General features: G+C 39.8%; 1 protein-coding gene across 1 annotated transcript; it reads left to right on the top strand.

Annotated features, from left to right (window-relative positions):
* The first annotated feature begins 14,620 nt into the window (after positions 1-14,620).
* DKK2 (dickkopf WNT signaling pathway inhibitor 2) lies at positions 14,621-57,773 on the top strand. The gene is made up of 4 exons (XM_074865105.1): positions 14,621-14,935; positions 54,661-54,811; positions 55,462-55,611; positions 56,138-57,773. Exons 1-4 carry the CDS (start codon positions 14,678-14,680, stop codon positions 56,386-56,388), a joined length of 810 nt encoding a protein of 269 aa, XP_074721206.1. The 5' UTR covers positions 14,621-14,677; the 3' UTR covers positions 56,389-57,773.
* The last annotated feature ends 14,316 nt before the right edge of the window (positions 57,774-72,089 follow it).

The following is a 72,089-nucleotide window of genomic DNA, read 5'->3' as shown; positions in this document are numbered from 1 at the left end:
TGGTGCTGGTAGCAATCTAGGTGGGGCAGTCAGCAGCCCAGGGAAAACCACAAAACCACTTGAGTGGCAGGACAGGCTAACCTGCAGCCAGCACCCAGCCAACTTGCTTAAAAATAGCTCTTGTAGCTTGATACGACACTACCATGTGTTCTCTTAGTCACATCCACTGTCCAGAGAAGGGACGTGAAGCTGGCTGGTGCTGCCAGGTAGCATAGCAACAGCAACATTAAAGAAAAATCTGCTGTAGGAGACGGGGACAGTTGTCACAGAGCCTCTGCGAAGCTCATTTGTCATGTAACAGAAGTCCCCGGGTAAATTCTCCATCTCATCTGCATTAGAATGGAAAACAGCTGGAGTTAAGATGACGCACTTCAAAATTGTATTTTAAGTCAAATAGTTACATTAAGGAGGGACTGATACCAACCATCTCCCTACATTACCTTACATTTTGACTCGGTAAACACAAGCTTAACTCAGTTCAGCCACAGTTAAGAAAAAAAAGGCTAAAAAAAAAAAATGCAGCAGGCTCTTTACTGAAGAAAACAAACTCAATGCATCAAACTACCAAGAAACATTTTTTTCAATATTGTTTGTCTTACTAGAGAAGAACCCCATTCTGCATCTGCCATGAGGATTTGGATGGTGGGTTGAGATCACGCTGAAATTCAGGGTGGCCTACTTCAGAAAAGTCACATTTCACAGAACATTTGCTATTGATATGTTGGGAAAGTGTCAGACTTGCGGGAGGACTGGAGAGTATTTGCATGATACATTAATAAGAAACAGTTTAGTATACTAGATTACTAAAGCATGGTTAATTTTGAAGCCAAAGCCCACATATTCTTAACTTTGTTTCCCAGCTGAAGAGCAAGTATACTCATGTATTGTACAGGAACTGCAGCGTTATTCTTTGAAAGCAAACCCAGTGTTTAGAAAACCCAAAACTGAGCTAAGAGCACAGCATATCAGCATCACACGGGATGTTATTTTAAGCTGTAATGCAGAAATGTCAGTACACTTGGTATCTTTATTTGCAGCACGTGTGTTTTGGGAAAGCAGGTTACATACATTCTTGCTTTACAAGTCCTGTGAAACTGAGATAGTTTCGTTCATCCTGGGAAGCTCAGTATCTGACAGACTGACGGGAGGTCTATTCAACAATTCTGATGGGTTTTTTTAGAAGATGCAGGGACATATGCTCCTCTCCAGTTTGAGAGGGAGTTGCTTTTTGAGACTGCTCTCCTCATCCCAGGACCATTTTGAAAAAAAAATCATTTCTGAACTGCAAAGTTTAACTCAGTTTAACTGAGTTTGCTGTACAACATCCCCAGCTACCACACTTGTCTTCTGGAATCATTAATTATCTTCCCCTCCTTGAAAAGAAGAATGGACCTATAGGAATGTATGTATTCCAGAGATAATTTTAAACATAATATTGACAAAGTAGTCCTATTTCATAAGATCATATGAAGAATTAGAGTAGATTGAGCAGGTTGTATCAGAAATAGCGTGGCCAGCAGGGACAGGGAAGTAATCTTACCCCTGTACTCGGCACTGGTGAGGCTGCACCTCAATTACTTTGTTCAGTTTTGTGCCCCTCACTACAAAAAGGACATTGAATTACTCGAGCGTGTCCAGAGAAGGGCAACGAAGCTGGTGAAGGGTCTGGAGCACATGTCGTACGAGGAGCGGCTGAGGGAACTGGGGGTGTTTAGTGTGGAGAAGAGGAGGCTGAGGGGAGACCTCATCGCCCTCTACAACTACCTGAAAGCAGGTTGCAGAGAGCTGGGGATGAGTCTCTTCAACCAAGTAATAAGCGATAGAACAGGAGGTAATGGCCTCAAGTTGCGCCAGGGAAGGTTTAGACTAGATATTAGGAAGCATTTCTTTACAGAACGGGTTGTTAGGCGTTGGAATGGGCTGCCCTGGGCAGTGGTGGATTTCCCCATGGAGGTGTTTAAGAGTCGTGCTGACATAGTGCTTAGGGATATGGTGTAGTTGAGAATGGTCAGTGTGAGGTTAATGGTTGGACTAGATGATCTTCGAGGTCTTTTCCAACCTTGATGATTCTGTGATTCCGAGTATTTAATCATTGCAATCAAAAAATAATACAACCTCCAAGATAAAACCAGGCACAGCATCTATGTTGCTGCAGAATGAAAAAATCTATCAAATGCTGCTGTAATTGGCTGATCATCTGTAAACTCAGTGTTTAGGAACTGAGCAGTAATTTTTATAATATTAGAGTGGGAGAGAATGTGTGTGTGTGTGTGAGTGAGCTTCTAATTGTCTTGGATCTTTTTTTCTGGAGGGAATTTTCTCTCTTTGATAATAAATGCATGGTAACAGGCAGTGGCTTTCACTGAAGCAGCAGAGCTCCACCTTCCAGTCACTTTGGGTTGGGCACTTGCCTTAGGGTTAATTTCACCATTGCTCCAGTGAGAAACTCGTGAGTTGTAGATGCTGTCCTCTGAAAAGTGCCCTAGATTCTCATTCCTCTGTTTTTTTCTTTTCTTCCCCTCACCCCCTTTCTGAAAAATACCTAGCTCTGATAGTAACCATCTGGATTGCTTTGATGGTTTGTTACTGACAGTGTGGGTTGTGTGTGGAAGCAAATAAAAAAATAGTTTCTTAGCCTTTAACTCTGTCACAAAACAGTACCATGCAATTTGGCAGGGGGTTATTTCCACAAAGTTAGTCTCTGCTCCTGCCCCAGTGATGCTGAGTTGATTATCATCTGTAAACCGGTAGGGACAGAGATAATAAAAAAGGCGTGTAGTTAGACAATATGTATGTTAAAAGAATAAATAAACCAAATATTGTAACAGTAAACCCCTATTAATTTTCCTTTGATTACTTATGGAATCCCTGTGAAGAACCTTCTCTTGTTCAGAATTTTAGATGAACTATTATGGTTTTATCACAATGGTAGGCTTGTGATTCATGGACACAAATATAAAAGATTTTTTCAGTAAATTTATACAGAATTTAAAAATTAATATCAGAATTGATGCTTTGCTTTACTGAGAAGCCATGCATAGAAGTTAGCACTTTATTTTTCTTTCTTCTTCCTTCCCTCCCATTTCAATATTGCAGACTATTTACTGTTATTTTGTGAGAAATTCCTGATCAAGAAAGATTAAGATTTAGCATGTATCAGGAACAACTTAGTTTCATTTGGTATGTAAAATTAGGAAGATTGCATGTCCCAGACATAAACTATGGGGTAGAAGTGAGGTATTCTTTGCACATTGGCAGAGGTAAGTCTAGGCAGATACGTAGAAGTAAAAAAAAATGAGGTTTTTAAATATAAATGGAATGTCAAAAATTGATTAGACTGGTGAATGAAAAAAGAGTCGTTGTATTAAGCTGTAGGTTTGAAACCTTGAGTTAAAACTTATTAAAAAAAAAAACCATAAAACATTCCCAGATTATTATCTGATTTACTTCTTCCTGTTGACTCTCTTAATACTTGTTCCCTTTTCCTATTAGTTTTTGCTCTCTTCCTCATAATTTGAATTCCACTGTTTTAATAATTTAATAATTCATTCTCTCACTACTGGTACTTTATAAAATTTTGAGATGGCTAGTAATAACTTTTTCTGCAGTCAAGTATTTCTATGGGGATTCAAATTCTATCATTATTGAACTGGGCAATATGAGTGATTTCAGTATCTACTGTGTCAGGATACAAGTTAATATTTTGGACTATGAACTAATGCTTCAAGCCTCTAGGGAAGCCTAAAAGATCTAGCCTGGGCTAAAAGAATCAGAAACATGAAATAAGAATCATCCTAAAACCTAACATCTCCATGTTTCCATTAATTCATTATGTTTTGCTTTGAAAAAAAAATGGAAAATCAAATTCCAGGATCAAAGTCCACATAGCTTTCTACACACAAACTAGCATTTCATCTAGATTATACATGTAAATAAAGTTGCAGCTTTCTCCTAAGACATAAAAAGCAAAGGTCAGATGATGGAAATAAAGGGAAAAACATGTAAGTCTGTTTGTTCTGCATTTCTTGGCAGCCAATATGTTCAGTATTCTGGTACTTGTTATGCAGAAAAATAGAGCTGCCTATTGTGGATAATAGCAAAAAAGGCAAAGGACCAGTTCTGTTCCTCTTGTAACTCCATCAGTGTCAATGGACTTAAATCATTCATTTGGCAGTGGTCTTTGAGGCACCACTTGAGATTCAAGTGCTAATTTCTTCTAAGACCCAGAAAAATGCTGAGTAAGGCTGGCAAAAAGGTCTATTTAACTCTTTCAGCTGGAAAAATCTGGGACAGAGCAGGCCCTGAAGCGCAGTGCTAGGAAGATCCAAGCTTTGGGAAGGAAGCTTAGGCTGAGGTTTACATAGTTATTGTCTCTGAATTACCAAAGGCCAGAGCAGGCCTGAGTTACCAAGTGCCAGAATGGGAGTAAATTTAGATGCTCCCTGGGGTATTTGTGTTTTGAGCAGTGAAGCAAGCTCCCTTCTTTCTATCGCACTGGGCTGCACACCAAAGAGAAGAGGCTCTCCTTCCTTCCTCTTCTGATCATTTTTGTCATCTTCTTACACTTAGAAAAATAGGGAAACAGCTGCAACCAGGAAATTGAGTATAAACATACATGCATAAGAAGAATACTGCAACACATTGTTCTTACCTGTAAATATTGAGCTTCAAAGTTGCTCTCCATCACCTGTGCAACTAGCTGGGAATGCAGCCTGCACAGTTTGTTGAATGGGTATCCTAATTTTACCTTCTTCAAAGATTCTAGGGGGGGAAAATGTCCCATAATTCTGGATTCTGCTGCTACTTTATTTAGCAGCCATATAGTCAGTGTCTTTAAAACAATATGGATTGAACCTCTTTATTTTTTGGTCAACAACAGATAGAGCAAAAATGTAGGGTATCTTCAGTGCTAGCTTGAGGTTCTTTTCCTCTGCTATGCAAGAGTGGGATACTAATTTGTTCTTTTCCCACTTCTGTGAAAATTGCATATGGATTGTTGTTTTTCTTCTGTCACTACAATTATCATATTCCCTGCAAAGCACACCTTTGCAGGTGGTCAGAAAGCTGTCATTAAGTTGGCATTTCAATTGAAAAACTGTTTAAATTGAAATAAATCAGAGTTTTAGAAAATCCTAGAAATTAAATCCATTTGCAAACCAAAATATTCCAATTTTTTTTTTTCAAAATTACTTTTTATTTAAACATTTACTTTATTCATATATTGCCAATTATTCCAAGAATACAGGAATGAAAGTACTAAGTTGATCAGGAACGAAATCATTACTTCATTAAGAAGAGGGATGTTCCTTTTTTGGACCATTATTTATAAAACTTACATTTTTTTTTTTTAGAACACAACCCAATTGGAGAGGTAGCTCAGAAGTGATCAATACCAGATTTTATCAAGTGCAGTCATATCATCCTGTTAGTAGGACAGATTTTGACTTTATCTAATGAACTAACCATTCAGCATAAATTCTTATATTGCGAATAAGGAATTTTTGCCCAGTTGTGCTATCTCCTGATTCTACAGCAATATACTTGTGCTAAAAAAACCTGCATGGGGGTTTATGTTCTAGAAGACTTCTCTCTTTATCTTTTAACTGTTTTCTTAAATAAAGATGGGGAGTAAAATTGAGCAGTCACACAGAGAAGGAAGCAACCTCCCTAGCTTCCTCTTTTGCAAAGCAGAGGCTCTACACTTTCTCTGAGAGTGGGATATTTATTACAGCCTGTAGATACACCATCCTAGCTCCAAAACCATTTGTTTAAGATAGGTTTGCAAGCCAAAGCAAATGATTGAAAATATTTTTACATTTGCTGTTTTATACAGTCTTCGGATGTGACTGCATTTATCAGAAAACATGAGATAAATGTAATAAACAGCAATCAACTTTTTCAGGACTTATTATAGCTAAGGTTGCACAACGGTTTCCATTCTAACTCCCTTTTCAGCCTCATAATTTTCTGCTGCTTTCATTCCTGAGGAGGGAATTTTCCTTACGGTTATTTTTCTTTGGAAAATTTGAGTAACTTGGCTCCAATATTGCCAAGAATATTGCAAAGAAAATGGGTGTATGAAGACTTGCTAATTATAAGTATTTTTATTGTTTTAACAACTCTTCAACATATGCAGCTGGGGGAGGGAGGCTGAAATTTTAGCTATTTCCATATCAAGTCAGCTGCCCTTCTGGGTTACCACAAATTTGTGTTTTGGTTTGTGTGTTGTGATCCTCTGGAAAACCACGTGCTGTGCATACATGGCATAGCTTACACACGTCTTCCTTGTGATGCTTTGTGCCGGGGAGCTCTGGTGGGGCCAGCAGCAGTCCTGCACCGGGCACGGGAGGAGGACGAGAAAATACCGCCTGACCATTGCTGCTCTTCTCTCTCTGCACATGTGGCTCGCTCCTGTCAGGGAGACCAGAGGGTTTAACTTGTGGCCTCTTGGGCGCAAGACTCACACCTTTGCTGCATTTTGCTGAAACCTTTTCTTTTGGAAAGTACTTCTTTCTCTGATTGATGCTGAAATGTATACTGCTTTGGGAGCATGGTCAGGTTCAGTTCAGTGACATAGTGAAGATATTTGGGAGAAAATAATGAAGTGGCTTAAAATAATTTAAATTGACTGGTTATTCTGTTTGGCCTTTGAAGCAATTTTTTTCAGTGGTTATTAATTTTGGTGGGCTGGGAGTGTTTCCCTTTGCTTTCGTCATCCTCCCAAGAAATCTGTGATTCCCTCTGCAAAGGGTTAATAGTTGTCAGAGGGGCTGATTGAAATCCTGAACTGTGAGCAACTAAGCCAGTCACAGCACACTGTGTCGTTAATTAACTGTGACACTATCCTGGACTGTTTTAATCAGGAAAAGGAGTTATTTATGAGGAATAGCAGAAACATTCAGTACTCATTTTTTTTTGAAAAAAAAATCAGCAGGAGAAAAACCATAAATATTGATTTCAAAACAGTTTTATTGCATCATTTGCCTTCCTGCTCATGAGGAGCATGGCATTAAGAATCAGACCTGAAAATACAGGAGTCAAGGGATGTGATATTTCTTCTCTGACTTCCATGACTGGGTTTGCATGCTGCGAGCCCATCGTGCTAGAGGCTGCAGTTGGTGCCTCCTGCTCCAGCCACAGCCGGGGTCTCCCACTGCGGCCCAGCTGGGCCAGGCAGTGATTACCCCAGCAGCTGCGCTTGCTGACAGTTTTGGGGAGAGAGTAACCTTCACAGGGAGAGGTGAGTTGGGGCCTCTTGCTGTGGCCTGGCTAGGTGGCCATGATGTCCGCAACTCCACGGCTGCCCTGTGGCTGGCCAGCCCCGGCCCCTGCCAGGGGCCATTCACAGCAGGAGCCCAGTGGGGCTGGCTGGCTCCAAGGGTGGCCATGGCAGCAGGCGGGGGAGCAATGCCCAGCCACCGGGGCCAGCACCCTGCTATGCCATCCCTGCACTGCGCTGGCAGCAAGCCCCGCAGCACAGAGCACGACGGGATCAGGGATGGAGGCTGAGGAGAAGGAAGAGCTTTACCCACCAGGCAGCCTGTCCCAGCATCTGCAGAAGGGGCTCCCCAGGACTTTTGGGTCACAGGGGTATGGCTGCAGCTTTCACATGTCCTCTGTCAGGAGAGAAAGAGGAGGAGGAGCGGACCAGCTCTTGGAGCAGTGGTCACATCTATGGACTTCAATGCTGGCAGAAACACAATGTAAACTCTGAGTGGCTCCCTGATGCATGCTAATAGAGAAATTCTACCTGTGGAGAAGAGTTTTGTGGTGGCTGTAGACTGCGTTAGTGTAGATTTCTGGAGTTGACACCCACCTGCCATGCTTTAGGGTATCGCGTGCCCCAGCCTGTCCTCTGGGTGCTTTGCTGGGGCCACAGTCCCAGGTCATGAAACATTTGGTGGAAATGCTGGAGAGAGGGCATTCCCTTGCCCTTTTTCCCCATCCTGCAACCAGTGCCTGCGCTCTCTTGCCCTTGTACTGCCGTGCAAGACCTTCTCTGTGGAGGGGGGAAAATTGGTTGAGGGGGTTCAGTTGTGAGCTGAATACAAAAATGGTGAAAAAGGAAAGAAACAAACCCAAAGCGCGTCCCAATAGAGACCTGGAGGACAGAGAGGAAGAAGGAGTTTCTTACATGTGTTTTTTTTAAAGAAGACGTATTGTTGAGCTGCAGCCTTAGCAAAACTAGATATTGCTTGATGGTCCTGATTGAATTTTTCAGTCAAAAATTAAATAAAAGGCAGAGTAGGCCCCAAGGGCATGCTAAGGGAGACTTGTCCATATCCAGGTTGTGAGAGTTGCTGTAAGGGGCAATGGAAATTCAGTGCAGCTGGTGAACCTCAAAAATAATAACAAAAAACAATACACCTCTGTTATAGAATGTCTTTCATACAACAAGTATCCCAAAATGCTTTATATAGAATTAAAAACAGATTTAATGTGAAGAACAGGTAATTTGGTTTATTTAAGGGAAAGAAAAACATAAGACATTAGACTACTAAAGTAAAGCTGGTGCAAATCAAAAATGGTTCAACTGAAGTCAAGTGGCTTAAAATATAGATGCTGTAAAATACACAGAATTATAATCTGACCCATAATATTTTGCATGTACAGTGTAAAACTTTGGGCTTTTGGAGGAGATCAGGTAAAGGATCTCCTAATTTTCATTGTATTTCTTTTTTGTCCTTAAATTGAACATATTAATTTGTGTACCTTTATTTCTTGCTTTTGTTTTCTGCTAGAAATTTTGTCTTTTAAAAAGTTTCAGATAAAAGGGTAAAAAAAAGCAAGAGGAAAAAAAGGCTACTCTTTTCCATGTCTTTACTGTCCCCCTAAAATCTTCGTCTCCCCCAAGAAAAATGAAAAAAAAGGGCCACAATGAATCTAATGGAACTCCCTGGAAAGAATATTAGGGAGAGAGTTCATATAGAAACAGAAAAAAGATAGTAGAAAAACAATTAAAAATTTGGGGTTTTTTTCAATGAAAATAGCAACAAATTTGAAATTTTTTTGCTTTTTTTTTTTTTTGGTAAGAATAAGTAGTAAAACTGCAAAAATTCTACAAAAGCTGTTTTTTCATTAAATTTATAAACAAGTGTAATTGAGAAAAACACCAAAGCATTTGTAAAACAGAAATATGTGTTTGGAACATTTAAACCTCCAACGTTTGTTCAGGGTATGTATACCTGATTTAGAAATAAATACAACCTTTCCTTTGTGGTGTGTCTTCTCTCTATGGGTGCAAATAAGATGAAAGAAAACCCTACTTTTCTTACAGAAAACACACTAGTTTAACCCAAAAGAGATACAAATGCATATTTCTGTATTGAAATTTATAGATTTTTAACATTACATGAGAACTGAATACTTGTGGCTTACTGATGTAGTTCTCAGTGTTTGCAGCTGGAGGTGTCACTGGTGTTTAACGAACATTTGCCCTCTTGACTGTCGAGCTTCCATGCCTGGGTTGTGACCAGCATAGCCTCTCTTTCTGCTTACTGGAAATCTGCAGGAAGAATTAGCAGTTAAAGCTGAGTATGAGGGTCTTCAGACAATCTGCCTCCCAAGTTAGGTCATAAGGGCCATCTCTGGATGATCCCAGGAAGATTTGTGGTTAGGTATTCAGTGGCCAGGAGCAGGTTGGATCTCTGCAATATGGTACTTGATGAGAGATTTCTAATGACCATCCCATGAGTTACGTAGCATTTGCCACTGACAGTCGTTTTGAGAGTAATGCTTCTTCCATTATTCTGTATGGGTAGCTACAAAACGTTGTTTTGGGCAAAAGACTGTATTGCTCTGAAATGCTTGACTAACCACACACATGCACACAAAATATGTGGGCCTTAGCTTCTCCAAACTAGGCATCCAAATTTAGTGGTGAACTTAGTGGTAAACTCTCTTTCTGACTGATCTTCAGCAATGTGACAGCTTCTGCTTAGTGCACCTCGTGCACTTAACAACTACTGTTTTTTGTAGCTGGTTCCTCTGGTAGATCCCCCATGGCATTTAGATGTTTTAGAAGTTCTTGGCATCTCTCAAAATCTAGGTTGAAGTGGCACAGTCATAAATCTGAAAACTGGAGATGCTTCTTGGTGTTTTTGACTCCATACCATCTTATTTGAGTAGATATTGTGAAGTAAATCTATGTCTTTAAAGGAGTTGCTGCAATGAGGAGCACAGGAAGTCTGTATTTGATGAGTTTGAAGTCCCACAAGGCCTGGGCTGAATGCTAGTTAAAAGAGAAAAGAACCCCAAAATACTACATAACTTGTTTCTCTGCAAGTATATTGATATATCATACTTTTGTTAAGAAAAAAAAAAAAAGATCCTCCCCAACACAGGTTTAGTGTTCTGTCCATCTACTTCTGATTTCTTTGGTCTTGAGCAGCATGTTGGTCTGGCAGCAGTTGCCCTGTAGTGAAGTGGGTTGTTGCTTCCTCTGGAGGGAGCCGTCTGTCAGGGTAGCAAAGCAAAACCTGATTCCATTTCCTCAGAGATGCTGCAAACTATCTTCCCTTCAGAGCAGTGAGTTACAAGATAGGTCTTACCTTGTTGGAAAGATACCCATTTCCATTCCCATTAAATTTAAATTAATGTCCGGAAACTTAGTTGAATCCAGCTGTCTGATGAACTTCATACTTAGCTGAATCCAGACTGATTTGAAAAACTGAGTTTGGGCACCTGCTCTTAAATATCTGAAAAGCTTTGAGCATTCCTCTCTAGTTTTCTTCAAATTTCTAGAGGTTATAAATATATGGGGACTTTGTTATTTACATCAAAGGACTTGGAATGTGGCTTGCTTTTTACATTTTAAAGTAATATTTTTAATATGATATTAATATATATATTTGATTAAATTAGAGAGAGTCTATTTACAGTCTTGTCCTTTAGGTGCTGTGTGCCTCTCTTTAATACCACACATGTCCATTTATTTCAAGAAGAGCTGAATGATACTTGCATGAGGTCATCATATTGTGTTTCTTATTGTTGTGGATTCTCTTTGCGTGTCTCATCAGTTTATTTTGTTCTCTTTGTAATCTTCCGTTATTCAAAGCAACCCTGGTGGAGAATACTTCACCGCTGACCTAAAAATTTCTGTTCCTTCCTGGGTAAGAGAAACACAGATGAGATAACACCCCCAAAAAAATACAATTTGAAGGGGATTGCTATTGCCGTCACTAAAGTTAACAAACAAGCTAGTTAATAGATTCATAGCCCAGTTAAATATACTATAAATTCTCCGTGCTATAAAGCATTTTGGACAAGGGGGCTGTTTGAAGTGTGAATTAACACAGCCTCCCATATATTTTGATCAATAGTCCAGACCCACCTGTAATTTTATCAAATGTTTTAGGGGTGAGAAAATGACATTTTGCTTGTCCAGTTTTTGTGGTAATCTTACAAAACCTGCTGACTTGATATTTTTACAAATTTGGCACCATCTCTGAAGCAGGACAGATCAGGGCTGAGGCTCTATGGTGGCATATATGGAGAATACCAGGAAGAGAAATGTAAATTGTAACTTCAGTGTTCTCTGCAGAGTATTTATCCCCAACAAGAAACCAAAAAGTGACTAGGGCAGTCCATGGTAGTAGGGCTGACTTATTATTAGAAATTAGGGAGCTGTTACTGGTTTGTGTTTCTCCCTCAGCTTGATCCTACATGAATGGGCGGGCGGGCATCAGCCCTCCTGTGTTTGTGCATGAGGTTGATAACCCACATGTGTGTATATACTGTGTATGTCTGTCTGAGTGGATTGTGTGTTTCTCTGTGGCTGTGATTTTACCCATTTTGTGTGTGTGTGTGTGGTGTTTATATGTCTCTCTGCCAATGAAATTATCTGTTAGGCTTTACCTGTAGCCCGGATAGCTGCTTGCTTTTCACTTTGGGAGGGGCGAAACACCAGAACGGATGGGTGTCGAAAGTCAAGTCAAAAACAGTCAAAAAGGAAATTCTTGTGAAATTGAAAATTGCTTTCTGATCTTTTAGAAATGTTTCCTTACAGATGTCTTCAGGAATGATTGGGGATGAATACAGAAACATAATTTTAGTTTATTTAAGGCTGCACAAAGATGGAAAAAATGAAATGCTGTGAAGAAGGCAAATGTTTTTTTCATTCCTTACTCCTTGCGAAGCTGAATAAAGAAAAAAGTGAAATTTTAATTAACCTAATTTTCTGAAATGAAGTGCTAAGAGAATTGCTTCTAGCTTCAAAACCAGTAAACGTGAGCTCATCTGAAGCCCAAGTCAGAGGAAATGCCATGCTCTGTAGAACAGTTTAAAATCCAGTCTTGGGGGGTTGGTATATCATTTCAGTTGTCACTTTAAAAAAAAAAAAAAAAATCAGTGGTAATCTCCTAAAGTAAGGGATCATTAGATAAGAAAGGTTAAAAAAAATAAATCTGCTCTGTGAGATGGGATTAAATCCTCCCAAACAATTCTAAGTCTTGAGCTGTGGAAAAAGATGTAAATTAATCTACTCTTTACAAGATACTCTATTTAATATAATACAGTCCCTAACATGAGGGCACACTGCTAGCAGTCACATGTCAGTAGATAGACAACATTTTAAAAAACTTACCCAAGGTGGTGTGGTTCAGGGAGTATTTCCCGCAAAGAGCTCCTAAACCCCTAGGAGGGCTCCTGCTCCCTCTCTGTGAGCAGGAGCCCTGCAGGCCACAATAGTGCCCACCTCCCCCCTGGTATTTCTTGCCTTAGCAACTTCCCTTTGCACAGCTGTTAATTTAGAAGAAATGAAATTTCAGATGTGCGTGTCATCTTCACCCCTTCTGCCATGTAAAGAAGTGGAGGAGCTAGAAAGAGTTGATAGCTTAGAGGAGGAACCCCTCAGGAGAGGGGGAAAACATGAAAATGCTCTGTACTGTTCCCAGACAAGGTAGTGTTTGTACATGAACATGTGGGACAGCAAGAGGGCTGCTCCTCTCACCGTCTTTTGTTCCCTCCACCCCGCTTTCACATGTCCAGGGGAAAGACAAGGGCTTCTAGCTGCTCCACTGCAGTGCACAAGTGCCCCATGGTGATGTTCTCTGCACTAAATCTTTTCCAGGTAACAGGGAAAAGTTAAGAGCTGGGTCTACCCTAGTTCTGCTAATGTTGCGCTCTGTATCCATGTGAGTTCTGCTAACGTTGCGCTTTGTGTCCCTGCTTACCTTCCTTTCCCTGAAACACGGAATTTTGATGCTGCAGCAGGGAGCTGCAAGGGCCTTGGAGGGTGTGGGTGTAGTCAGCAGCACCTGGGTGTTTCACAGCAGTCGGATGTGTGCTCATGCCAGGGAAACAGAAAAGACAAAGTTAAGTCTCTCGGGTTCTCAGTGGCACCGTGGCACTGAGAAGTGTCACGTTTAGGAGTCCCGCAGTGCAGCGCTGGTGGCTGGACATGCCCTTTACCTGGGCAGTTGACTTTCCAGGCTCAGGCGTAAGTTTTGGCAGGCTTTGTGTGCCAACTGCATACTCTCATGGCACTGCAGTACTAAGGTGCTTTGGAGCATTTTGGGGAGCCGGAGCACCTTGACACATGCTTCAGTTTGGCAGCGCAATTTGGGGAGCTGGTGCAGAAAGCCTGCTGCACCCCTCTCCTCCATCGAGGCTTCACCTCCACCTCGGGGCTGGCAGCGGGGTGCAGCCGAGAGTGTGGCACGCGTGTTTGGGGCTGTGCGTGCCCTTGTGCCCCGGGCAGACCCCGGCCGCAGAGAGGTGGGGACCCGCCAGGCTGGGGGGCGAGCGGTGCCGGAGGGGAGTGGGGGGGGACTACGACGCGGGGGCGAAAGTCTCTTCGCGACGTGTCCCTCGTCTGGGCTGGCGTCGGGGGAAGGGACACCCGTTGCCGGCGGCTGCAAGAGTAAGGGCACAGCGAGGGGCTGCCGGAGACTCCCGAGGGCGAGGGGAAGCCGCGCAGGAAGCCCGCTGGGCGGGTGCCCTCTGCCCGTGCCCCGGCGCTCCCGCCGCGGGCAGGCGGAGGGGGGCAGCCCCGGGGCTCTCCCGCCCCGGATGCCCCCTCGCCCCGCACCGGCCGGGCTGCAGGAGGAGGAGGGAGGAGGAGGAGGAGACGGGGCGCTTTCACTCCTGCTGGCTGCAGAGGCTGTGGCAAAAGACAGAAAAAGGAGGAGGGGAATAAAAAGTAAAGAGGGGGAGAGAGAGCGAAAGAAAACTAAGCCCAGCTTTTGCCGGTGCTGCTTGGATTGGATCTGGTTTGAGTTTCCTCTCTGCTGGCTTGTGCAGCAAGAGAGGAGGAGTGGGGGGAAGTAACTCGCTCACTCTTCCCCTGAAGCTTAAGCAAACGTGTGCTGGTGCCTGCACTGGTGGGGAGCTGCCCTGGCTGCAGTTGCCTCGGAGCTTATTGCTCTCAGTTACCAAAGAATTGCCTGGACTTCTCGAGGACCTGGAGGAAAAAGCCATCACTTCACAGACCCGATAGTTGCTCAGTGCCTATAGACTTGACACGGTTTTTTTTCCTAGGGGATTCTTCTTTTAATTATTTTTCTCCCGTGTCTCTCAGGACAGCAGTTCCTTGAATGTGTGGCATTGAAATCCATTGCTCTGTTAACAACCTTGGGAGATATTTTTAAAAACTTTTTTTTCTCTCTTTTGTTTTCTTTGCCTTAGGGAAAAAAAAAAAAGATAAAAAAAAAAGATAATCCTTTTGGGGGGAGGGGAGATGATCGTGCTGATGTGGAATAAGTGCTCCTGCTGTCTCCTCTTACTAGCCGCGGTCCTGATCGTGGAGAGCTCCCAGCTAGACAGCTCCAGCTCCAAGGTGAACTCCATCAAGTCCACCCTGATGGGGGAGGCTCCAACTCAGGCAACCAACAGATCTGCAGGCATCCACCAGGGACTGACGCTTGCTAGCAGTAAGAAGGGCAAAATTCTAGAGCAGATGGGAAAACCTCCCAAGCACTATCACCGGCAAGGAGAGGTAGGATATTGCTTGAGTGTCTGTCCGTCTGTGTGCTATATGCAAATAATTGCTAGTCTTCCCCTCACATTGTTTTCAAACCTTTACCGTGTTAAATTAACTAATATACTTCATTGGGGTTGTCTGGGACAATATCATCTCATAATTTGTGTTAAGAACTGTGCAAGTAGGATTTGGAAGGTTTTAAACCTTTCATTTTTCTCTGTAGGATTAATAACTGATGGAAGAAAGAGTAATCTAAAAAAATATCATCTTCAGCATTTCTTTGTTTCACTCCTTCAAAGGGCTGCTAGAAGTAAAGGAAGATGTTTCTTGTTAAGTCTCAGACACTAAATGAATTGACTTTGAAGAGGTGAGAAAAATTTGGGCATGAAGTGAAAACTGTGTTTACACTGGTGAAACAAACTTGATTTTAAAAGTCACACCTACCAAGTTGATCTCTGATATCTTTCTCCATGGTGAGAATAAAAAAGCATGCTGTCCCAGTGGTATAGTTTGAGGCACATTCATTTGCTTAATATGACAGATAATAAATTCTAGATTTCTTGTCCAGAATGCACTCCAGTGGTTGTGGAAGTTTTGTCTGGTAATGTCCAGTTGAGATAAGCAGGGAGTAACAGCCCTGAATATGAAGTTTGAGTGTAAGGAAGAAAGAAAAGCTTATAGAAACTTTATGAAAAAAAGACCCTGACTTGTTTGTGCAGTCTTCTTTCCTCTCTACCCTGCTTGGAAACTTGGAAGTCTGATAGAAAATTATCTTCATTCAACTATCTTTGTAGTAAACTATAAAACAGCATTTTAAGCCATCAGTCCTCTACTTCCCTATCAAGTCTCAACTTGGATGCTATGAATGTTGTGTATTGTGATGTTGAAGGAGGTAGACTTCAGAAAATACAGATTTTACATTTATTGGGTATTATTAGTACCTCCAAATACAGCTGCTTTTCATAAGGAACAAACAGTGTAGCAGCAAGGGAGCTGCCAACATTCATCACTAAAAAGGCAAAATACTCAATGCCTGAAGGGTCTGTATCTTGCCTACATTTTCCTTAAAGCAGCAGAGAAGCTGCAAATTCAAGCAATCCACTGAATTTTCTAAAGTGTTTCACATCAGCTTCCTAATAATTGAATGTTATCATTTGGGTTTGTGTGCAGGAGTAATAACAGTGGTGGTAGTTTTGGTTTTTGTGTGCGAGAAATTCGTTTTCAAACTCCTCCAAGCTTTCTTTCCCTAGCCACTCAATTGTTTTATAATTTACCCAGAATTTGGTCGCCTCTCCTTACCTCTGAGCAAAGTTTAGTAACAGATGCTGCGCTGAAGTTTCATATTACTAAAGTACTGTGCTCTTTCCTAGCGCACATTGTAATAATTACTATGTTAAATCACCTTGAGGAAATACAGGAGCACGATACACTTTTTTATACGTTCTTCTTGGGTTTTCTTTTGGTTTATGTGTATTCACAAAATGTCAACATATAGGATCTATTTTCCCACTGAGTATTATCTCAGTCTCATGAGTTTCAGCATGAGTACTTGTGGGGCTGCGCTGTACATCCCCAAACATGATATATAATTTTTGCCTTTGGGGGAATTCTTGCCACTTTTCCCTTCCCGTAAAAGTTGTACACTTTTATGTACAACATCCTTAGCACTTCAATGTGTATTCAACACAATGCGGAGAATGACTGATTATAGTTCACCCAGTTCCTTGAAAACAAGTTGCACTGTCCACCGGTTGCATTTGCAAGATTTGCCACTTGCCAACCCAGATTGTTTGCTGGGAACTTCTAGTTACTGGCATGAACTCACAAGGTACTTGTCAAGTCAGAGACAGCACTGTAAATATCTGTAATGGTAGAAGAGGTGGCATCCACTTTAAGATATCCTGTTCGTAGCACAAAGAGCGCTGGAGAATCAGTGACTATGGCTCCCAGGGAGCAAAGTCTGACCTCCTGTCAAGGGCTGTCAGTGCTCATTTCACCCTCTCTCCCTGGGACTCCATCCCCAGCTCCTGCGTGGTCTCATGCAGATGTCGTCTCTGATAACGACTCAGATTTGCTACTTGTAATTGTAGATGCTACTTTCGGCCATCCGCCTGAAGCAACACAATTAACATAGAATTGCAACAAAAAGAAGAAAAGAAAAAAAAAAGAAAAGAAGTAATTTTGATAATGCTTTATCTTTGGTGATACTTCCAGCTGCATGTTTTAACAGTGGTGTCACACATGTCAACCAATTAAGACATGACATTTTCATAATTTTTTTTTAAAGTACTCTCTTACTAGGTTACTACTTGATTTGTTTAGATTATGGGACTTTGTGCTGAAGTTTTGCATGCCATTTGCTAAAAGAACAGGCCTATGCTTTTCTTTCTAAAACAACCTGCTGCATTAGAGAAATTTATAATGTGTCAAAAGTAGAGGTATCTTTTATATGTTGGTAACTTTAAATGGTGAGTTTACATGGTCTTGTTTACAGCTAGGAAATAGTTTTAGTAAGGACCAAGAATATGCAACTTAAAGGAAAATTAATAGAATTTTGCTGTTGTGGCAGCTCTGGGGCATGCATTCAACTCTCTGCAGATACATGAAGTGGAAGTCAGAGGACTCTCACCAAATCTGATGGAAGGACCGTCAGCCAGCAACCTATTTGCTTATTTAGCTTGGTAGACTAACACACTTTCAGAATGTTTCTCTAATATGTTAATATAACATTTTTAATTATGTTAATTCTCAGGACCAGGAACAACTTGGGAGTCTTTAATCAGCAATAAATCAAGGGATACATGGCTTATCTAGAGTGTTGATATATTTCAGCTGGCAGTTACAGTGCTTTTGCCCAGAAAGGGAAGATCCAGTGCTCCTCTGTCAGGCAAAGTTCCAGTTCAAATTAATGAAAATACTCACATGAGCAAAGCAAGCTGATCCAGCTTGCTGGAGGGACTGGCAGGGCAAATGTGGATTTTAGTAAAACTTACATTTTTTATGTCTTTCTGAGCAATATTATTTATTTTCTATTCCTATTCCCTTTACTGCCTTGGATCAGCAGAGAATGAGAAGCACTAACGTGCTAAATCGGTGAGATTTCACTGTCTTCACTGTTCTTCACTGACTCCTGTTTTCCCCTTTCTGCAAACTCTTAAGGTTTTCCCAATTTCACAGAGAATTGGAAAGTACCTGCAGCATTTGCACAAGGGAAAAATATGCTCAGAAATAGGACCATACAGTGCATGTTAGACTAGGTTACTTTTTGGGGGGTCAGTACTATATTGATTTACAGAACAGCTAACACCTCAATACTGTAGCCTCTTGGGGAAATTGTTCTGGATATATCATCTCTCTAAATAAATACAATACAATGAATAGAGTCATAAATGAAAAAGGCCAGATTAACAATGACAGTAGATTAATTTTTCTGCATGTTAGCTATAGCTTCCACTGCGTTAGGGCAAGCTCTCCCATGTGAGTGCTCTCGCTCAACTATAGAGATGCAACTTGAAAGGGAAAATCCCATGTATTGTAGCTGTGATTGGAAGGCATAGTCGTTCCATAGATTCCTGGATTATGGCTCCGTAGCCTCTTTAATTCACTTTACAACTTTTTGACTACTTGCCTCTGGGTTATAGTCCCCTCTCTCCTCTGAGGCTTGTCCCCTCCATCAGTGCTGGGTTTTGCATTCCTTCGCACTCAACCGCCTTTAATGATCTGGTAGACTGAGACCTACCAAACTTATTTCCAGCCGTTTTCCTTTAATCCGTGGGCGCTATTATCTTCTGCCCTTTCCAAGTCCTGGCCACAAGCCATTGTTTCAGCTCTTTCTCCAGCAAGATGTGTGTCTCATTCCCTTTGCTGCTGCATAGCTGGTTGGGTTTGTGCTTCCCGCTGGGACTGTCCCTCCCACTTCCCCCATGCGCACAACGGGAGCAGCAGCAACGAAGGGAAGAACTGAGACAGCCAAGAGAGGGGACCGGCACAACTGTGGGGCTGAATAAGAGATAATGAGGTCTGGAAAAGGGGCAGAGGAGTGAAAAGCTGGGACAAGTTTTAACACTGCAAAGGCACAATAGGCAGCTATCAGATAAGCTTCTTTTTAAAATGTATTTGTTTTTAAGCTATATCACACCTTAAGCTAAGAGGCTTGTGGCCAGGAAGCCACAGAAGCCAAACCAAAAAGGCATTAATCCAAATGGCTAAATTGACACTGGTCTCATACCTGTCAGCGCATGGACGTACATGTGTTTCTTGAGCAGGATGTAGTTATGCAAAAGGACTTGCTAGAAAATGCTTGGATGATGCTTTGTAGCAAGTAAAACAGCATGAGATGTAGTAATTGACTGCAGTGCCCTGAGAATGTTACAATAAAATGTACCAAGGACACCAAAAATGTAACCACAATATCGTGAATAGCTAGCAACCAAGACAGTATAAATTATTGCTCCATTGAATTAAAAATAAATTAATTACAATACCTAGAAATTACATCCAGCAACAGCTGCTTTTTTTTTTTTTTTTTTAAATGAAAAAATAAATACAGAATTGCTAAATCTGCAGAGGTCACCAGAGAATGTATTCTTTGCTCTTGCTGTTTGCTGTTAGGAATCTGGGAGACATACTGGTTTACTGGCAGCAGTCTTGCTAAATAGCCGAGTGGCTTGTCTCTTGATTGCAAAAATGGGATGCAGAGTATTATGTCCTTCCTGGGTCATGCTTGTCCCCTTCAATTTGTTATTAGTATTTGACTTCTTAATATAGAGCAAAAGCTCCTATAAAGTGGCTTTACTACAACTATTTCCTATTAATGTTGCAACAACGCGTAGAAAACTTCGAGGACCCTGATGTGCAATTGGGTGTGCTAATACTTAGGAAGAGTTAGTTTCTGACTGGAAAGTCTGTCAGTCTAAGGACAATAGAAAAGATGATGAAGCATGATTACATTTTGCCCTCGGAAGAATGAGTCTGATTAACTCATTATGTTTGATTAACTGATGTTTTGCAGATGCAAATATAGCATATGTTTAATTTTGATTTTAATTATCTCAACACCAGATGTATCTTGCAAGCACTTCATATCTCATAGTTTGTCAGTTGAGCCTTTGGTCCTTCTACAGTTGTACTTACAAACGCCTCGCCCTGGAAAAGTTGTTTAGGAGGAATTTAACTCTGCAAAGGAGGAGTCCCATAAAGCTCCTGCTTCTGTTTGTTTTTTGAGCATTGCTTTCCTCTTCAGGTTTTTTGTATCTGAGAATTTTTAAAAATATATCCAAGCAAGTTTTATACATATGTAAAAATGTTAATTCGGAGAACACCTTCAAAGCAGGGACCTCCCTTTCTGTTGGGCTTGCTGAAGTCCCTGCCAAGCTCATGCTACCCCCACACACACACACTGGTCATGGCTGGCAAGAGTCAGGGTGCAATGGGCCAGACTTAGAGCCAGCAGCCTGGCCCATCATTGGCATGTGGCTTGTCACCATGTCCCGCCATCGTGCTGGGGAGCTTCGTGTCAATGTTGGCACTGCAGCCATTAGACATTTATGACAAATTTGAGGAGTTGAAGTTTGTACGACAGTACAGAAATGGGGAAGAAAAACAGAAGCCATCTCTCTGCCTTTCCTGCATCGGTAAAACTCCAAATGTATTTTGATTTTTAAAATATTTTTTAGAGAACTGAGGATAATTCTTTGGAAATCCTTGTCTTTCAGTGTTATGTTCTGGGCTGTGTTTCTAGTACCTTTAGGTTGAAACCAGCTTCTATGAGCTTCATATCCATGCATGTGAAAGGCCCATACAAAAGCCAAGAAGATCAGAAGGTTTGTTTTGTTACTTTTTAAAAATTTATTTTGCTTGCAATAGTCTTTATTTTCATTAGAGAACATGAACATTTATTTCTTCTTTTTTTTTATTAAGTATAGGGTGTGCAAGGACCATGCGTGTCCCCGAACTGTCACTTTTCTTCAGTATAATTTTTCCCTTTTTGATTAAATAGCAGATATATTTTAATAGAAAATTTCATGAACACAAAGCAATTTTCAAACTGCCATGGAATGTGCAAATAGGTGAATCTGTGATACTTCCAAGCTCGTTGCTGAATCCTTTGCTCTAGAATGAGCTACAGAAAGTAGTGTTAGACAGAGAGATGGCATGAAGGATGCATATGGTCATACTAAATGACCAAAGCACAGCAGTTTTCAAATAAAATAATGAGTTTTGTTCATCTTAGTTACAGTTTTATTGGTATTGGCCCTAAATCCATGTAAACTTATACATTTGTGTTCACACAAACAGAACTTGAGTTATGAAAATTAATGGATATAAACACACAGTGGGAATGTGGAGTTCACTCATTTAGCAACTATTTTATTCTTACTAACGGAAAGATTGGGGCAATGCTACAAAAAAGAAAAAAGTTTAAGAAGTTGTTTTTTTCCCTCTCAAAGAGCATAAGCACGTGGTTCAGCCCCTTGGGACTTTCTTAAAACTAAGCTTTGATATGATTGAATTTTCATATGCACAGTAATGAATCTTGGAGACATGCATGTTGCACATATGTAGTGCAAATGGTACTGGTTTAGCATTTTTAGCAGTAAGTGAAGGTGGACTGTTCTGCACATGCTCGGGAATGAGGTGTTGCTTCACTCTGCAGCCCTCTGCCTCATTCTCTGTGCGTCATGTAAGTGTGAACCAGGCTGTGCATGGTTTTAAAAGCCTATTTATTGGTCCGGTGAAGGAGAGGACAGGGTTCAGTTCTACATATTTTGGCAGCTTGTGTCGAGTGAAGCAGTGAGTTGCTGTCAGTGTGATCTCTTTCCTGCAAGTCTGAAATACCTGAAGTAGAGATCTCTTAAAAGGAATTGCAAACAGAATATGTTTATGTTGCAGCAGGAAACTTTCATTCTTGGAATCTCATTCTTACCTAGAACATTCATCTGATGGGGGGAAAGCTCCTTTATTTCTGCTTTTGCACAGAGCAGGGTTGTTTCCAGAATTGTTTCTTTTGCTATGTGTTCCTACAGAAAATGGCGCACCTCTTCTTGACAGCCTGCAAAGATCCTAAAGCTGGACATTTCTCTGTAAAACAAGGTCTCTGGAATCAGGAGAGAGAACTGTTTCTAAAACCACTAACAAATGCAAAATGCTAAGCCTAACTAATCTAATTGGTGTTAATTTAGTTCAATTAATTTTCAGAAGTATCAGAACGATTTAGACTGTCAAAAAAAAAAAAAGGTACTGACTGATTTGCTACCATTTTGAATTTAACCGTTTTGCTTTCATATGACTTTCTCCCCTCTTTTTAGTGTTTGGGTTTGGGGTTTTTTTTACAGCAAAACTAGTGTTTCATGAAGTACAACCACCGTACTCTGGGTGGCCAGTGTCAAGTGCTTTTATCAACTCAAAAGAAGTCAAAGAAATCTAGGTCCTGTGTTTAATTGGGGCTGGAGTCCCATCTCAAATAACTTAGATTGTTTTCTGAAGTCACTACTGAAACTAGATTTTGGGCTTCCTACTGCTGCAAGTTCTAAGGAAGACTTCACCTGCCACCTGCTCTTACAGCTAGATATACTGGTGTGCCTGAGTTCTTTCCCTGATTTCCTTACCGTGGGTATGTTCATACCGCCTCTGTTCAGGGTGAGTTTTTATAGAGCATGGGTTTAAAAAGAGAAAAACCACTGTCCAATATGACATAGAGCTGCAAGCAAGAGATAGTGTTAAGGAGCCTCGGGCTTGGCAAACAGTTTGTCTTTGCAGTGTGTCTTCGGTAGCAGCTGAGTGAAAAATGGCCAAATGAGGCTTCCGTTGGCCTGACCTGGCAGGGCTAGTACAGGCTGCAGAACTTGCCATATTTCTTTGTTTCTTCCCTTTCGGCTTGAAAATGAGAGAGCAGAGCCTGCCTCCCATCCAGTTCATTGTGGATTTCCTGGGAGACTCAGGATACTGTTTTCTATTTTAATAAAGAAAAGTTGTTGTGGGGCATTAGGTTGTCCAGGACACAGACACTGAGCTGTGAGTCTCCTATTTCTCTTCTTTGGTAGGAGGAGTACTGGGTGGATACTTACTTTCTTTTTCAAACATCACCTCCCCTGTCATTCTTCACATGGGAGGGAAGGAGAGAGATATCAAATGGACATTTCCTCTTTTAGAGGTAGACAGGACAACAGCATTCTTCACCAAAGAAAGAGTTACAAATTGTGATTAAATAGTTAACATACAGCTTTCACATAGAGAGAGACCATATGGTGAGTAACATGAAGGGGTAATAATAATGGAAGAAGCAGAAGGGAAGAAAAAGCTGGCTGCTGTCCTGTGTTTGCATCAGGGAACAGGGTGACTATTTGGCAGGTTAGAGAAGGTGGTATGGGCTGGTGTGTTATTTGATGATAAATTCAAGAGTATTTACGGAGATAAACAGCCTGGTATCATTAGTCTTCTCTTTGCATGGAGGTTATCTCATTAGCTCCCTGGGATGAGGGGAGCCACCAAGTAAATGTGAAGACTGTTTTGTGTATTTAGCATAGCCTGAAGGTTTTACCAGACTTGTCATTCTTAAATTTCAGTTTGTCATCCTCTCAGGTAGTAATAATGATACCATCTGACCCACATAACCAACCACATGCCATAAGGTGTGAGCTGAACACTATGGGGTTGCCCAGCGAGACTGAAAGTTGTTTTTCCAGACCCTCTCAGTTCCTGTTACTCCCAACAAAGCTAAATTTGCAATGTATATTATTCATAACCAAGTAGTTCAACCAACTCCTGTGGTGGGGTGTGGTCAGAACTGAAGATTGGAAATCCTGGGAGCCATGGAAGGACTGGGAAACCAGGAGATTTCCATCCTCTCTCCACACCTTCTCCAGGGTGGAACCAAGTGTTGATGCTGCCTCATGTGTCATCCTAGGGGTACTGAGGAAAACTGCCTATCAAAAGTTAGGCTTAAAAGTCTACTTTATATTTTGGTAGAGGGGCTAAACTGCTTAGCTGCATAAAGTGTTTTCATAATTGTTTGAATAAATACAGCTTTTTAAAAATGCACTTCAGGAATACTTGTAAACTTATGTGCTTGGTTTTGTCCCTATTGCTATCTTCCAGACATCCCACTCCTCGCCAAGGAAATGGCTTTTTAACAAGAAGAATCCTCTGGAAATTACTTTCTGAGGGGGTCCTTGCCACAGCAGCTGCAACAAATTGCAACTGAACTTCAGTCCCAATTGGTTTTATTGCTAAAAGGATAAGTGACCAAGTGAATGCTTGTATTATAGCTTCGCGACAATTTATTAAGTATCAAATTGTAGTGTGTGGTGTTGTCTAACCAGAAGATTAAGGTTTTCTCTGTGGAGGGAAATTTCTCTCAGACTTTGTACCAGTGTTTAAGCTGAAAGAGGTTGAGAAAGTCTTGCTGATCCCAAACTGTCCTGTGGTTAGGCCAACTTGGGGTTTTCCTTCCAGTGAGACCTCGGCGCCAGGGCTGGGGCCCGGTCAGTGATGTCAGTGCAAGCAGAGTATAACCAGCATGAGGCGGCCGAAAAGAGAAGTCACGGCACTGCAGTCTAATGCGTGCTGATCCACTCCCTGCTGTGTAAACAAGTCTCCAGGGGGTATTTTCTGAGCAAGTTGTTTTTGAATAGCAGCATAGTTTTAGCATAGCTCAGATTATGCTAATTGGGAATCATTTTTAGCACAATTTTCCAAATAAGCAACACGGAGTCCAGGGAGGTCAAGGAAGGATGGAGCAAAACCTTGGGATGGTACAGGCTGCTTCCTTGTGTCTCTGAGCAGGGTTTGCCAGCTGGAAAGAGTCATAGGTCTGCTTGTCTTCCCCTCAGCCTCTGTGCTCCAACTTCGGAGCCAGCAGGGAGGATAATGAAGACTCTGTCCCTTCATTTCTCTAGAGAAGTGATTAGAATGGGAAAGAGATATTAGATATTAGATAATTAGATATTAGATATTAAATTTGAGCAAAATTTTCCAAGGATTTCAGAGCTAGGAACTCAGACTTTCTTAGCCTCTGTGTTTGTGTATATGCATATGAAAGTCCTGGTTTAAGTATTATCTAAACAACAGTGGTAGACAGAGATAAATCATAAATTAAAATGCATTATTATTATTATTAAACTGCAAGAGCTTTTTTTATCTTCAGGTTTCACTGGGAGTGTAGGGGAAAAAATGGGCTGGAGCACTGAACTGAAGAATGAGCTTGAAAGTCAAAGTTTCATGTTTAGCTCTTCTCTGCTTGCTTTGGCCCTGTGCTTGACAGGAATTTTGGATGGCTTTATTATAAAACATTTATAAAATGTTTAAAGACCTTCATGCACGGAGATGCCTGATAGGCAGAAGGTGTTCATTTGAAGTGCAATGTCTGTTATCGGTGCACTTTAATAAACTCAGGTTATGGATGGTTTAAATACCAAACAGCAAAACTGGAGATGCTGCTCAGTCCCTGGGAAAGCAGATTTCTAATGAGCTTTCCGGGTCAGGTTCCCTCTCTCCCCAGGCACGCTGGTCTTACTGTCACTGCTGTAGGTTTGGGATTTGGATTCGGTTTTGTTCATTGCAGTTGCGAGGATGGTGCCTTTTCTTAAACACTGTCCTCTTATCAGTGAAGGATAGATAAGAGAGTCTTTATTACAGCACACATGTGCACCGCAGGTGTGAAGGGAACTCTTAAACTGTTTATGAGCACACAAAGCCCCACGAACAAAGAGGGCAGAAAAGAATGTTGTCGTTTTAAAGAAAAATATGTTTTAAGGCCCTGTTAAAAATAAAGCCAAAAAGGAATAGCAAATGGACTGCAGATTTTCTGTGTAACAGGGATTAACACTGTGAAAATCTTTCATTTTTCTGAACAGGCATGTACCACAGACAGGCCCAGCTAGCTGAGATACCATTTGACACTGGAGGGGGTATCCCTTTTTAGGCTCTTGTCTCTGTGAGTTATCCACAAAAAAACCCTCCGATAGGACAGACGAAGAGTAGGATAGCACTGTCTTAACTCTGTTTTAAAGGTTTTAGACGAATAGAAGCCAGTGCATACATTGTACCAACAAGTATGATAGTAGTATATGAGTTCCATGTCTGGGGTGCAGCTGTCACTCTTGAATTTGGTGGGACTGAAGTCTGTTTTACAGCTAAAGGATCAGAACAGAAGGGTCAAGGATGGAGAAAATGAGAGAAAACTCGTTATCTTCTATGACAGCCACGTGATGATATCTTCACTTGTTCAGGAAGAGCTTTCAGGTCCATTGAGGGGAATGTCTGAAATGGTGGTCACAATTCAGTACCCAAAGAAGTGATGTAACTCCCTCTCCTCCAGCACTGTTTCCCAGCAGATGCGCCAAAAAAATGTGGCCACAGACACAAGTTCATGCTGCCCAGAAATGCCACACTTCAGCTCCTTACTCTGAAAAAAGAGCTGTCTCATTGCCCATCTTATTCAAGAGGTGCCATGCGTTTCTGTGCAGAAAGCCATCTCAAAGGTCATGCCCTGTTTATAGATAGGAAGAATTTGAGGGGTATTTATGTGCCTAACTCCCTGAATGTTTTCAGTGAGAATCAGGTTCTACATGCCTTAAGGGAGCAGGATCGTGGCGTTTTTCACACAAGGGAGAAATTCAGCTCAGAGGAAATCGTCTGGCCAAGACTCCCTCACTGCAGAGCATGCTCAGGGTCAAGGAGCTCTCTTGCCTTTTATCACCTATGTAAGAAAGTCTGAATTTGGTCATCAGAATAATTTGTTATTATTACGGAAAAAGTTAAATCAGAGTAATTTACTCTGTTCCCTCAATGATGAAATAATAATATGAAAGATCAGTAACAGATCTGTATCTAGTGTAACAAACATGGTTCCTCTGGCTCTTCTGTATGGGTTTCGATCTAAATCCAGAGTGACCCTTTTCTTAAAGCAGTGTCATTTTTGTTTGGGTGTAAAACTGGACAAGGATGCAGAGATGTTGCAAGCAGAGCTGTAGTGTTTCTCTTTAATGAGCCTCTTCCTGACCCACCCTATGTAACACAGTTGACACATGACGTGTTGTGCAGCTGGGACAGCTACCCGGGCACATGTATCTGACACATGAACACATTGGCTTTGGCATTTTGGAAGCACCAGACCCATGCTGTTCTCCAGAGATGCATCTAAGTCATTTCCCAGATACCATGGATATGGCAGTGGTAGGAGAAAAAGCTAAAGTGGAATTCACTAATTCAGATTTAGCTGATTCTGTGAAAACAAGATTGCACAACAGACACTGACACTCAGTTTCTGGATTTGATTTCCTCTCTTTCCCTGCTTTGACCTCCAGTGCTCCTTCTGGCTGTTGGTCAGTATTCTGGTCTCAAGTTGTAGAGTCAGTGTGTGTCATTTTTTTGTTTGGGGTTGTTGTGTTTGGTTTGTTTGGGGTTTGGTTTGGTTTTTTAGTGCAAGACTTTTGTGATGTAGCACTTTGAGTTTTACCCCTTGACTAAAGGGCAGACCAATTTCTGTGAGATACCAGCTGAAGGGTTTGAACAAGGGCTGCTTCAGTGGCACAGGGTTGAATTCCAGCCAGAGTGATCCACGCTGCTGAAACAGCATGAGCAGACGAGACCAGCCATGAACATGGTTCATGTGCTGTCTGTGTTACTGCAGGACAGGGGAGCTTGGCTGCTCCTGGTGCTGTTGACTTCACTGGAAGCCTTTGTGCTTGTATGCTTTGACCACTTGTTAGTAAAATATCACACTGCTTTTACTTTTGATCCCCTTCTGTCCTAAATTCTGTCCTATTGGCAGGAAATTAATGTAAACAGTAGCTGCTAGAAGACATTTTGTGAACATTTGCTTCTTCTAAAGTTTATTTTCACAATATGTTTCACCTGAGTATTTTCCAGAACAAAAAAACTCAAAGCGCTCTGCTGTCCCAATAACATGTGCGAGGCTGAGGCTTCCCTATTCCTTCCAGACTACCTAACAAAACACTTGCTTAATACATAGCCTTAAATGCATTTATAAAGATAATATTAAGATTAATGTTTCAAAACAGCACTCTCATACCAGTTTTGATTTGACAGATCAAAATCAAACAACACCATTTCTGGCAAGTAATTTACTGCTGCTCTTCAAATACTTGTGTGAGTGGAGCTATAGCTCAAGTACAAAAACTGTAAAGAAACTGAATTGCTAAGGGATAACCCATTTTATAACTGATTTGAATAACTACTAACCGATCAGTAGACAGGAAAAAATAAGCAGGACTAAATGGCCAGCTTTCACAATGCGGGGAGGCTATAAGCAATGTTTCACACAGATATTTTAGAGACTAATGCTCTTCAACTTATTGGTAAATTGTCTGGAAAATGGAGGATTAGTGAGGCACAGAAGTTTTTAATGAAATGTATTCAGAACAGTAAGAACTTAAATGGACCACAAAAAGTTGCAGTAGATGTCAGTATACTGAGCATCTGAGGAATAAAACCCACAGGTAAAATTCCTTTTCTATAGGTATAAAGAAATGTACATGGCATAATGTGATGGCAGTTAGGCACATAGTGTGGTAACTTCTAAATTAGAGTCACTTTAGCTGTTAACGGTGAAAGCAGCAGCAGAGAGAGACAAAAATTAAATATTAAAAAAAAAAAAAGCCAAGCAGAATACCAGGAACAAAATGAAGGGCATTTTTACACTACTTCTAAGTTCATGGTGCTAAATAACTGTTAAAAGGTTATAGAAGCAGTCAGGATTAGATGGGGAGGAGGACAGCAGGGATGATCAGAGCAGCAGAACTGCTTTAACACAGGAGAAATTAAATTGGACACAGTGCCCCAGTTTGGAAAAGGGATGCCCATGAGAGAACACGACAGAGATACAGCATAATGAAGAGTGAGGAAAAGGTGGGTGGGGAGCAATCACTAAATATTTGCCCTAAAAGAAGGGCCCAGAGCAAACAGTGTGAAATTATCAGACCAGGAACTACTTTTTCATATTGTATAGCTCATTGCCACATGATGCTGTGGGAGCCATATGGAACTGCTCAAACAGAGATGAGACAGACACAGAGATGAGAGATTGCACCGGTAGGTACTAACCACAGTGGTAAAACTTTCAGTTTCAGATGTGTCTAAGCTGCTGAGGCTGAAGGTGGGAGAATGCATCTGGGAGAAATCCTTCTGTATGTGCCTATGCTTTCACTCCATGGAGTATTTGCAACTAGAAGGGCACTGGCCTGACCACTTTGCTCTGTTATGGCAACTTTCATGTACTTGTATAGTTTATCAATAATTTATTATGTTTATTAACATAATAAATCAATATCAATTTATAATTTATCAGTATCATAAATAACCCAGCTTGCCACCTCAATTTATCAGGAAACTTAAACATATGTGGTTCAATGTAAGCATTCATGTTGTTTACCTCAGTTAGGATGTGCATATGTAAATATTAGCCAGGCAAATATTAACAACTTTGCTGGACTCGATCTTTGGGTCTATGACACTGGGCACTGATTTTCATATCCTTTCCAATGCCCAATCAGTGGGCATTTCACACTGCCAATCAGTGTGAATACTCCCATAAACTTCAGTGTGGGTTTGTTATCCAGAGAGACTTCTAGGCAAAATGTTAAATATTCCAAAGAGATTGCTGTGGCAAGTGGAAAACATGATTATAATGAAAAGGAAATGGAAAAACAAAGAAATAGACAAAGAGGCTTAGGACAGATTTCAAAGTATGTAGCACGCACAAGTTGGGGGACACTTTTCAAAGAATTTTGCTATCAATTAGTCAGTCATGGAAGTAAATACTTTCAAAAAAGTGTCAGATTTTTAAGTCAGTCATCACTCAGAATGAGGGTTTTTAGTTTTGGAGGGGGTCTTCTTGCTTTCCTTTGTTACTTTCTAAAGTTTTTTTGCTTATGAGTAAATTCTTCCCTCCTAAATTATTGTTATACATAGGGCTGAGTATCTTCATCCTTTATAGATCCTTCATAAATACATGCTATAATTTTGTAGTGAGCTTCTGCAGTAAACTCTGTATAACTTAGTGAATTAACTTAAATTTACCTTCAGAATCCACCTTCTTTTTTCTGCTCAGACCTTGCAGCCCTTCTGTAGGTGTAGTTATCTTTGAAGACAGTTTGCTGTAGGCAAGGTCAGCAAACTTGGACCTGACAGCAGAGTAGGTGTCACTTCCTCACGAGCTCATGGCAGAAGCAGTCAATACTTCCTCTTGCCTCTTGGTGGAGTATATTCTAAACTGATGGAAATACGCAACTCTGGAAGACAAAAGTGAGATTTTTCTCCTTTAAATACGCTCTGTATTTCAGTGATGCATCAATAGAATGCTTTACTAGTGCAAATTATATTTATCACTTCTGCTGTTGCAACAACCTTACAACTTTTTGAAAAGTCTAATGTTTTGAAAGTTGCTACAGTTTTGATGGAAACTGCTCTCATGCCAGGGAAGTACATGGTTGGTTCACTCCACCTACAAATAAATACAGACAGCTGAGGACAAAGAGCAACTCAGGATTACTGTCAAATGACCCAATAATCTCCTACTTTATCTTTCAAATCTATTTTGACCAGAGATTTTAAATTTTAAATAAAAGTCACGGTGTCATAAGTGCTGGTGCGAGACAGGGTGTGGGGTGTGTGTGTCTTTCCCTGCTTTCACCGGATCTCCCTCCACATCAGGCTTAAGTGGGAATTTGCAGTCTAAAAAAATATTGTGTTCCCTCCACTGCTCCCCCTAGCTGCAGTCTCTGGTTACCAGCTCTGACTTAATGAATATCAATAGTAGAGAAAAAAAAAAAAAAATAAAACCCCTCCTTTGATCTCCTCCTCCACCTGCAAACTCCTAACCAGTTAAGAGCCATGGTCAACACATATGTTTAAAATACTTTTGCATTCAAACTTGGATTCCAAACACCCAGGTTCAATAAAGAGCTTGGCAGAGCTGCTGCCTCTCCCCTGCACTTGAGAGCAAGATGTGACATCCTGTGATTGACTAATCAATTGACGTGATGAGTCTTGTCACATTTGTGGCTGATGCAGTACATGATTTTTGATAGATGTGACCAAGTCCAGTCTGCTTCCTTCTTTAAAGCAGAAGTGGAAAGGAACTTGCTATCCTGAACTTGACTGCTTGTTAAAATCTCTGATTTTGCTGGGAAAAAAATCCCAACTAATGGTGTGTATTTGTTCATTCTGCTGGTTTTGTGCATATAGCGTATTTGTTATCTGAGCACACTGGTTTTAATAGGCATGTGATGTAGTATTTACAAGGGCCACAAATGCTTGGTTGGTTTTGTTTTCTTCAGACTAATGTGGAGCTGTCAGGTCCCTTTTACAGTTTTAGGTACATAGTCTGATTTTTCAAACTGAGCTTCCAGCAATACTTACAGGTTGTAGCTGGAAGGCACTGGGTGCTTAGTCACTTTTGAAAATTAGCCCATTTATCTGGATGTCTAGAGAAAGCCTGGCTCACTGCTGTGTCAGTTCTCATTTCAGCATTTTCAAAAATTAATCAAAAACTCCAAATTCTTCCCTCATGTTCTCCTCTCAAGACAGTGGTATTATGCCTTTGCAAGATGGTATATTTAAAAGCAAAAAAATTGTTGTTAAATAATTATAAAATTAGACTGTGTGGACCAACATTGCACAAATGCATTCAAGAAAAAAATAGCATTGGTATTACATTATTTTTGATTAGATGTCTATCTCCTCTGTATTGACGGGCTCATGAATGGAGACGTTCCCGAGTCCTGTCTAGCCTGTGCACTGTCAGACACCCAAGCCAATACAGGTCTGTGTGACATGGTAATAAAAACATTAATTTGCCACTTGCATCTTGATGCCACAGCATTACTGTTGCTGATAGAAAGGCACTGGTGAGACCAATACAGATTTTTGGTTTTGCAATGACATTTATTTGCTTAAAAAAAGATAATTTAGAAATTGTTTTTATGACACAGAATTTGAAATAAGAAGTAGGCGCTAAAATTCCCTGGTTTTGGAGAAGAATCCCACCTCTCCTTTTCCCAGAGATATCTATCCAGGCCCAAGTCTTCTTGTGATTCAGCAAGACTTCCTGCATAGGTAAAAAGAAATATTTTAACTTCAGTGTTGTATTACCTTCAAAGCATTGTATTATTAGTGTTAAAGGGTACATAAGCAGAAGTTAAACTGAAATAGAAGAGACAAGTCATTCAAACTGTTCTAAGTGCACAAAGTATTGGAGAAAGAGTGGAATTACCTTCCCAAGATGGTCTACTGTTATGTGAATGTAAATTAAACTGAATGCAGTGAAAGTTGCTCTAAGAGCTATATTCAATAGATGACCTCCTCATTCAAAAGCATAAAGGGACTACTTGATTCACCCATGAGTGGAAGCCTATCATTTTAAGCAGTCAGTCATCAGTTACGCTAAACTTTTTATGGCATTGATTCCAAAAACTTGTCATTGTATGTGGTCTGAATTTCCCCATCATGTAAAAATGCTCTTCTCTGAAACAAATATATAATATTTTAAGGAACAAAGATAACATAAATGACCAATCCAAACATTTATACAATGGGAAGTAGAGTATTTTCAGAGAAGAAAGACACAGGTGAAATTAATAAAGAATGGTGTTAAATGTCATGCAGTTTAATAGGAAGTACACAGGTTGAAAATGATACTGTTGAATCAATATTCCTTTAAACACTAGTTTTTCTAAACTTGCCTTGGAAATATTTGTTTTTAAAGATGTATACCTAACATATTTTCTACTTTTGGAAGTCCATTTTTTGACAAAATATTCTGGTTCCAGAATTCCTGGAAACATCAGAACTTAGTGAGTGCTTTTAGTGTTTAAGAGGAAACAGAAAAAAATGTAATGGAAACTTCAAGACTTCACTGGGACTGCTCCATTTTCCCATAAAAATTCTTGGAATAAAAAGCAGCTTTTTTCCTTTTAATCGTTCAATGAAAGAAATGTGCTGTATTCACAATTTGTACAGATTCTAAGCAGAAGAATATCACAATTTATTGCAGATAGGAAAAGTATTTGCTTTGGGAACCTGCATTTGCTATTGAATCGGCAGGTTGCTGCTGCATTCATTTTCCATCCTTCCCAGTTTTCATGCTCATTCATCCACCTCTTTGTGATATTATATTGTTCAGTTTAGTAAATTCTTGGGTGCATAGAAATCTAAGTTCCCAGGACTCTGAATTAGACTGGAACTCAATTCATCTGCCAGACTTTTGAACCTGGGGCTGTAATTCCCAGTTCATTTAGATACTTAACGATCATTTAACCTCCTGTCTGTATTTGTACTTGCTGACTTGCTTTTTAGGCAGAAGTCACTCAGTCTTCAGATCAGAAGCATGTGGTGCCCTTTCAGCAGACAAACATTTTCCACCAACATTTTGAAGAGAATAAAAATCTAAATAAATAACTCCCAAGGTTGAAAAGAGCCTATTCACCAAACATTGGTAAAGTGATTCCACAGGAAAAATAAATGTTCAGCAAAGTGATCTTTCATTTGAAAATTGGATCCAGATTTTACAAACTGAGAAGGGTGAACAACTGTGGCAAATACAGGGCAGTGCATGTTGTCTGCAAAGTGTGTTTGCACAAGGTACTAATGTTCTGCTTTTGGAGAAGTGCAATCTGGGCAAGAAGTAAACTGTTTATCAAGCGAACCGTTGCAATCACAGTACCATGAATGCTATCCCTCATGAATGATATACAGTTCCTGAATATGTACCATCTACCAGCTAGTCCAGAATGATACAATTCAGGACAGATTAATCTTAATCATTTTGAAAATGAAGATTTCTGTTCTTTGAAGAAAGATGGTAAAATCATTATGTCCAGCAGGCAACAAAAATAGAGCACAGAATGAGACTTTCAGGAAAATCAAGCATCCAGTTCCCTGTTTATCTTTTGTTCTAACACTGTTGGTCCTTGGTTAAATTCATCATTATTGGCTTTATATTCTCCTTTTGTGAGGAAAAGAATCCACTTCTACCATGGAGCTAACTTTAGTAGTAGGTAGTATCTTATCAAGGATGGAGGAAAGGAAATGAGTGTAGGGACTTAATGGCCAGTTATCCTATTAAAATGCAGTGTTGTAACTCTGCTGCCTCTTCGAGCATCCACGTGAATTTGAAATTCAAGGGTTCTTTTTCTGAAAAGAAAAATCACTGTAAGTTATTATAACCTGGAAAACCTCATTCTTCCTGAATTTCACTGATTTTGTTCCACCTGTGTAAGTAAGTATGTGATATTTGTAAGAGCTAAATCCAATATCTTTGTGCTCTATACTAAGGTGAATTTGTGCTGCAATCAACTTAGCAAATGGTCAGGCTGTGGAAAAAGATTTTCAGAAGGTAACTAAAACATTTCTACCTTTAAAATCCTTTCAGAATTTTAGCCAAGAACATAATTTTAGGGATGGTATAGTAAGGAGAATGTGTCTGGCTTTCCCACTGTAATAGCATACCCTAATTTGGACCTGTATATTATTTTTTACATTATATCTGACATATCTGCACACATATGCATACATACACTAAGACTATTTATGGTATGTGGATTAAGCAGGAAGGTTATAATTTATTTTCTGTTTTCTACCAATATTAGAACTGCTTTTGCAATCTCTAGTACCAGAAAAAGGAAAAAAGTCATAAAACATTTTCACAAGAAGTTTTGGTAATGGCACAATACCTTCAGTTCCTGTTAGGGAAAAAAAATACCTTCTAGAAATTAGGTCTCTTCAACACTAAATTATTCATGATTCTAAATTTCTTTATTTAGTCTTATTCAATGCTCAAATCTTAGAAAATTTCCTTTTCTAAATAGCTTTTGAAGATAAGTTTAAAGTTTGAAATTAAAGTAGAATTGTTGTGAAACAGGTTTCTTTAAAAATGGCATAATGCACTTTCATGTATATTGTTTTCCAGTGTTTAAATTTAGTCAGTTCACAGACGAGATGAGGATTGTTTTATCTGTTGGAGATTAAACCTTTCCTGAGATCAGGCTGTGCACTTTTTCTGGTTCACTCATCACCAGTAATAATAATAATTCTGTGATTGTCTTTTGGTCAATAATTTTGCTGATGATGCCCACACTAGAAGAGATTTCAGTTATTTAGCTGGATCCAGGTTAACAGGAGTGACTGTATTAAGGAAATTCAGAAACCAGCTGATTCTAGGTGGATCTGATGGGACAATTTAACATAATCTCTTACTTCAGCAACCTGATTTCAGGTGGAAAGACTAATTAAGACTAAGAGTTTTTGTAGCACAAAAGTAGTGTTTCTTATGTTAAAAAAAACCCCTGTGAGAACAGTTGTGTTTTTCATCTTGGAAAACAAAGTTTAAAGAGAAAAACTTTGTTGTTAGTACAATGCCAAGAAGAAAAAATAGTATTTGACATCCTCTTTCCCCTAATACTTTTGTCTTTTGCCATCTCTCTCAGTTTTGTGGGCTGGTCTTGTCTGTCTTCTGTAAGGTGGAGTTCCTTCTGTAGTATCTTCAAAGCAATGGACACCTTTTAATTTTCTTCTGTCTTAGCCACAGGGCTTCAAGTGGAAAGACACTTACTTGGGACTCGTAGAACAGGGCATTCTCTCTGCATTAAGACTTTGAGGAAAACCGGAAGCAGTAAAAGAATTTCCTGAGAACTGTTGAATCAGAATATGATTTCTATAGTGTGGCAGCTCATCACACTGCCTCCTATTTTAGAGGAAAGCTAACACAGGCAAGACTGAAGATGGCTAAAATATATATACTCTGCCCCAAAGCCTGTTGAAGTTAGCCTAGTGTCAACTGATTTCAGCTTGCTTTGACTGAGATCTCCCAAAAGAAATAACCACAGTAATAATAATGAAACCTTGATCTCGTACAGCCATGCAAGAAATCTTGAATGTGAAGTATAATCTAACTACTTGGTGCAACTTCACATGCTCCTGTGGACACTGGTGGGAGTTTGCCAATTTCCACCAACAGAAGATCTGGCCCTGCAAATAACTTTATCTTCTTTTAATTCCTATCATTCCTGGATTACAATGCCACAAAATAAATCTGCATTAACTGTTTCCTCACTAAGTGTGTATCTGGACATATCTGGCACAGAACTGTAGTCAGGGATATCATCCAGCCTTCCATGTCTGGTTTTGAAAATCGTATGTCAGTTGAAATTGCCATATAAATGTGTTGTCTTTTTCCCACTCCTTAGCTTCAGAGCCAACTTTTAAAACATGGCTATAATGCTTGTTTGCTTATATAGATCTGTTAGCTGGTGTTATTTCTGTCTCACATTCATCATGAGAACACTCTGGGAAACAGTTGTTGGTTATATAGAATTATTTCTAAACAGCTTCCTACGTGGTAAAATAAGGATGGGATTGATAAAACAAAGAAATGTTCATTTGACATAAGGTGTTGTGACTCACTGGGTAAACCCATTTGTGAGGTGTGACATCAATAGGTTTTCAAACTACATCAAGGAGATAGTTATCAGCACTGCTGTTTTTGTGGCACTGAGAAAAGAATAAATAAGTGTAAAGCAACAGCTTTTTAAAGTTCTTCTAGGAGAATTTAAATCTCATATTTTCCAACAAGATGAATGCGGCTGCATTTGAACACTAAACCAGAAAGGTTTATAGTCATATGGTACCTATTTGAATTTTTTAAATGTCTAATTTCTGCTATGAAAATGGAGGCCAGATTGAGTTATTTATTGTGGGATGCAGAAGGAAATCACGACCCTTTGCAGGGACATGTTAGAATCCCTGCACCATTCAGCCAGTTTTCTCCTGTCACACCTACTTAAATTTTCAAAAAGACGCTTTAATGTATTGAGTGTGCTCTGGATCATACTAGTTCCTGAGCACTTATGACAGCTTTCAGAGATTGCTGGTGGCTCCCAGTAGATTGTAATTCTAGAAACAGGAGCCTGATGCTAAGCATCACCACCTGTTCTCCATTATTTTCCTTCAGAAGAAAACAATGCAAGTATAAGATTACATACTAATGGAACCCATTTTCACTAAATAGGTACATTTGGTCGCATGTAATTTGGTGGCCATAAATGAAAAAAAGAAAATAGTAAGCTGCTTTCAAAAGGGAGAAGCAAATAAAACTTAAATGAAGAATTTCCTAACTACGTTAACTAAACCCAATTCTTACATGGCAGGTATACCAATATGCAGTATGTAAGTATGTACAGATCCCTTGTTGGAATAGCTGTGTTTTCAATTTGATTTGTTGACATATCCTAAAAGACTTTGGACCTCATTCAGCTCTTTGTAAATCCACTACAGAGCTAGATTTGAACCCTTCTGGCATTTACACTGGAATTCCTATTTCTACTTTGCTTAGAACAATGCAGGTCTTGTCTCTAGCTGAGGCTCCTCTGCTGCCTCTCAGTAGAAAAAAAATTATAAGCGTATATAACATTGTTATAATGATACTTGCAATTTATCTAGTTGTTTGTTATATTCTGTTATCATTTGCCATACACCAGCATGGTCCCATGTTATATCTCTGCTATATATTCATGTGACACGTATCTAGGTAAGTGAAGGAATTTAAAAAATGAAATCATCAATGCATTTCTGTACAGGTTTTAGCATGTGCATGTGGTATAGGTAGGCGGTACATTTTTCAAGCGTGAAAGCATACGTATATCTCCCTCTCTTGAAATCCTGAACTTGGTAGCGTTCATGTAGAACCTGTGATAGCCTGGCTCATGGTAGTCACCAGTCCTGGTTATGGATGCAGACTAGTCTCTAAATGGTACTCATATCTGCTTCTTAGCACTTTTTGTTGCTGTTTTTTCCTTTTGCCAATATATTATTCCCAAGGCTGTTATAAAAAAAACCCAGATTTTTTTTTAAAGTAAGTTTTTTCCTGCTCGTGCTGCTTCGTGATTCTCCTCTGAGAGTCCATATCAGACTGTTGGTAGACTTTCAGTAGTACCGCTTCCTGTAAACTCTTCGGTAAAAAGTGGGGGGGCATTTTGCAATAACGTTTGTTTTCTGAAGTGTGTTAGTTCCTGAATTTTGAAAATGAGGTTCAACAGTTAATTGAAAGACAGCAAATGAAGTGTTGTGGTACTTTACATATAGTTTGCACTTCTGGGGAGATGAGGTGTTATTAGCAGTGTTTGTTTGCTGTGTGCGTGCTTGGGAGGTGCCACCTGCCAGTGCAAGCCCCATGCCTGTAGCCTTGTGTCCTGGCACCCTGCTCTGGGGCAGATCCAGAGCTCCCTTGGTGGCAGGTGCCCTGCTGGGTGACATGGATAGGTTTAACTCCTCCCAAACAGTGGTAAAAATTTACCAGTCATTTTAGGCCCCTTTTTTTTGGACAAAACTTAGTCAGAATCTGGAGAACTAAAAGGTTTGTAATCCAGACTTCCTGTGGGATCCTTGGGAAGGCATTCAGCCTGTGAACCAGAAACACCATGCACTGAAGTTAGAGCTGACAGTAGATGATAGAGATCCACCGCCCTTCTCAGCTGGGGCTTGACGACAAACTTGTGGGTCTTTTGTATTTTGCCACAAACAGCCTGATACTCAAAGTACAGAGCTCCTGTATTCTCTCATTTAGGGCAAAACCCTCAGTCAGTAAACCCATCAGAATCGATGGGGTCATGTGTGTACTGGACACTTTGTAGGTACTTAGGTAATTTTCTAGAGTAGGTTTGGTGGCTGTATGGAGCAGCCTAAATGTAAGTGCTGTCTTAGCCATAATTACCAATGGAGAAAGGCTTAGGATCAAAAAGTAATCTGTTTTATTCTCTCAGATTTGTTTGTTCTGTAGAATTGAACTGGAGTCTTAACTCTGAAATTGGAACAGGTTTTGCTCAGAGGAAGCAGAAGATGATTTATGGAGTGCTCTACAGCTGCTTTTTCTGAATGTAGTAATGGTTTTTAAACTATTTTTAGATTTGCAAATGTGTCTAATGACTTAAATGTTTATAGACTTGGTTAGTCTACAAAAGCAGATTATTTAAGCTTTGAAAGAGTTTCATTTCAGATGTACAAAATGGATTTTTGTCAGACAATGACATTACTCTATGCATAGATGAGTGGATGTGGTGTTTCAGAAAAATTGACACACACAGTCTTAGCTTTTCTCTGAACAAACCAGAATGTTTGTATATGCCTCTTTTTGAGAGTTTGTTCCAAGTTGCTCTAAAACAGAGTGAATGCTTCCAACTAACATCTAATTTACATTTCATAATATTTTTATGCTGTCATATACTGATGACCTGCTCTTCGAATCTTTAGTCATGTACTAAGTCTTTAATGAGTAAATCTATTGTGAAGCCCAGTGAAGCCATGGGATTATAAATCACAGCAAGGACTACTTGCATTAGGGAGAGATTGCAAGATCATGCCTTTTTAGCCTTTTGATTTCCTAAATAGATTAAAACCTTTGTTCTGATTTTGGCTGGGAAAGCCCCTTTGTTGGCCAGCCACAAAATTTCCATTTGTTTGCATCAGTTTTTTTTCTCACAGCAGATAACAGCAGCGCTGGATTGAACATCTAAAAGACAGCACTCTGGCAGAGTGGGAGTCTGCACCCGAGCAACGAGTACTGTACAAATAGCTTTGCTGTTATTCATGTAGCTTGCTAATGAAAACAATGATCTGGGAGAGTCATGAACAGAGTTCTGCCTAATGGAGTCATTAAAACAACAGTTTGCTGCTTTTGTTTTGAACTTTTTGAAAGTCTTTCTTGAGTTACACCCGATAAGAATGATAAGGGTACTACTGCACGTTCCTCAGCAAATCTGTAACACGCTGGCATTTTTCCATTCAGATGTGTGTGTGTATTTACATGAAAGATGGGCCTAAGACAGACTCTCATTTCCAAACCAGATGTACTTTGACTTGAAGACTTTAAGATTATTAACTTGGGTTTTTTGGTATATGGTAAAAAACTGTGGCTTATCCATGAGTAAAAAGAAGCTGATACTGAAAAGAAACTAGGAAAGAAGGTTGGCAAAGTTGGTATAAATACCTGGAAGGGGTGCTGGGGAGGATCCAGGCATTTGTATTTTGCTTCTAGCACGGAGTCCCAACTACAAACAGCTGAGTTTTATTGTTGCACTGCTGCTAATGCTGGTATTTGTCAGTGCCTTCAATTTCCCTTCACTTAATTTTATAATGAGGACTTAAAAATACAGGAGAGAAATAGTGAGGTGAATGATTGCAAAGGTGTGTGTGTAGACAGACTTTGTCCTCTGTTTAAAGAAAAATGGGCTAACTGCATTCGCATTGCTTCTTCCTTTATTTTTCCAGATCTCATTTTCAAGCATGGTAAATCATGTTAACACAAGATGAGGAAGAATAAGAAAATATTTGGAGAGGGATGTATTGGAGCAGAGTGATTATGTTCTCCTAGAATGTTCTAGAAAAATGTCAAAATAGCAATGTAGTTGTACAATGCGTGTTCAAGTAATATTCTGAGGTATACAGAGGCCTAACTGATGAGCAGTACTTGTATGATACAGCTTACTGAGGGACTTGTCTCGGTATCTACACTGATATCAGTGATCCCAATGCTCTTTTACACATTCAACATGTAGGCTTCAGCATGATTGCATTGGTTTAATCGAGAAAAAAATCTCATCTATTGAATAAACCTGCATAAAGGTAGTTAAATTAGATTAAATCTTTGTAAATACACTATGTGCTATCTAAAATTTCAGCTAAGTATTAATTCATTGCTAAGTATTAATTCATTAATTCGTATGCCCTGTTGTTGCAGCTCAAGATAGCCTGACATGCTCAAACCAAGAATTTTGACTGATCCTTTTAATTATACTGATGAAAATGTATGCTTTTCATTTAGTGACAAAGCTTACCTCTCTACAGTATATAGCCTAATTGTTAACCCAGTAGAAGCTGATAGCTTCCATGCCACTCATACCAGTGAAAATGAATAGCAACGGAAACGGCATTTCAGCATTTCCAGGGAGGGGTCAAAATGCGAAGCTGTAGCAGCAAAGAACTACAAAGGTCTTGTTCTCTCTCCTCTCTTCTCTTCCTACGCATGTAGGAAGGCCGGCAAGAGACTGGCTTAGGAAATGATGGCAAAACCAGATGTTTAGCCCTTACCCACTGTATTCTTGTGACCATTTTGCATAACTCCCAGGAAACTAAATTCCTGAATTAATGAGGCAGCAAGTAGCTGCAAGGCTGTGTCCCAGTGCCTCAGTGTTGAGAGATCCTCTTAGTAGGCAAAGTGCCGTTTGCTCCTATCCCATATGAACCTTTGACTTGGTTTCAAGGAAAATACATCAAATTTAGGAGATGTTCTAACATTTTAACGGTGATACTTTGTTACTTTATGGTCTGATTTTCCTACTTCAGAAGCCAGTGGGAATTGTGCCAGGTTTGGGACTGAGTGGTGTGTGGGAAAGGGCACATTTTCTGCTTTTTTTTCTTCATGTTTTCACAAAACATGCAAACACTCAGGTGAATTTAGACACTTGGATATGCAAAGAGCTGCCTAGTAGTTTTTGCAGCTTTTTCAGCAGAGTAGGTGTGTAATTATCACTGACTTAACTGTTGGTTCAGTGCAGGTGGAGAGAAATCAAGCCCGAGTGCTTGTCAGAGCACAGTTCTGAAGACAGTGCAAAGGGCACCTTGCCAGGGAAATGTGCTCTCTCACTTGTTTCAAGTGCATAGTATTCTGTGTACTCCTGTCTCCTGGAGAATTAGAAGAGCGGGAAAGTGAAAGGGAATTGATTGACTTGGGAAATACCCTCCTCATGACCAAGGAAAGCCATCTAGTGTTACTTCATTACTTCTCTTTGCTGAAGTACTTTTCATTCATGTCAGTCTAGTCTACTTTTCTTCCTCCTTGCAATGTAACTAGGAAAATAATCTGTTGCCTAAGAGGTGAATCATGCTTCGTGTACAGTAAACTGTTACAGATATGCTTATGTTCTCACAAGCATAAACATATAAATAACATCAAGCATTTGAATAATTCCACTGCTGCTAGTTGAACTTCCCAAGATTTAGTTATAAGTATTCTTATCTGCCTAATTAGAACTTCCCTTTTTCTTTTTTCTTTTTCTTTTTTTTTCTTTTTTTTTTCTTTTTTTTTCTTTTTTTTTCTTTTTTTTTCTTTTTTTTTCTTTTTTTTTCTTTTTTTTTCTTTTTTTTTCTTCTGGAGTGGCATATGAAGTACAGGGAAAACAATAAATCATATCTCCTTTACATCTTCCAGCAAACTAGCAAGAAGGTAAGGAAGGAAATCTTCCTTTGCCATAATCACATAACCATGGTCAATGGTTGGTTTCAACATGGAGTTTAGGGAGAGCTCTGCACGTATCATAGAATCATGGAATGGTTTGAATTGGAAGGGACCTTAAAGATCATCTAGTTCCAATCCCCCTGCCATGTTCATGGACACTTCCACTAGATCAGGTTGCATATCCATTCTCTAAGAAATGTTTGGCAGTTGTTAAATAGGCTGAGTAAGTTCATCTATAAAATATGCTTACTTACACTACAAAGTAGGACTGCATTTTTTCATACTTGGCTGGTAAATGTATGTGGCCATCGTGATTTGTGTTTGTATCCCTGTATAGAGGAGATAATTGTTAAAGACACAGTCACTTATATTTAGCACATCAGAAAGGAAGGGCACAAGTTCAGAAAAAGGAAAGAATTATACAGTTAAATGGATGAGGATTGAAGAAAATTACTTGTGTACTGTGGACTTCTTATGTGGCCTTGGCATAGCCAAGCTATTTAATCTCCACTACCTTGGGTCCATCTGTTTAAAAGAAAGAAGAAAGAAAAAAAAAAAGGCAAACAAAACCAACCAACCAAACCCCTTGAAATCTTTTCTGCCATTATTTGGTCTTGCTTATGTAGACTATCTAGCAGTTAAAGAACTGATCATGTAGAATTATAAGAAAGCATGGCACCTAGACACTGCCTCTGGGCATGATTATAACTCAAAGTAACACCGACAAGAGGAGTTCAAATATGGGTTGACTCTGCGTTTGCACTCAGGGGCATCTAAATGTGAAAAATGCTTGCTAACGAAGCATGCAGTACCCTGGAGAATCTAACTCATGCAGAATAAAAGTTGTCAAGAAGGTGGTGCAATATTACCATGGTTCCTGTTTCTTTGGCTTTCCTAACAAGTATCAGATATACATGGAAGTTTTCATTACAATAAAGTTGTGTGAACTAAAAAATAGTATCAGGTTGCTGCATCTGGCTTAGCTTTAGAAGTGGAAATATAGTAACGGGATAAACGAAAGGGCCACCCACTATAAAGTGTGGGTGACCAGTATAAGGAAAAAAAAATCTTTAATGGATATTTATTCCAAAGGCTGTTACAAAGAAACTGCTCTCAGTCTGATGTAGTGCCAAGCATAGAGGATTAAACTTTTTAATGACTTTTTGTTGATCAACATCCAAGACATCTAGGAACAAAGAAGAGATTCCGTAACTCCACATAAAGAATATTATTTTCAGACAAGAAGAGAATACTTGAAAACATAAGTTCAGAAGATACAGTAAAATGTAGCAAGGAAGAGGATAAATATCAGTCTCAGCTGCAGAACAGCAGCTTATTTTGAGAGTGAAGAATAGATTTATAGTTAATTCAGTGTTAAATGCCAGAATTCTAGGTAACTGCATGCTGACAACAACTGGAATAGGACAATGTTCGTTTTGGCTTGATTCAGAAATTGCGTAGGATTATTACTGTTTCTTTGGACTTTGTTTTTTTTTTCTGGTACCTCTATCAGGAAATGACTGTCCCCTGTAGGTAGTGAATCTGAGTCTGGATTTTTTTTTCCCCCTCTCTATTTTTCTCTCATTTGTGTGACATTAGGTGTTTTTTCCACAATTAGACTTTTTTTTTTGAAATCCTGTTGTCCTGTCTCTTCTGTTTTATGGTCCCTAGCACTGAAGGAAGTCTTGCTTGAAAATGGAAACAGGCCCATAGGATTGAGAAGAGGGTGTAGTCAAAGTACAATGTCTGGAATGAAAGACAGTCCCTCAGTGGCTATTGCAGACTGAAACTAAGAGCAGTCCCTACTAACTCAGGGGCTGCAGACATAAATGTAGTCTGAAGCCACCCTGTTCTTGCCTTCTAGACTGCATGCGCTCAGCTTTTTCTCCTGAGAATTGGGACCTGTGTTTGTCTAAATTAATAGTGAAGTCATTACACTATGTAAATATGTTAGCGTTCATCTGGTTTTACTCACAAGTTATTCTTGCCTTGCTGTGTTGTTCCTGTTTTCTTGTTTGTGCAAAATTAACCAGGGATGTTTTAAAAGAAAAGGGGAAAAAAGGGTAAATAGTGTTGAAACCTTGATTGCTATGTTATTTACCGCAGGCTGAAGTTGGGTAGGCAGCTCTAACTTAATCATATAATAAGAGTACAATGATTTTTTTTAATCATGTTGTTAGGGGTCCTTTCCTTTCCTTTTCTGCCATCTTTGGCCTCCTTTGAGTAAAGTGTGATAATTTGCCTTAATAGCCTAGTATAATAATTTTTCCTTTTACTGAGGAGTCAGCTGAACAGCAGTATGAGTCTAACCACTTCACAGATGTTGCCTGTGCCCTCAGGGTACTTGTGACCAAACCCTTTCCCAGGACAGCTGTCTTTTGCAGGTAGTCCTGCTGCATGAGCACTGCTGGCTCCTTGTACAAGCGTAACTGCTCCTAGTATGAGTCAGGATGAGGAGACGTGCTCTTGTATTGTAATTCTTCCTGTTGTTATGAAGGGGAAAGCCCGAAGTTGCATTATTGACTTGTCCTGTTTCTTAATCTCACTCATGCATACCAAATGTAAGAACTGAAAAATATCACCCTTTTTTAAATTTATTTTTTTCTTTCCCTGTCCTTAAAATGAAATTCATGAAAACTCATGAAATTCTGTGGCCATGTCATGAGACTGGAGAGTAGGAGCTGGTGCAGGTGCCCTGGCATTGCTTGTTTGTTCTGATATTAAAGCTGGGCTGACCGATTTTTGATGTCTGATTTCAATTCTGTGTAGGTGCCTTGGAATTCAAAGGACTTGGTCCCTCTCACTTCCCCTCACAATGGAGCAGTCACAGCCATCATGTTGCAGAGAGGCTTATGTAGAGCAGGAAAAGAGGGAAGGTGTTTTGAATATCAGATGACAATAGTGGTTTCTGATGCACAGAGAAAGAACTGGGGATTGAAAGAGGCATATGAGCCAGGTGTTCTCACATAAATGACCATCAGGGAGACAAACAATAATGCTGACATTCAGTAACAATGTTAGATTGCAGTCAGCAGTCTGCTGAGGTGGAGACTGTGGTTCGTCCTTCTCAGACATATGGCATCTGGCTGTCTCTCCAGCTGACACAAACTCATGTTTTCAGGGCTGTCCTTTTAAATATGAGGGCCAGAGAAAGTGCATTTTGAAAATTGTTGTCTTAAATGCTTTGTATTCTGCAATGCAAAGTGTATTCTGCAAGGAATACCTAAGAGTAATCTCCAGGGTGAGGACTGCAGATGCTGTACAAATGTTTATAACCTGGAAGCATTCTCTCTCAAGGCGCTATAGCAGACAAAGGGAGTTTTTGCGCTGACTTCAATAAGACAGGGTGTTCCCCTTGCTCTTTCTAGATTTTGTGAATGTTTAAAAACAAAAGAAGTTAACTTTCTTAGTAGCTACAGTACAGAAGGTAAAGCTATCATCTAACTTTTCTTGCTGTGAATACATGCTTGCAGCGATGATTCCCAGTAAAAGCTCCACCTTGAAAGTGTGGCATGATTTGGGGATGTTCAGACCCAGGTGTTAGAACAGTAACTTACTGCCAGTTCCCAGCAGTGTTATTCTACTCCCAACCACAATATCTGAGTATCTACCTGTGGTTTAATGCTTGGTGCTTTGTGAGCCATAGGATCTGCTAGCTGTTTCCATCTGGATAGTGTTCTTAGATTAATAAAAAACTCCATACTTCTAGAGTTAATAGATCCAGAGGGAAAACTGTTTTTGGCAACCCACTGTTCATCCATCGCAGTAAACATGTTGATCAAAAAGACAGAAGAATGTCACTCTGGAACAGATGATAAATAGCCAATTAGAGACAAAACTAAAAAGCTAAACCATCAGAAAAGGGGTGGGGAAAAGGCAGAGATAAAAGGGCAAGAACAGTCTGCTGAAAAGGCTGGACATAGAACAAAGTGTGTGTTAACAAACCTTTATTCTTCGAGCAGTCTTTGGTGATGCATTCGAAAATGACATAAAATCAAGACCTAGAGGCTTCCTGTCACATTGATTTAGTACTACATTGTTGACTTCAAAGATTACCTAACATTGTTTTGATGCTTTCTGTTGTAATGCTCGTAGTTCACCAGACAATATGAATCATACACATTGACACAAAGTCCATAAAATTTGGACTCAAACTGACTGTTCTCCAGACTTTTGAACCTTCTTTAACCATGTCTTCTGTAAGGTACCAGTTCTATGGAGCAGGAAGCCTTGTTCAAAATCAAGCCGGGTAGGAGGTTCATGGTCTCTCCAAATGTTGAGAAGGAAGCGCTGCTATGCAATCCCATGGTCATGATACAAGGGAGGGAGGGAAAACGAACACCTGTGTGGGGCAGGAAACATAGTATGCTTCCTTTGAAGTGGCAGGATTCAGCAGAGTGACATCAATATGGATTTAAGGTTGATAATTTGCCTTAAAGGTGTGGTAGAACAAGAAGACCTGTAGCTGTGCTGTCTTGGGAACTACAGTGTGTGTGCTGTGTCCTGGTGATAGTTTTATGCTGTTCTGTGGTATAAACAACATACATCTGTGCATATTTCAGGCATAGTGTGCTGCCCTTTAAGTCATTTGGAAATATAACTTATTTCAGGTTTTACTTTGAAGGTGAATCAAGTTGAATAAACTTGTAAGGTGGATTACTTTAAGTGCCTTAAACACTTTTTACACATTCATGACTCATGTAAAATGCACTAAATTAAGGCCAATTTAATTCAGATAATAATATCTACCCAGGAATTTAATTGATCCACTTGCAGTCTTTCAGATTACGTTCTCTGTATGTCCTCCTGAAGCCAAGGCCAGCTTTAAACAGACACTACCTCCTTCCAGTAGGACACAAAATGTAGGTAATTCTGTAAGAAAAGGTGTTGAATTGCAAGCTGTTGAATAAGAGGTTCTGCTGTAGACCTAAAATGCTTGTTGAAATCCACCATGTGGGCCAGGAGATCACATGGGAGTTACAGTGTGAGTGAGATTTCATGCAGGAAAAGTCTTTGGAGGTTTTCTGCCTGGACTGGAAGAGGCACCACTCACGCTGGCTGGCTTAGTGTGCAACAGGGCAACACAGCTCCTGTGTTTATTTTAAGGTGTTTGACTCTTTCCACCACATGCAGCTACATGCTTCCCTGAAGCACAGCTCCCCACACAACTACCTACTGCTTGCAGAATGGGAAGTCGTTTTCCATGACATTTTTGTTGGGATGAGAAAAGCCTGAGTCAGGACCCACGTGAGTCCTGCAGCCTTGTTGATTCAGAGAGACCTCAGTGAAGTTTGGTTTCTGGTTGTTAAGATCTGCGTTTTCTTTGGCTCTAGCAAATCATGAGAGCTGGACTACTGCACGTTTTAGAAATGTTCTTCCCCTGGTGGTCTAGCAGTGGATTGAGTATTACTTTGAAACATGAATATTTATCATCTTAATAATGCAGGCTTCTGGGGCCATTAGCCACACAGTTTGAAGGAATGATCTTTGGAGGCTGCAGTATATGTATCCATGATGTAGCACTCTGTGAATCAGACCTCATGAACAGCAGTGTTGTTTTAAATTGAAGAGTTAAAAAAAAGTTATTGCTAGAAGAAAGTGCCTGTGCTTAATCTAGAGGTGGAAGAGGGTGTTTTTCTCTCTGGGACTGGCAGAGAAGCAGGTCAGAGATGTATTGTTTTAACAAGAAGGAGGTTCGATGAGAAGAATTGAATTGTTAAATTTGTTATGGCAACAGAATGGAGTAAATCTGTTTCATTGCAACTACTGTGAGTAGTTTGTTTTCAGGAATGGTCTGTGCCACAGCAGTCACTGCGAGTTGAGAGTTTCTGGTGAGATCAGTCTGAGACAGGAACCATGTCTGGAGCTGTCTGAGAGCACAGCATGATTTCCTCCATGGGATAAATTAACCATGGCTTTCTGCTTGTGCACAGTGAGATCCCTCGCTATCATCTTTGCTTGTGTTGAGCTAAGAATAGAAAAAAGCAACATCAGCAATGCTGTGGGAAAACTGCATTGCTCCAGATGGCTGCTGATAAACTCTTTTCTCATTTGGGATTAAACACAAAATAGTAGTAAATGACAGTCATTTCTCATCCACATCTTAATGTACGTGTTTGCTTAGCAGCTAGAAGAAGCTAGACTGAAGTTTGTCAGTTAGATATGGATTTGTCTGAATGCACTTGAGAAGATATCAGAAAGTAGTTTAATTGCCTTGCAGAATAAAAGGACCAACTCACAAAGAGTTGGGAGTTTGGTTGGTTGGTTTGTTTCTTTGTTAAAAAGCTTTGACTTCCTCCCTTCCCCCCTCCATTTTGCTTTATCACATTTATGTGGTTCTGAATGAAGAGCTCTTATTTCCATGGTTACTAAAGTTTGTATCCTGTGAGATTGTGTTAGGCTTTCTCCTTGACTTTCATAGAGAGAATCTTCATTCTGTCTCCAAAGGGACGGGTGGGACAAATCCCATGTGTGATGTATTCATTTAGCTCTACAGGCCACATGTTGCGTGCAACTGTCCCACCAATGTTGATCTGCTAAAAGCTAAATTGAATTTGAGATCCCAACTCAGAATCAGGCCCAGCCAAGGCACCAAACAATGACTTGCATTCTTTGCAATTACTCTTGACAGCAGGCTATTTGGTTAAAGCATATGTTTGCATTTCCTAATTTATTGGCATGCTTTTACTTTGGATTAACTAATTCTTCAGAGAGAGAGAAAAGCAAAAAGCAGACCTGGACCCCTGTGACTATTTCATATGTTTGCTCAATGGGGACCAAGTCCTTGCTCAGAAAGATAGTTCCAAAGCAGGACAGGAAGGAGAGGCTCTCACCATGATTGAGCCAGTTGGTTGCTTCATCATGCCTGATGGCTGTGGAATATTAAGCAATATGCACAGTCCCAAGACTAAAGGGCAAACAAGCTCTGTTGTTCATCTCTTATGTGGAGGGTGGAAACTCTGTCCTCTTGCCTATAGTTCAGGACAGTTTTGGTCATCTAGTTAGCACACTGGCTGTAGAGAGGTCAGCTTTCACCTCCTTTACAGTAATTATTTTAAAACTTATAAAAGTACAATTAATTGAAATAGAGAAAATAAACTTTTCTCCTTAAGTAACAAGTGAGTTTCATTACCCATTCATTTGTGGTAAGCTGTCTTGCAGGCATGGTGCGAATATAAAAGATGATGTAGGTGTGATATAAAAGAGAAGTCTTTTGACAGCAGAAAAAGACATTTCTGGTGGATGTGATAGCATAACCTAGTGCCACAGGTATTTGCATAGGGTATTAATAACTAGGGATTCTGTATATACAAGACTGTGAGTAGTAGCCTAAACTTGATTTCTAACACACTGGTACCTAGGAAGCAAGACCATTCCTGGGATAACGTATGTGTCCGTTTTTTTGAGACACTTGTCTCACCTCTGCAATAGCTACTGCCTCTTTGCCAGGTGAGAGAGTGATGAAGGATTGAACTGGTAGGTCTATGGTGCTCTTACTTTCTGGCTGCACAACTGGTTGTGGCTTTTGTCCTATTCTTCAGCTCAGTCACCAGTACCATCATGGGATGATTGTATGAGACAGAAGCTGGCTGAATGTCCAGTACAGTAACCACAGTGATATTGTCATTTATGTGGTACATGAGACTTTAGTTCTCTTCTTGAGTGTTGCTCAGCCTCCACAGTAAAAGGGTAATGAATAACCTCTATGCTGTTTCTTCTGCTGGGAGTGGTACTAGCCATGATCTCCTGCCAGGACCGACTCTGCACTTGGACTTTATGATGTGTTTAAAAAAAAAAAAAAAGTTAACTGCTTCTGTGGGAGTCACTACTGATATCTGTTCCACCAAATCACTTATTTAGGCACAGCTCCTCTCAGTGTTGAAGGTGGGTCTGAAGCCAGCAGTGTCTAGGACTGCTTGTGCTGGATAAGTGATGACACAGCCTAGGTAAAAATGCCAGTGGCTCTTCCTGCCTTTCTCTGACATAGTTAGCTAGTACAGAGTGAAGTAGCTTCAACATAAAAACGAATGAGACATCATATTATGAGCAGATGAGAGTCTGGTGACTAAGGCGCTGGCTGGGAATATTGTCTTCAAATATTTGCTGGAGGCCATGTTGAAATTCAAGCCCTTATCTCCCAAAGCTCAATAAAGTGCGTCTGCCATCAGTCTACTCACTCACCCTTCAGCACATTACAGCGTCTGTCTTACTCGCCCCCTGGAGTGCTTCTCCATTTCGTTTTATAGTGCCAGACAGAGAGACTTGGACTGACTGACTCTATAGCACAACAGTCTCACCACTTAGTATTGCTCCAGCTTGCGGTGAAACTCTGTGGTTCAGGATGAGCATATAAAATATGCGAGATAGCACATGACTCCAGAAAAATATCAAGAAAACCTCATTGCACTGAGAAAAGGTGCTAAGTTAGATCTCCTCTGCCAAAAGGGGAGGGCAAAGGTAGAAATAAACGTCACTCCTGCACGCTCCTCATATCAAGAGAATGGTGTTAGTCACTTAGTCACAACAGCTAGTCAGTCCCTTCCTCAGCCTCACTGTGAAGTTAATACAAAAGAAAGAGCCTCAGTAGACTGGAAGGACTTGTTCAACTATAAAAATCCCCCATTTCTCTCCTCTATCATTGTTTTCTTTGAGTATTTCTAGCATGAGGTCTTGACATTATAAATTCAGGAAGGACAGGAATGGAGATTCATATTCTCTTTCTCAAGAAGAAAAGTTTAACATTTACATCTTGCTATGACCTGGCTGGCAAAGGTTAGTCTTGGTGGACTGATGCAGGGGACATCCTGGCACAGCATGAGCAGCATCTATTTAAATATTTAGCCTGAATCCTCTAACACTGCAAAAAATCCAGTACATCTTTGCTGTACATTTTTGGACACGCACTCAACAGTATCTTTTATGCGTGGATACAAAAGTAATTGGAATGACTGAGGAGAAAACATCTCAGCAGCAATGCTCCGAGTCAGACAACACTTTCTGAAAATGCGACTCATTATCACAGGCAAATCTAGTTTATGTCATGCTATGGGCGGCTTGATTGCCTGTAATCTGGGTTAAAAAAAATTAAATAAGATTGTTTAAATGCAGCTTCAGGGAGTGCTACATATTTTATCTCGGTTTCATCTGGTTTCCCATAATATCAAAGCTGTATTTAGCGTATAGAGATTTACGACCAGAAAATGATATGTATAGTTGAAGAATGTGAAGGGGTGATGTGCCTTGTAGAATTAGTTATCATTGCTGGGGAAGTAGAGCTGGTTTACAGCTTGCTTTTTCCCTCTCCATCTGGGACTGATCTGTGTCTTTGCGTTGTATATAGGAAATGTTCTCTGCAATTCTCTAAACGTAAAGACTGTGTTTCAGGCAATGTGGTGTAGGAGATTTTGAAAACCTTGATTCATGCATAGACAATTGTTAGCATGCACATTTTTATGTTTTCTTTATCCTGTATTTTAAAAAATACATACATATTTATACCTAGATTGGCTCAGCTACCACCAACAATGGGACAATTATGAACACATTTTCCCTCCTGTTAGCCAAGGCTATGTACACATTATATTATTTTGGTTTATTTTTGTGTTTTAATACTGAATGCTGCACAGCAGTAGAAATTACTTTGCTGGGAGCAGGAGTTATTCCAATGAATGTCTAGTGACTAGGAGATAGACACAAGGCTATGTAGGCATTTTTGTTTCAAGCTCCCTGTGATTGATAGCTAGTATATAAAATGGATGGTGGTTTTGGAAGAAAGATCAAGGCAATTGATGGCACCAAGCATTTGCAAGAGGCTTTTTCAGGTAGCTGGCTGGCAGCTGGTCTTTTGGGGTTTTGAATGGACTTGCCAGTTGTTGTGAGCTATATGTAACACAAAATTATTTTTTGATGTGCTGTAGTCATTTGTCTTAGGTAGGTCAATGTTTTGGCTTATTTTTTTCATTTCAAAAGTGTCATCTTAATTTAGGATAGCGCTCTAGAGTGGGACTAAAGGCTGACTGGGACTATAGAACTTTCCTTAGCAATTTCTAATGTCAAAATTGTATTCTGTTGCTTTTACCATTCTTAAAAGACAGAGCTGAGATTTAAAGACAGAGCTGAGATTTGGCAATTAGATGCATATCTTAAAATATCTTTTACATGTCACTCGGCCTAAAAGCCAGAAGTAAAACAGTCACTAGATATGGTATGTGAGAGCATTCATTAGCACCATTCAGGATCAGGGAACTCTTTTTTTAAAAGCTGTTTGAGGAACCAAAAGAGAACTGCAAGTAGGCTTCTTGCTGACAAGTTGCAGGTGTATACCACATGCCCATATTGGAAAAAAGATGCGGTTATGAAGGTCTTGATGACAGACAAGGGTCTAAAATGCCTTCATCTCCAGGTTTCAGCTAGCCCATCTGGTTTTTATTTGCATTTCCTCCAGCTAGCAGTGTTAGTATTTTCCAAACTCAGTATAACCATGCATAGGTCTACATAAAATCACTTTTCTTCATTGTAAGATCTTTAGTTTAGTAAGGTCTCCTTTAAGTCAGGGAAGCCTTACTTTTATGGTAACTATACCACAAATTGTGAGTCAGTGTTAATGATTTCTTTCTGGAAAAATGAGGGGAAGGAGAGATGAGATTGAAGGGAGAGCACTTTAGTTCCTCTTTGCTAGCATAGGTAGAATCCATTTATGCCTTAAGAATACCGAACAGGGGAGTACTTGCATTTGTCTCTTATTGCTACTCCTAGCTAAAAAATCTGGCCTTCTTTGATGTTCATCCTCTTGAGGATGAACTCAAGAGGAAATGTTTATTCTTAAGGGAGAAAGACTTACACATACGTCAGGTTACTCCAAACAGCTGCACTCTGGAATCATTATTCAAAGACACATATTCAGAGGGCAGAAGTAATGGGGCAGCAGCACTTGGGAAATATCCAGCCAGCCCTTTTGGTACTGTAAAGTAAATTTTGACAAAGAAAACAACTAATGAAATCACATGGGAAATGGCATGGTTCCCCCTCCCACTAGCGGCACTAGAGAAACTTGCTTGGTTTCATTATCAGACCTCGTTTCTTCTGTAATTCTCAACAGAATGGCACAAAGAGAAACAAGAAGTTCTCCATCTAAAAGAACAATTTTCATAGCAAATTCTCAACAGCCTCCAAGTTTTTCTTTTCTGAGAACAATGTAATCAAGCCTTGATTTAAAATATTATTAGAAAAGTAATCAGCCTAAATTGAAAAACAGTCAGTTGAGCTTTTTGTTTGTGGTGAATAATTAATTGCAAGAGTCATTCTGAAAACAGTAAAAGCAATAGTTTGATTTATTTAAAATGCTGGAGGAAATTAGTTGAGGAAGTGTAAACATCATTTTCCAGAAAGTGCCCAAAATTTATTCTCATCTTTTTATCTAAACAAATGCCTGAAGTATAATTTTGAGGAATGAAAAAAAGCTATGATTAATTTAATAGGCAGTAAAATTAGATGCAGACAGAGAGCATAGTTGTAGCTGTGTGGGAGTCAGCAGAAAGAATCCTGGAATGTGACAGTGTGTGTTGGTATGTCTCCTTAAAGTATCATGTCTTTTCCTTTTGTAGGAATAAACTTTTCTTTCTCTCTCTTCATGGGAGAATACAGTGCTTTCACACCTTTCTTTTAAAAGTTGGTTTTCCTGTAAGATAATGCTGGGTTTGATGAATATAGGAAAATTGTATACGTGTGTCTCTGCTTGCAGGGAATTATATGTGCAAGACAGTTTGTGCTCCATAATATATTCCATGCTGCATACTATAGGCTGTTGTTTAGCAGGTGGCATGTTTAAGGGAGTATACTAAGCCCATAACTGAAGTGAAGGTTATCAAAGTGAAATGCTGACCAGAGATGTTTGTTCACTTCCAGAGTCCAATTAGTGTGGGCCAGTGGGCAATGGCACAGTTGCAGAGGAGCCGGTTCCAATGTGGTATAGATGTTCACTGTGAGAACAGTGAACGTACTTATTATCTATCAGGGTGTTTGACAGCTACCAAAGGAAAATGCCTCCTTGGAGTTTAAATTGTTACCTATTGGAGAGTGTGTTTCAGGATTATTACTGACTGAGAGGGGTTTTATGGCTCTGTTTATTCTTCACTGTGGAGTTTTAAGCTCTTGTTTATCAATCAAAGGCCTGAACCCACAAAAATATGAGTTATCTTGTGCCAACCTATGCTTGAGGCAAGAAAAGATGAAACCATCAGGGAGATGATTCTTTAAGCAGCGTGATCTTAAAGATTGCTATATGGCTTCAGTGAATCACCCCTACCTGCATCTCCTGGCCCCAGTGAATGGTATCTCAACTGCTGGTTTCTTCGTTTGTTTGGGGGTTTTGGTGGTGGTTTTTTCTTTTCTTTCTTTTTTTTTTTTGTGGGCTTGTTTTGTTTTGTTTTATAAATGGACTACATACGTGTCTTGTACAAAGGAGTGCTTCACTGTAAACCTTTCTTTTACCCACCAGGCCTATCCTTGTACCAATGATAAGGAATGCGAAGTTGGGCGATACTGTCACAGTCCTCATCAAGCAACGTCTGCATGCATGATGTGCCGGAGGAAGAAAAAGCGTTGCCACAGAGACGGCATGTGCTGCCCTGGGAACCGCTGCAACAATGGTACATCAGTCATTTCTTGGTTTTCCTCCATAAAATCAGCATTTTGATAGCATCTGTTTCTCTGAGTGTTCCCAGCAACAGTATTTTTTTTCTGTGTGTCTGTGCTTCTATTTCTAAACCAAGAAAACTTCATTTTCTACTTCATTCCACTCTATTTTCTTTAATAGTATTTCTGTGTTTAAGGCTTGTGTGCTACCTGAATTGTTCCCGTTTTAGGGTGGGGAAACCCAAAAATGATGCTGCTGCTGACTGAAATCACAGCATTACATTCAATGTGGTTTGATTCACTGAAAGACTGTAAAGAACCCGTATTTTTAAGGAAGCAAAAGAGACTTAATGAATCTTTGACTGTCCCTGGGTGGGATTATAACTGTACTGTTTGCATTCCCATACTCTCCTCTGGAGACTGGAGAGAGATGTCTACAAGGCAGTCTTCAGGTGATCAGACCATAAAACCAGAGTGACAGCAAGACTGACAGTGAGTGAAGCAGAGCTGTGGTGAAGTTAGGTGCCAGGAATCAGGGACAGAGGTGTGATTAGAACTGAGCGTCACTGAGGCCAAGCCCCAGCACTTTCATAGTCCAGGTCCTGATCCTGGTCTCTGTATGTCCTTTTGTTCAAATCTTTGACTGGCTGTCTTTTCCTCGCAGGTATTTGCATACCAGTAACTGAAAGCATCATTACACCTCACATCCCCGCTCTAGAAGGGCCACGCCACAAGAAGAATGGTCATTATGCTAGCAAGGATTTGGGATGGCAAAACCTAGGGAGGCCACGCTCCAAGCTGTCACACATAAAAGGTAAGTTCACATTTGCACTAACTGCTTTGTTTCTTCATATCATGAATTATGTTATTGCTGTTAATATACAGCAATTCAAACTAGAAATAGGCAGTAATTTCACAGGGAGTGAATATCTATCATGAGAATTCACAGCATGACTCAAAAAGCGATGTAACATCAACCAACAGCTCCTGTGATTCAAATGGCATCTTCTTTCTTCTCTGTATCAGAGGTGGACTGACAATCGATTTTTCAGTTGTGCAAGATTGCATACATCCTCCTCTTGTAACAATCATGTAATTAAGCACTTGTAATTCTACTTACAATCCTGTAGCTGAACTTCTTACTAAGTCTTGTGGCAGGTCTCATTAATTACCCCCTGGAACCCTCCTCATTCATATCTTCCCCTGTGTTTACATCCTTCAAATAGCCACAGATAGAAATATCATCTCTCCTTTTTCTGAGCTTCATTTGCATCTGTCTGCCCTGAATCTATACTTTCATGGTTTCCCATGAGGTAAAATAGTTTCATTGCTCTTTTTAGGACATGAAGGCGATCCCTGCCTACGGTCATCAGACTGTATTGAGGGACACTGCTGTGCTCGCCATTTCTGGACCAAAATTTGCAAGCCCGTGTTGCATCAGGGGGAGGTGTGCACCAAACAGCGCAAGAAGGGATCCCATGGACTGGAGATTTTCCAACGATGTGACTGTGCCAAGGGGCTGTCTTGCAAAGTATGGAAAGATGCGACCTCCTCTTCTAAATCAAGACTTCACGTGTGCCAGAAAATCTGAATGAGGACTGAGAAGATAGTATTAAATGACTGTGGCTTTATGTATTTAATGCATTATGGCACGGTGGGAAATGAGGACTGCAAATGAAAGCGGAATGGCTAAAGTAACAGTTAGGGTAGGAGTAGAAGTCACACCAAATGCATTTCTTTTTGAGCTGGTGGTAAACACAAGCGCAGCTGGAGTTCTCCTACTGTGCAGCTCTTCTGTAAATAACTTCTACTGTTTGTGGGAAATGCTAGTATGCAAACAAGTACAATGGAAATTAATGTCACTTACCTTGCTGTGTTGTCCCATGATGTTTCAGGGGTTAAGTGTTAGGGCTATGGTGGGTTTCCAGCATGGTAATGACTGCTAAACAAATTGTATACATTGTACTCCTATAGGAAGCAGTGCATGCCAGGAAGACTCATCTGTCAACATATTATTGGCCACATTGCAGGTGTGAGAAATGGAAATAAAGTTACTGTGAATGTCCACATGCCCTTGTCATTCAGGGCAGACACTTCAGCAAAGAAAGCACTCCTGCAGGACAAGAGTGCTATGTTTTGCAGCCTGGAAGAGGTGAAAACTTGCTATCTCACAATTTCAAGAGAGCAGCAGTTTCTCTAAGAGGAGGCATTTAAACTGGTTTTGTTTCCTATACTTAAGTAAATTGAAATGCTTTATGTAGTTCAATGTCATAGTATGGCACTTAATCGCTTGTATTTGCCTCGGTTTACTGCTAGTGTACATTGGGTTGAACAGATGAAGCAAATACGTGCATGTTGAATCCAGAATTATATACAGGCAGTTGCTCATTAGTCCTAAATATACTTTCCTTGCCTAAGCATACTTGCATTATAGACATTTCCAAAAGAAAGAGCAGAGTGTTGAAGTGCCTAACACTAAGAGCTATGAAGTTGTTTCACTGTTGCTGTTATAACAGATGATGTAGACATTTGTTGACATCTTTAGAGCACTACAAACTCAAATTTTTACATTTTTTTAGTAGCAACATGCTACTGATGGCACTCTGCAGAAGTATAACAGATTAGAGGCAGCAAAGAAAAAGGAGTTGCCTCTTGTGAGCACCTCCTCTCCTGCAGAAAAAGATGTAAGAAGATGGTATAACCGCAAATGACTTGTTAAACATCATGTGATGCCACAGCATACCAGCCTCCAGCATGTATTCAGCCTGGACTTGATGTCCTCTCTGTCCAGACTGTTCTGCCAGGAATGATGGAAGTACATGGACTGTGGAAACAGCTGACAACTCTACATTATTTGTGTACTGGTTAAAAAAAGGACAGTCTCTATCCCTTGACTTGTCTCCCACGTCTTTTCAAATTTTTTTCATCTTACTTATCTGCAAGTATTCCTTTGTATAGACATTGGTAAAGAGACTGATATTTCTTTAAAGAAGTCTGATTCTACAATTGACATACTGCAAAGTTCTAACTACCCATTTTAATGTTTTGTAGTACAAGGGACTTTTCTGTTTAATCAGTTCTGAACAACATGGGTAGACCAGTATGAAGTTTAACTTTGAAGACCATGTCACCTGTACCTGACACTTTTTTCCACCAGTGGTTGTTTTAACACTACAGCTTAACTACACCACCTGATTCAGACTTCTTAACTAGAACACAGATCTCAGCTACATTGCCTTTATCTTTCATAAGAGTCTAAATAAGAAGAGTATTTCACATGCCTCTTTCTCTACTAGAGCTAGTTTTTATTGATCTAGAGGGACTGCTTAGAGACAGGGTCTTCTGTTTGTTAATAGTCCAGTCAGAGTTTTATCTTGCAGTCCTGTCATTGCAACTCTGCTTGTTGCAGAGTTTTTCCAGTGTAACTGCAACAGGAATAAGGCTCAGAAGTAGCATAGTTTCAAGATATTAAGAAAGTACAGAAACACATACTCACAAGCACTCATGCAAGAAACAGCTCACAAGAAACACATGCAAGCACGTACTCAGCAGAGGAGCTCTATTGCTCTCATTGTGACTACATATAAAAGAAAATGATACCCAGTGTGAGCAGGGGGGGTTGCAGAAGTGGGATCGCAGCAATTTTTAGCTCTTATCATTGGCCTACCCCCCTTTTCCTCTTGCAAAACGTAGTTATTTGGGATAATTTATTTACAGGAAATGTTTAATGAGATGTATTTTCTTATAGAGATATTTCTTACACAAAGCTTTGTAGCAGAATATATTTGCAGCCTGTTAACTTTAATGTAGAAAAATGTATAATAAGATTAAATATATTAAATGTCCTTTCCCATTCCTCCCCAAATATTTTACCCATATTCCTTTCCCTACCTGCTGCTTAAGAAGAGTAGTTCTTTCTGGAAAGATATACAAATCTATTGGGAAAAAACCAAACTGTATATTTTAGCTGTGCAAGAAAAAGCATCTGATTGTACTTGTGTCTCAAAGCACTATGTAGAGTGAGTTTTGGTAAAAGACTTGAAGGTCATCTTAAAATCCCCCTGCGTCTTTTCTACAAAACTGGTTTAATTGGCAACTATCTATATGCTTCTCTTGGGACAGTTTACACCTAAACATTTCAGAATAGTTTTGAAAATAATGCACCTGGATGCATAATGTTCAATCAACTGGGTTAAATAGGAAAGGTGCCCAGACACATTCCCTGGATAGTGATACATACCAGAGAGAGTCATGGTGGGTAAAGCTGGTATTCAAATTTTGTGGCATTTTGCTATAGGTTACAGCATACAAAGGCACTGTTGCAATGTCTGTAACTAGCAGTTCTGATATGGCAGATAACAGCATTCATCTCTAATAACATGAAACAATCCATATGACAGAACTGAAAATATTGCTAGTAAAACCAGCCAAGTTCTGATCCCAGGAAAATGCCTGCAGAGCTCAATAAATATTGCAAAATAATGGCTGTGGTTGTTGAGCAATGGTCTCAATATCCTTGTTACTTGTTTCTGGTAACCCTTTGCTCAAACAGATGTACATTTGGAGGATGGAATGGTCTCCGAGTCACGCTAGTGTTTGTACAAAATGAAAAGGTTTTGCTACTATTATTTGCAGTATTTGGTGCGTAGGCCTTTGAAAATTCTAACACTTTTAATAACAACATAATAAAGATGTGAGCATCTTCAGAACCCAATGACTTCAGCAGAGTTTGAGACTGCCAAAGCCTTCAGAGATTTAATCTGGGAAGAAAAACAATAGGCACAGGCAGTTCCTTGCACACCACAAATACTGAGCAGCATAGCTGAACTGAATAGCATTCAAGCAGTTTCGCAAGACTGAAATTTGATTGTTTAGAAGCCATTCAGTTAATATTTTGGGGAAATATACATCAGTTTGAGAACAAAAGAACAGCTAAATTTGGGGATAATTGCTCTCACTCACTGTGTCACTCATCAAGGGAATTAAGAGTGACTTTGGCTCAGTAAATTTCAGAAATCTGCTGTCATGACACAAGTACTGAAAAGATTATTGCTGAACAATTCATATACTCTTCCTATTAGCCTAGAATAGCCTCAGCAGTGCAACAGCTCTTTGGAAAGACTTATTAACTTTCCTAAAAGTAATGGATTTCTACTCTATAACGGCATATATTTGATTTACAATATAAATGTGGGTGTGTACCTATTACTGTACTACTTGCTTTGTCTTATGTTTGCGACCTATAGTATTTATAATTTTAAACATTTTTAAATGAAAGCAATTAAAATAGATTTATGCACTTGCATAACAACATTTTCAACAGCATACATCCAGCGCCTGACACCTAAAACACAATTCACTGAAATTCAAGCCATATTCTTCATATTCTGACTTTCCTGCTCATTGTCTCAACAACAGCAAAATAACCTCCCCAAACACCATGAACTGTCTCGGGCAGAGGCTGAGAAGAGACATTTCTAAACTATTCCTTGTCACCAACCCACCAGCCCTCTCTGCTTTCACTTCAGAGCCCTGCATCATGACCCCCCAATAAGAAATGTAAATGCTATCAGAGGAAATTTGTATTTTTCATTCCTTCTAGTTCCCTTCCCTTCTAGGGAAGCCATTTGAAAAAAGATAACCTGAAGGCCAAAGCCAGCAGAAACTCATATAGCCAGATACTCTAAGCAAAGGCTTTTAGGAGTCTTGAGATCTAACTTTCAAAAACTTAATTGTTAAGAGAGTTATGTAGGTGGTTGATAAGACCTGCATTTACAAAAAATAAAGACAACTTAGCTCTTTGGCGTGTCAGTCAAGTGTTTGGAAAATAACTGTCCGCAGTGGGGGGGATGGAACCCAAACACACCCCACCCCCAAAAAACCAACCTCACCTATAGTACCTGACAAAGGGAATGCAGTTATTTTTTTTGCGCTAGGTATAGTTTCACTCCACACAAAACCATCATTAATTTTGTTTTTAAATCATCACACTAATAATACAGTCACGCTTTCTCACCTAGCTCACTAGTCCGATGTATGGCATCTTTCTGATGCTGCATTAGACAGGAGTGAACGAACAGTTAATCCAGAGGTCTGCACTCCATCATTATTTAAACCGTAACATTTCACTGAGATGAACAGAAACTTTCTGCCCAAGTGTCTTATTATCTAATACAGTTTTTAACATGCTCACTGCTACCAAAGAGTGCTTACAGACCCTACAACCCTTTCTTACCTTATGTTTTGCTTGCACCTTTATATGACTGTAGTCAGTTGCTGAAATGTGGCAAAAGTCTGCTGCAGCCCCCTCTTACCTTACTGCTCTGCCAGCTTTTTACAGACCAGCTTAAGGCAGCAATGCAGGAGGCAAGGAGAAAGCACAGAAAAGGGTGGTCGGAGGGAGGGTGGACTGGAGAGGTCCAGCCCAGAAGCTTGAAATGGCAGAGAGAGGGGGAGCTCTACCTCAAAATTTAATTAAATGCTATTGCAAAAACTGTGAATGTTCATTGTATCCCACCCAATTACCAAGAATGGAGGAAGGGCAAACATGCTCTCTCTGTTTCTGAGCTGCATCCCCACAGCACTGACCCAAAGTGGGGAGGCCTGATAGAGTGATTCTGGTCCCTCAGAAGCTGAAATGTTGAGCCTGTGTCCCCCTGGCAGCAGCATGCTTCTCACCTTGGTTCTCTGTGTATCCAAATCCTAGTAATTCCAGAGGCTTTGGATTTGTGACCAACCTTCAGACACATTATTTGGACAACACTGCTACAGCTTGCAGCCTGCCCATGCCTAGGGATTCCACTGAAAGACTGTGGAGAAGGAAGGAAGAGACAAAAGCAGGAGATGGCTGTTGCATTGCAGAACTCCAGCTGGTCCCAGAGCTGTTATTTTGACCACCACTGATGGGACTGACCCTGATGGATATACAGCATTGGATGATGCTCACTGCAAACTTGTTTATTCTGGCAGCTCCCTGTTTTTTTTGGAATTGCTTATTGTTAAGAATGAGTGTCAATTACTTATTTACAAATGTCTGGTACCAATAAACTCTTTGTTTTTTACAGTACCGGCTAGCAGCTTGATTTAGAAGTGGTTTGCTGCATGCCAACTTCCTGAAGCAAAGGAAATAATCTTTCAGAGGAAATTAACGTTTTAAGAAACACAGACTTTTTTTTTTTTTTTTTTTTTTTTTAAGGAAAAAATTATCTAGAATAAGAGGAGGAAAAACATATACTTAACACAAAAAGATTCCCTGACACAAATCTTAGTCTTTGAGTCTTTGACAAAACTCATACTGTAATTCTCCACTGCTATTATCAAAGTTGGCCAAACAGTAGTCAAGAAATCAAAAAATGTATACCTGTGTGGCTGCTATGGCATGTATATTCCTGTTTTCTATTCCTTATAAGCTATTCTTTCTTTATAAGCTACTCCTTATTTCTGAGAGTATGTCATTCATCAGTATTTACTCAACAGGCTTGCAAACTTTTTTTAAAATCAACTATTAATCAAACATTCAATAATTCTATAGAACTGTAAGGGTAGGGCTCACAGATACTGTTTCTCTCCTTAGTGACTGTAATTTTTAATGGCATCATTAAGGTGTATATAGGTACATGCTAAGTAATGAATGACATGGTTCTGGAAGAAAATTGCCAGGAATTTTGGAATGCATCACATTAATGAATCCAACGACCACCCAAAGCTTTAGAAAAATCCACCTCAAAATTATTTGGGCAATGTCTTTTTCTCACTGTCTGAGCAGTTATGGATATTGTAACAATGCTTCTTTAGAACAACGGATGATAAAAGAAGAACCTCATGTATGTGCTCTCAAGAACAGTTAATTGTCTTTCAAATAACATTTAAGTCTGTTGCGTTAAGTTCAGAAGAGGCTGATACTGCCTTTCCCAATGCAGCACACTGTCAACTGGCAATATTGTCTTAGGTTTGGAGAACTACTGGATTAAGTTATTAAAACTTTTTAATTACTTGAAAGCTAGTGCTCTTTATCCTGGAGCTTCCTTCGAACCTGTGTGGAAATCAATGTTTATGGGAGGAACAGTCTGCAAGTCATAAATGAGCTCCATTAGAAATTCATCAGAATTACTGTAAATAACTGAAGCAAAAGGCCTTCCCTCTGCTACCACGGCATCCAGTGAGACCTCAAAATGTATCAAAACCTATGAAGTGATCAGATTAATTTTCATTTCTCTTCACCTCTGGATTTTTAGTTCTGGCGTAGTTAGATGCGCAAACGCCAAAATGCAATTCTCATAGTATTTACAGCCTCCCAATAAATAGAATCTTAGAGTAATCATTCCCACTGCAGAACCTGTTTTCATGAGATTTGCAGCTGAAAACATATATTCAAAAGGTTCAGAAGCTTTGGAGCGGAATCCACAATTCTTTATGTTTATTCAAACATTTTGAGATTCACTTGTTAAAAGCTCTTTTAGAAATGCATGGTTATACAATTGCAATTACATACCATTTTGTGCAATGCATGGAATACGTACATTTTCAAAAAGCAGAAGAAATCAGATGAAGACATTTTCCCTCTAATGTTTAATGCTGAAGACTAAAAATCACCCACTACAGAGTGCAATCATTTAGCACTCGTGTTCTGCAGGGACTATCTTAATGATTCAAACTAAAAATACCTAACTGCTTTAGTACAACTCACCTGAATGCTTGAGTGACACCAAGACTATAATATTGTCATCAGGTACACATTGCACTGCTATATACCTTTCAGCATTTACAGAAATAGGATTTCACCCTGTGTGGGTTGTGATAATTACTAATTGAAAATAATTGGTTATAAACAGGCAATTCCCATCACGGTGCCATAAATCTCGCCATATAATTTATGTATTGACAGTCATGATCACCGTTGGCGACACAGCCTCTCTGAGTAAGTGAACAGGAAGATACTCATATGAAGAAATCCTCCTTTGCATGCAAACATTTTAACAAAAGACAGAATTACTTAAGTTGCATCTTACCTTTATTAAGGGTCAAATTCCCTATTGTTGCCTTCCCCATCTGAACAAAGAGGTTCATTTGTATATGACCAAACACATATTTAATGAGCTCCTCAGTTGTGTTATTGAGTAATTTTATGTGTCCTAGAAACAACACAGGAAATCAGTTTTCATCTGAGTTCAAATCTATTTTTATTTTTGGTTATTAATTCACAGTCCTGCCTTTTTTAAAAAAAAATAGACTGCTAGAATTTGCAGACTGTTTCAGGAATATTCCATCTCTAACCGCCCAATTGCAGAATTTAAATCAAAGTAATTGTACGAAATGTAGAAGAAAGCAGAATTGAATGGTTGTTTCTAATATCTACTGAGCACTAACAAATCAAGTAGACAAACTGTCAAGAAAACGCGAGATGAACTTCGCAACAGCTTGAAATGTTAAAACTGCTGTTTCTTTCAGTACAGTCTAAGCATTTCCTAAAATACATCTCTGAAACAGAAACACTATGTGTATATAGGGGCTGATTTACCAAGATCCAATAGGCAGAAAGTTCCATAGAAGTCAGTGGCAGCAGCTGAGGTGCAGCACTTCAGTAATGTTACCAAATGTCCTTGTGTCACCATGTGGCACAGGTCATCTTTCCTGAAAAATAAAAGCAAAACCAGAAAACACTCAATGCAGAACTGAAAAGACTTCAGAGATCAACATTAACAACATTGCAGGAATGGAAAACTTTTCTTTTTGCAGGAAAAGATTCACAAAGGAGAATAAGGAGGATTGGTTCAGGGGTTGAGGGTTTATTGACTATTTTAGAAAGAAAATTACTGTGAAGATGATGATGAGGTGCTATAAAGTAACGAGAGGTTGAGAGAAGGTAACCTGATGCAAGAATTTAAAATTCTTCATGTCAGAAAGAAACGGTCATTATAATACTCCTATGCATAGTAAGCTACTGTATTTTACCCACTTAGCCCTTTTAAACAGTCATGAACGCTTTCCTAAAGCACAGCTTCCACATGATGTCAGACAACATTTCCTTCAAAGTCATCTCAATTTGAAGTCACCAAGAGAGGAGGTCGCTTGTTCCATATTTAAATACATCTGGCTTATCCCCATTTGTTTTTATTTGGATTTTTTTTTTTTTCCTACCAGATGAAGGAGACATCTAGTACCTACTAATTTCTCCTCATGAAGCTACTTCTACCCTGAAAGCCACTCACTTTTCAACCTTCTTGTCAGCCTTTGTATCATGGTCCTTTTTGCTGAAAGCACATGTTAGCATTATAGAACAACTGAAGAGAGATAGCAGGAGAGTTTTGACAGCTGTACTGGGGACATCTGAGGCTTTTGCATCTAGGGAAAATGGGGAGACTGTTTGGGATTTTGGGACAAGCATAACTACTAAAGTGATCAGCAGTTAAATGCTCATATCAACTTTGTTGACATTTAAATTAGTACCTATGGAGACACTCAAATAAATGCTGTAGTTTAAAGCTCGTCAGAACTAGAGCTGGTGGGAAAACCTATGGAAAAGACTTTTTTGATTTTTTTTTTTTTTTTCACTGCTTCCATTTGGGGATAGAAAACATTTTTGATCATGGATTTTTATGTTTGGCCAGCTATAGATAAAAAATACATTTTACACTAACAAAGTGTTCATTATCGGTGCTGCATCTTTTTTTGCAAAAAATAATACTGCAACATTGATATTTAGAAAATTTTCTCAGGTCACAGCAAGAACCGTAGACTTCAGTCCTCCCTCTCTAAGCTCCCATGACGGAAATGGTTTCCAGTTCTTAAGAGGACAACATTGGCAATGGGAAATGGATCATAACTTTCCTTCTTCTGTTTGGTACAAGTGTCAGAAAATTCATTATCTCTAGAAACAGTAGTTTTGAGTATCCATGGGAACCTGAAGTTTACTACATTTTTAAAGTTGTTATTTCTAATGCTTCAGAAAGGTATAGGTACTTAATAAAGAATTTAGTCAAAGGTGAGACCTGGCACAGGATTCCTTTCAGCTAATTTTAACTGTCTGAAGGTTAGGTATCATGACACAATTAGTCATACAGACAAGAGATGCTGAAAAAATAATTCACCCGCCCCACCTTAGATCCTGCTGCTGTAGGTGACTGTCTGCTGCTTGCCTCTGCTTCTCCACTGAGCAAAGGTAGAGCTTCAACACTGAGTTCATACCAGACCTATAGCTTTCAGATGGGCAAGGACAGAGAAGATGAGTTGTACTCTTGGTTCACAGAAGAGCTGGGTTTAAGCAGTGTACGGACAGCAGGAAGAGTGGGACAAATGCCGCCTAAAATCAGTATTTGAAGACCTATCATTATCCATAATTTAAGCTTCCCATAGCTAATCCTAGCATGGTGTAGTTTTTGTACTCCTCTAATCAACACTTCACAAACTGCCTCTCATCTCATCTGGTTCACTGTTCTTCATACCTCTAACAGAGTACAGAGCTGCCTTGGTCCTTGGGGAACACCTCGTATGCCCCCCTGAGCACCTCTCCCTCCCTCTGGCTCCAGCACACTGTCTGATGATGCCCCTTCTCATTGACTGCTCATTAAATTTTCAACCAGAGTTTTCACTCTTATTAACCCTTTGATTCTGGAAGAGAATCCCTGTAAACAACCAGGACACCCACAAGCATCTTTGACAGCAGCTGGATCACCAGCATGGCCTTACTGTATTGTTTTACCCATCTCCCCCTTCCCCCCACTCCACCAAGTCTGCAGCCATCTCTCTGTACTTGAAGTCTAAACAGTCTGGTGCTGGGACTGACTTTTTGCTCTGTATTTGCACAGCATGTAGCATAAGACCGTCCTAGTTCACAACTAAATGTCTATTACCTTTACTATTTTTACTACCATATATAACTGGAAACACAAACTTCAGATGGGATTATTCTGTTAACAATTCATAAAGCAAAACAAAAACACAGCACCATCCTGCCTCACACCACACCAGTTTTCAACTTGTGGTCCATGAAACTCCGTGTTCAGAGAACTTAAACTAGAAAGCACGCCTGTTGTTAAGTTGGAAAAAAATTAGGAGTTTGCAAATCAAAAAGAGGCTTGAAAAATACTGAACTAAACCAAGAGTGAGAAACCTCATACTCCCCATAAACATGATCCTGTTAAAGGCTCTGGGAAGTTACTCCATCTTTTTGGAGAGAATGTGAATCAAGCTGCAGGTAGCTGGGAAGACATACTCCCTGCAAATGCAAGCAAGCTGATGTCAGTGCTTCAGTGTCTTCTCCCAGGATGCTGGAACTGGTGCTTCTGTGCCGGTATGTTTCCATCCATGACAACAATACTATAAAGCATAATCACACCTGATATCATGCTAACTGCAGAAACTCTCATTATCTGCTGTTCCCATCCCATGAAAAACATATGATTTTGTTATACTGGGATTACAAACTACTCCTAAAGCAATGTGGTAATTTAAACTCCATTTCCCAGATGGGCAAGGCAAACAAGCAGTAGATGAACCTTCCAGTTAGTCTTTTTTTTTTTTTTTTTTTTTAATAAATGATGCGTGACAGTCATACGCTAAACTCATTTGTCAATCTTATTTATCTATTGCCTGGAAAATGCAGCAACCTAACGTTGGACTGATGGAGAGGAGACTTCAGGGCTGTGAATTAAAAACAGCCTGCTAGGGGGAGTGAGGACAGGTATAGACTTTGGCTAGCTAAAGAGGTGGAGGAGTTGATTGTGGGAAGAGTCTAGACAGGGCCATTAATTAGGAAGGGGAGGAAGAACAGGATGCTTTGTCAAGCCAATTTTAAAACCCGTGACCTTTCACCTGAAGCACCCTGGTCCAAGTCCAGTCATGACCAAGGGGACTCCAGCTTGTCCTGATGATGTGATCATAAAAGCTCTGCACACACAGTGGTTGGTGGTCTTGGACCTGTTCCCAGAGAAGTAGAGTTCCCAGCTTGGCTCAACTTTGGTCCAGCTGGCAATCCTTATTTTGTTATAATGAGGCCCAAGATGAAAATAAGCTGGAGAGGCACATTCTTGCTTTCCTCCTGACAGGTGCCTCTCCAAGGAACTTCTCACACATGAGTTGGGCCATAGAAATCAGCTTGAGCCACACCATGCTGAGCAAGGTGACACAGTCTGGCCATCGCACGGCCCATGAGAAAAGGAAGAGGCCTTGTGCAACTGTGGTTTTATAAAAACCCTGACCAGGCCCCTAGGAGCACAGTGCGTCTCACACGGAAAGGTGGAGTGATTTCATTGATAGCCAACACAAGGCAGTCCTCAAGGAGACGTGATGGATAAGCTGAGTGGTGCAGTCCAGTAGAGCTGTTCACTACTCCTGGGGGGAGAAGAGCAATGCTGACCACATGCAGAAGATGTCATGGATGTGTGTCTCCCTGCTCAGACAAAGGGACAACTCTGACCCACATGGGTGATTCTGCATGAGCCCATGGACGTTAGGCACATTGGGCCCTGTTGACCAATGTCATGACACCTATTTGGTGCTCAGCTCTCCAGGCTGATTCATGTGGTTATTAAGAGCCATTCATCTACCAAGTCAGCAAAAAGAAATAATTCAAACTAAGCTTTGTAATACAGGAACTCATTACATTATATGGAACATAATGAAATCTAAAGGAAATCAATACTTTTCACCCATAAATTAAGTGAACACTATATAGCTTTTGATCATAAAATAATGCCAGCCTTCAAAATGGCAAATTGGACATGGAAACCTCTTTTGCATATGACTTTCATGCTTTTGTTTTTTTTCTAAGTAGAACTTCCCTCCCATCTTCCTAAACATTATCAGTCTTTCCTTTACTAGCCAATACCAAACCATTAAAACCAGAGAAGTCTCAATGAACTATCTCATCACTCCTTTCCCTGAAGGGGCCAGATTTCTGTTCACGGTAAGTTTTTTGGATCTTTTTCCTTGATATTGCTTTATTTTTAACTTTTAGAAAGTTGCTTTGCCTCAGAACAGTTTTTTCTCTGCTGTTTGGTTGATTTTGCAGTGGGAAGGGAAGGGGTGTTTAGACTCACGAACTGCAAGGTGAGTGCTGGGGGTATTTTCAAGGAAGTCAGATTGCATCTGCCTGCCAGCTTTTGTTTTCTGGTATTACTGACCAAGTCTGGAGCTCTGGGCCAAACGCTGGACCCAGCTGTGCTTGGGCAGTAACAGGAGACTGAGCTTTTGCATATTATTCTTTATCCAGTCCTGAGTTTACAAAACTTTCCCTTTTTAAGTGCACTTAGCTATAGAGATATACAGAGGGACAAAATCTACAGTTCACTTAAAATCCTGAGATTATTCACCCAGTTTCCAAGATAAAAATATCATGTCAGATTTAACATTTCTTTTTGTTTTTTTTTTTTAACTAGCTGTACCATCATATGTCTGTTTAGATCACTCTTTCCACTGAAAAACCTAAAAATCACTTTCCCTTCTTTATTTGCTTCCCCTTTTCCCTCAAAAAAAAGGTCTTCAGGACCATGCTTCCATATAAACAATTTTCAAACATTGACATCGTATTTCTAACAAAAAAGTATAGTTCTACTTGTATTAGTTTTGTCCCTTAGAGCCCTTTTCATTGTTTTTCAAATGCATCTGAGCTAGGAAAACCAAGGACAAATTTCAAAAATCTGTATTTAGTGACACAAATTGTGAAACAATATTTTGGAATTGGTTTTTACTGGTGAAGGGAGTGAACAGAAAGACAGCCACTTTAACACAATATATAAAAAAGTTTTTGGAATATACTAGACAATGCACAGGATGAAAAAAGATCTTTATGCTACTTAGCTGTTCTCAAGCAAGGCACATTCTTAGCCAGAATCCAAAAATACAGCTCCAACAGTCTAATATCCATATTTTGAACTTAACAAAAAATCTTAAGCATTTAAATTAATTTAACCTTATATATCAAATGTCAGGGCTAGATTTATGCTGTATTTTTTGCTGTATCTGCAGTAAGTAGAACTAATCTTCTTACCTCTGAATGAGATCACATTAAAATGACTGTAATGATTTAACTGAATTTACAGTTCTAGGAATATAAACAAACCTCCCAGTATTCGTTTCTACATGATAAGTGCTTGGCAGAGAAAAAACACTTAACTTAGGAATATGTTTTCAGAAGCCCAAAGCTATCAGTCCTGAAATGGGGGGCACTTTTGATTTGTCATTTGACTGGGATGTCTAATGAGGACAAATAAAATGAGATTTTCAGAGGCACTGACTTTTAGCAATTTTCCTGACTTTTGAGTTGAACTTTTCAACAGTTTTCATTAAATAAATTCTTCTTATGACTGCTGTAATTATTGTGTTGCTCTTGTGACACTTGCACCTGTCATATCATTAGTGGACATACTTCCAGAATTGCAATTTGAATTGAAATCTTATCGATAAACTTGTAACACACTGGATATAAAAATAATCCATTTACTTTTGTAACACTTATAAACCCTGCATACCACACCACACTTTTTACTCAAGTGTAGGATACTTTCTGTACACTTAAAAGCCTTGAGCTTTCTCACTCAAGCTGCGAGAACAGCTCCTCAAGGGTTCAGCCCAGAGAAAAAGAGATGGTGGGAGTCCTGGAGGAAAGGAGAAGGTGCCACAGCCTTTTCCCCTGCCCCGCAGCGTGCCATGCCAGCAGCTTGGGCAACCCTCTGGCAAAGTGTGTCCCGCAGAGGTGATCTCCTCTGACTCAAGCCACATGAGCTTTTCAAAAGAAACTGAGAGGAGGCAACAACCAGGCAGTGAAGCCAGCAAAGCAGCTGTAGAAAAAGCTAAAGCAGGGACTGCTGATACTGAAGTATTTTTTTTTTATTCTGACTGGACTTAAACTTCCCTTGACAATGGGCTGCTTGATCCAAGCTTATTCCACTCTCACCTCAGGCCCTTCACCTCTGCTGTGCTCCAGAGCTGCCCTTCTTATCTTCCTCTCCTCCCTTATTGTTTCCCACAAATCTCCTGTTTTCCTTGTCTTTCTAATCCCTGAATAATATTCCTCTGCCAAAAAGGGAGAATTAACATATCATTTATTATCACAACATTGATAGCTGTGTGCTACCCCTCTCCCTTCACATTTTGTCTGTTTATATACTATGTCTTCAAGGCAGGGAGACTGTCTCTAACCCTACCATTTGTACAGTGTCCAGCAAATTGTGACTAACTTTGGTTTATCTCTCATAAATAACACAATCAGCAAAACCTCTGCAAGAAGAAAAGCAAGGAAATTTCCTCTCCAGGACTTTTGACAGTGATATTTTCTCAAGCTGAACTCTGACAGAAAGTACCATGGTGTCCCCATGTAGAAAATTCACATCATTAGTCATTTGACTTAAATGGGAGAGCTGTCTATACTCCTAGCACAAGCTCTAATTCTTCACTCATGGCCTAATAAGATGCTCCCATTTCTGATGTTTACTACCTTTTCTCCTTGAATTTCTCCTTACTACTCATAGTATAGCTACAATACTTGGTTTCTTACAAACCTAAAAAATAGAATACAACCCAGACTTCCATTTGTCCCAAACCCCTGCATGTTGTTGCTCTATGGTGTTTTTAAACTGAATAATTACACCAAGATCCAAATATTATTTGTAATATAAATATAGCAACACCTCAGATGATCTCAGCTGTACCAGGGATATGCTTATCGGCATATATTTCTACTACAGAAATGTAAAAATAACTTACTTTTTAAGATATGTGGGATAAAGTCAAAGATCACTAGAGAATGCTACAGAGTCACCAGAGTTTGCTAGACTGTTGGAGAAATCTCTGGTTTATGTTAATTTTATAAGTTAAAAAAAGAAACATACATAATGAAAAATTAGACAGTATGAGAAGAGCACAACATTCTGGAAACCTGGGAAACTTCCTTCAATAAAGCTATAAAACAAACTCCCAGCACTGTGTGCCAGGTTTTGTAATGTTCTTACCCATTAGCTTTCTGAACAGGCACTTATGGCTTTTCAGGGTTTCCATTTGCACCGACCATCATTCCTCTTCATGGTCCTATGCAGCAATGACCGAGGTGCCTGTATCGGCAAGTCTCAGTGTGGATCCATTACTCAGTCACTGTGCCTTCCCTAAGCCATGACTGAAACGTGCAGCAAACCCTCTCATGCCAGACCCCTCCATCTGACTCCTCATCTTCTGGTTTCTTGACTTGCCCTTCCCTGAACTGTCTCTTTTACTCTCCTATGGACACTGTCCCTTTGTTATTACCTGCAATAGCCACAAACCCTGTGGGTTTTATGCTCTTGGCCAGGTTTCAAGTTTCAG

The sequence above is a fragment of the Strix uralensis genome, chromosome 4, assembly GCF_047716275.1.
Source record: "Strix uralensis isolate ZFMK-TIS-50842 chromosome 4, bStrUra1, whole genome shotgun sequence".
Lineage (NCBI taxonomy): Eukaryota > Metazoa > Chordata > Aves > Strigiformes > Strigidae > Strix > Strix uralensis.
This window is presented reverse-complemented; position numbering and strand designations above follow the sequence as displayed.

Coding starts and splice junctions, on each gene's coding strand:
- DKK2 (XM_074865105.1), top strand. CDS start 14,678: ATGATCGTGCTGATGTGGAATAAGTGCTCCTGCTGTCTCCTCTTACTA. Junction 14,936..54,660: donor ACTATCACCGGCAAGGAGAG/GTAGGATATTGC, acceptor TTTACCCACCAG/GCCTATCCTTGTACCAATGA. Junction 54,812..55,461: donor TGGGAACCGCTGCAACAATG/GTACATCAGTCA, acceptor TTTTCCTCGCAG/GTATTTGCATACCAGTAACT.